Source organism: Nicotiana sylvestris, chromosome 5, assembly GCF_000393655.2.
Source record: "Nicotiana sylvestris chromosome 5, ASM39365v2, whole genome shotgun sequence".
Taxonomy (NCBI): Eukaryota; Viridiplantae; Streptophyta; class Magnoliopsida; order Solanales; family Solanaceae; genus Nicotiana; species Nicotiana sylvestris.
This window is the reverse complement of record NC_091061.1, coordinates 97,259,972-97,332,060: the sequence shown is the minus strand read 5'-3', so window position 1 is coordinate 97,332,060 and position 72,089 is coordinate 97,259,972. Positions and strand designations below refer to the sequence as shown.

General features: G+C 39.1%; 1 protein-coding gene across 1 annotated transcript; it reads right to left on the bottom strand.

Annotated features, from left to right (window-relative positions):
• Positions 1-32,934: 32,934 nt before the first annotated feature.
• On the bottom strand, positions 32,935-33,576 carry LOC138869016 (secreted RxLR effector protein 161-like). Its single transcript, XM_070146602.1, has one exon. The coding sequence runs from the start codon at positions 33,574-33,576 to the stop codon at positions 32,935-32,937; it is 642 nt and encodes a 213-aa protein (XP_070002703.1).
• Between the last annotated feature and the right edge of the window lie 38,513 nt (positions 33,577-72,089).

Here is a 72,089-nt window from a genome sequence, read left to right as displayed (position 1 = left end):
CATAAATCCCAAAATTAACCAAAACCCGACTCCCTGGCTCATGTCTCCGAATTTGAAAAAATTTACATCAATAGATTCCTTATCTCCCCATGAGTTCATACATATCAAAAGTTCCAAATTCCGACCACAAATGGCCCCTCAAATCCTCAAGTCAAGGTCTCCAATACCAAGCCCTAGTTTCCCAATTTTTAACCCTTAATTTCCATTAATATTAGGCCAAAACAGTGAAATAATGCCATATGATCGATTATTAGACTCAAAAATCTTACCTCCAGACGATATCCCTTGATTCTCTCTTCAAAATATCCCAAAAAGCTCCAAAACCGACTTGAAATGGTGAGAACTACTCCAAAATCGCGAAGGAATGCTTTTATACCTTCTGGCCCAGGATTTTCAAACCTACGATCCAGATACCGCTTCTGCGGTCCAAGAAGCCGCATCTGCGGTCCTCATTTAAATCCTTAATTTCCGCATCTGCGATGCACAATCCGCACTTGCACCATCGCAGGTGCGGTTCCTCAACCTGTTCTGCGGTTCCTGCCTTCCTAGGCTCTTTCCGCTTCTGCAAATGATCTTCCGCATCTGCGGGGGTCTCACCTGTGGCCTCCTAACCGCATATACCGTTATGACAGTAGTCCTAAAACTTCAGCTGCCATTTCCAAATTCCTATCATTCCGTCAACCACTGGAAATCCCTCGAGGCCCCCGGGACCTCAACCAAAAGCACCAACAAGTCCTATACCACTATCCAAACTTAAACCAATCTTCAAAACACCCCAAACAATGTCGAATCACCCAAAACACCTCGAATCCAAGCCTAAGGTTCCAACATCTTCCGAATTACGCTTTTGATCAAAAAGTCTACCAAACCACGTCCGAATGACCTGAAATTTTGCACACACATCCCAAATGACACAACAAAACTACTGCAACTCCCGGAATTTCATTCCGACCCCTATATCAAAATCTCACCAATCAACCGAAAAATGCCAAAATTCCAATTTCACCAATTCAAGCCTAAATCTACTCCGAAACTCCAAATAACATTCCGATCACGCTCCTAAGTCTCAAATCACCTCCCGAATCTATCCAAACCATCGGAATTCACATTCGATCCCTCTAACACATAGTCAACATCTGGTTGACTTTTCCAACTTAAGTTTTCTCAAAAGAGACTAAGTGTCTCAAACCTTACCAAATCCTTTCCAAACCCGAGACAACCAACCCGATCACGCATAGAACCGATAATCAAAGCAATAAGAAGTAGAAATAGGGGTAACAGAGCAGTAACTCATAAGACGACTGGTCAGGTCATCATATCCTCTCCCTCTTAAATAAACGTTCATCCTCGAATGAGTTAAGAAACATATTTGAAGCCTCAAATAGGTGACGATATCTTCTCTGCATCTCCCGCTCGGTCTCCTAGGTAGCCTCCTCCATGGGCCGACCTCTCCACTGCAGTTTCACTGAAGCTATATCCTTTGATCTCAACTTTCGAACCTGACGCTCCAAAATAGCTGCTGGCTCCACATTATAAGTCAAATCACCATCTAACTGCACCGTGCTGAAATATAGAACATGAGACGGATCCCCAATATACTTCCGGAGCATAGAAACATGAAATACCGGATGCACACTCTACAAGCTGGGTGGCAAAGCAAGCTTATAAGCCACCTCCCCAATCCTCGGAAGCACCTCAAAAGGTCCAATAATCCGAGGACTCAATTTACCCTTCTTCCCAAACCTTATAACACCCTTCATGGGCAAAACCTTCAACAGAACCTTCTCACCAACCATGTGGACACATCCCGAACTTTCCTGTCAGCATAACTCTTTTGTCTCGACTGCACTATACGAAGCCTCTCCTGAATTACCTTTACCTTTTCTAAAGCATCATGCACCAAGTCTGTCCCCAATAGCCTAACCTCACCCGGCTCAAATCAACCAACTGGAGATCTACACTGCCTCTCATACAAAGCCTCATATGGAGCCATCTAAATACTCGACTGGTAGCTGTTGTTACAAGAAAACTCTACAAGCGGTAGAAACTGATCCCATGACCCTCCGAAATCAATGACATAAGCACGCTACATGACCTCCAATATCTGAATAGTGTGCTTGGACTACCCGTCGGTCTGAGGGTGAAAAGTTGTGCTCAACTCAACCTGAGTACCCAACTCTCGCTGCACAGACCTCCAAAACTGCGAAGTAAACTGAGTGCCCCTATCTGAAATGATGGAAACTAGGACACCATGCAAACGAACAATCTCACGGATATAGATCTCTACCAACGTCTCTTAAGAATAGGTAGTACACACAGGAATGAAGTGCGCGGACTTGGTCAGTCGATCCACGATCACCTAAATAGCATCGAATTTCTTCAAGGTCCGTGGGAGTCCAACTACAAAGTCCATAGTGATCCTCTCCCACTTCCACTCTGGAATATCCATCTGCTGAAGCAAGCCACCCGGTCTCTTATACTCATATTTCACCTGCTGACAATTGAGATACCGAGCTACAAATCCCACAATGTCTTTCTTCATTCTCCTCCACCAATAATACTATCTCAAATCTTGATACATCTTTGCGGCACCCAGATGAATGGAATACTGCAAGCTATGGGCCTCCTCCAGAATCAATTCCCCGAAGCCCATCTACATTGGGCACACAAATCCGGCCCTACATCCTGAACAACCCATCATCACCAATAGTCACATATCCAGCATTATCGTGCTGAACTATGTCCTTGAGGACATACAAATGAGGATCATCATACTGGCGCTCTCTGATGCAATCATATAAGGAAGACCGAGAAATCACACAACCCAAAACCCGATTAGGCCCCAAAATATCTAACCTCACGAACCAATTGGCCAAGGCCTGAACATCAACTGCAAGAGGTCTCTCCCTAACTAGAATATATGCCAGACTCCCCATACGCACTGCCTTTAGGCTCAAAGCATCGACCACTACATTGGCCTTCCCAGGATGGTACAATATAGTAATATCATAATCCTTTAGCAACTCCAACCATCTCCACTGCCTCAAATTGAGAACCTTCTTCTTGAACAAGTGCTGGAGGCTACGATGATCAGTAAACACCTCACAAGACACACCATACAAATAATGCCTCCAAATCTTCAACGCGTGAACAATGGCAGCCAACTCCAAATCATGACTAGGGTAGTTCTTCTCATAGGGCTTCAACTGACGAGAAACATAAGCAATAACTCTACCCTCCTGTATCAACACACACCCAATACCAACTCTCGAAGCATCATAATACACGGTATATGAACCTGAAGCTGATGGAAAAACTAACACTGGAGCTGTGGTCAAGGCTGTCTTGAGCTTTTAAAAGCTCTCCTCACACTCATCCGACAATACAAATGAAGCACCCTTATGAGTCAACTTGGTCAAGGGTGATGCGATAGATGAAAATCCCTGAACAAACCGGCGATAATAACCTGCTAAACCAAGAAAGCTGTGAATCTCTGTGGCTGAGGACGGTCTGGGCCAACTCTGAACCCCCTCTATCTTCTTCGGATCAACCTGAATACCCTTACTGGACACCACATTCCCCAAGAAAGCCACTGAACTGAGCCAAAACTCACATTTGGAGAACTTTGCATAAAACTTCTCCTCCCTCAATTTCTGCAACACAAATCTCAAATGCTCTGCATGCTCCTCCTGACTACGCGAATACACTAGAATATCATCATTGAAGACAATGACAAACGAGTCGAGATAAGGCCGAAACACGCTGTTCATCAAATGCAGGAACGCTGCTGGGGCAATGGTCAGCACAAAAGACATCACCAAGAACTCATAATGACCACTTCGGGTCCCGAAAGCTATCTTAAGAATATCCGAGTCCCTGATCTTCAACTAGTGATAACCTGAACAGAGATCAATCTTGAAGAACACTCTCGCTCCCTGAAGCTGGTCGAATAAATCATCAATGCGAGGCAAAGGATACTTGTTCTTAACTGTTACTTTGTTCAACTGCCTATAATTAATGCACATCCTCATTGTGTCATCCTTCTTATTCACAAATAGAACCGGCACACCCCAAGGCGACACACTAGGCCGAATGAACCCCTTATCAAGGAGTTCCTGAAGCTTCTCCTTTAATTCTTTCAACTCTGCTGGTGCCATACGATACGGTTGAGTAGAAATGGGCTGAGTGCCCACACCAGGTTAATACCAAAATCAGTATCCCTGTCCAGCGACATGCCCGACAGGTGTGCAGGAAACATATCAGGAAAATCCCTCACAACTAGAACTGAATCAATACTGGGAGTCTCTGCACCGACATCCCTCGCAAAGGTTAGATACGAAAGACAACCCTTCCCAACCATATGCTGGGCCTTCAAGAACGAAATTACCCTACTGGGAACATAATTTGTCGAACCTCACCACTCAATCCGTGGCACACCCGGCACAGCCAATGTCGTTGTCTTAGCATGACAGTCCAAAATAGCACAACACAGAGATAGCTAATCCATGCCCAAAATAGTATCAAAATCCACTATACACAATAATAAAAGATCCACTCGGGTCTCTATACCCCCAATAGTTACCACACACAACCGGTACATACGGTCTACAATAACAGTATCGGCCAGCGGAGTAGATACATGAACAGGTGAAATAAGAGACTCACGGGGTGTATCCAAATAATGAGAAAAATATGATGACACGTAAGAATAAGTGGAACCGGGATCAAATAATACAGAGGCATCTCTGTGCAGACTGAGACAATACCTGTAATAACAGCATCAGAAGCAATATCATCGGGTCTAGCTGGAAGTGCATAGAAACGGGCCTGACCGCCACCTGATCGTCCTCCCCCTCTAGGACGACCTCTAGCTGACTGACCTCTACGCCTAGTTGGCTGGATGGGTGGTGGTGAAGTAACTAACGCTGAAGCCAATGGCTGGCTCCTCTGCTGAGATGAACCTGAAGGACGACGAGGATACTACCTCCACATATGACCCATCTCTCCACACTCATAGCAACTCCCGGGTGCTGGAGATGGGGTCTGAAGGGAACCCCTAGCACTGGAATGACTAGCAGATGCACCTGGAGAAGAGCCCTGAACTAATAGAGCACGGGAGGAACTCTAAGCTGGGAGGGCACTAAGTGATAACTAGCCTTGATGAGGACCGTGAGAACCATGACCCGATGACGCCCCATGATAACCTGGGCGAGCTGGCTGAGCATGCTTGAATGGACGACCTCTATCGTGCTGAAACTGACCTCTCGAAGGAGCACTACCATAACTACCAGATCTCCGAGGCCTCTTGGCATCCCTCTCATCTCGATCCTGGCGACAAACTAATTCAATCTCACGAGCAATGTCTACAACCTCCTTAAAAGTGGCACCAGTCACCTTTTCTCTGGTCATGTGAATATGAAGCTGATAAGTGAGGCCATCAACAAATCTCCTAATCCTCTCTCTATCTGCCAGAACCAACTAAATCGCATGACGAGCTATCTTAGAGAACCTCATCTCATACTATGTCACAGTCATCTCTCCCTGGCATAACCACTCGAACTACCTACGCAGCTCCTCCCTGCGAGACTGCGACACATACTTCTCCAAAAAGAGAACGGAGAATTGCTGCCAGGTAAGGGGTGTTGCACCAACAGGCCTATGCCTCTCAAAAGCCTCCCACCAAGTGAAGGCAGCTCCAGAAAAATTGAAAAGTAGTGAAAGCGACCCCGCTGGTCTCCAGAATACCCGTTGTGCAAAGAATCCGCTGGCACTTGTCCAAGAAACCCTAGGCATCCTCGGCCTCTGCACCACCGAAAGTCGGAGGCTGAAGTCTACCAAACCTCTCAACCTACGCTGCTCGTCCTCTGGCATGGCAGGAGCTACATAGTCCTGAGCAACTACAACTAGCTGGGCTGGATGAGCCCCCGGTGTTTGAAGTCCCTGCACGACCTGCTCAGGTGTGCGAGCGGTGGGAGTCTGATTGCCTCCCCGGCCTGAGACGTAGCTACGGCTGTAGTAACTGAGACCACCTGAGCTAGGCCAGTGCATACTAATAGAATCTTGGCCAAGGACTCCTGAAGACCCGGAATCACAATGGGCACAACTGGTGCCGCTGGAGCGTCCACGACTGGGATCTAATCCTGAACTGGGGCGGCTGGTGGATCGGCAGTTGCTGCCCTAGCTGCTGTGTAGGCCACACCTTTACCCCTATCACGACCACGAGCGCATCCTTGGCCTTTAGTGGCCACAGCTAGTGATACTGGTGGTTGTCCATCCTGACCGGTAGCGCATGTCCTCACCGTCTGTGAGAGAATAGAATAACAGAAGTTTAGTACTCGGATCAATAGATTTGCACGACAAAAATTTCAAGAATATGAAGTTTTTCCTAAAGGTTATACAACCTCTTGAGGATAAATACAGATGTCTCTATACCGATCCGCGACCCGGTCGTGATATCGCCTCTCGTTAAGACAAGGCCAACCGGCACACACCCAATTCATTTTAAGCAATTAAAACAATACAAATTAAGTCTTTAACATAATAATGATCCCAAAGTAAAGGTGAATAATACAATTTGTGGAATAGACATAGCTCGACATCGGGGTGTCACCAGTCATGAGCATCTACTAACCGATTAAGAACAGGAAGAGTCTACATAGTCTATTACAGAACTAAAACAAGAGAAAATAAGATAGAAAGAGAAGAACTGGGCTGTGAACGCCGAGAAACTACCTAGTGAATCTCCGAATCCGCCTGAGCTAGAAGAATCAACACTCGCTAGCGGGACCTGAAGCGCCTGAATCTGCACACAAGGTGCAGGGAGTAAAGTCAATACTCCAACTTAGTGAGTAATAACAATAAATGAAGGCACATTAACAAGCGATAAGAAATCACGTAAAAACACATCAACATGCTATAAAGAAGCAGTATAAAACCAGTAAAAGCAATAAAATAGTGAAAACATATAAAGACACCTTAGTTTAGAATAAGCTTCTTTAAAACACCCTTTTTAATAGTTAAACAATTAAATGAAAGCGGCTAGAACAAATAAACACATAAAAATCTGCCCCTCGGGCAAAATATCAACAAAATCCGCCCCTCGGGCAATATCATGGAACAACACCAGCACCTCGGGCTATATGTCATATCACAATGGGTACCCTCACTGGGGGTGTAAAAACTTCGGGAGGGGCCCCTTACGGCCCAAGCACAATATCAAGCCATCTCGTGGCATAATCAATAGGCTCTCGGTCTCATATCAAGCCACCTCGTGGCGTACAACTCAGGCCCTCATCCTCATAATCATAAATCAGTGTATCCTCACAACACAAGCCCTCGGTCTTACTCAGTCAGAATCTCATAAGCCACTCGGGCAACAATAAAACATGATGCTCAACCCAAATTATCATTTAAAATATCACTTAATGTATTAAAACAGAGTAAACATGGCTGATTTATGAAAACAGTAGAATATAGCATGACTGAGTACAAGTATAAAGTCAAAACGATGAGGAAATATCAGTAAAATCCCCTAGGGTCCAAATAGTTAGCACGAGGCCCACATATGGCATTCCGCCCAAACCTGATGATATCAAATAGTATTCAATTAAATACGCGGTAAAACAGACATTCAGGACGGACTAACTCATAATCCTCAACGGTGCACGACCCCACGCTCGTCATCTAGCGTGTGCGTCACCTCATTATAGCATAACAATGTGTAATCCGTGGTTTCATACCCTCAGGACAACATTTAAAATCATTACTCACCTCAATCTGGTCAAAATTCTAGCCCACGACGCCTTTGCCCCTCGAATCGGCCTCAACTCGCGTCGAATCTATCAAAAACGAGAATCACGACGTCAAAATATGCTAAGGGAACGAAGCCCATGCGAAAATAATCAATTTACAACATAAATTCCAAAATTAACCAAAACCCGACCCCCTCGGTCCATGTCTCGGAATTCGATAAATTTACATCAATAGATTTCTTATCTCCCCACGAATTCATACATATCAAAAGTCCCAAAATCCGACCACAAATGGCCCCTCAAATCCTCAAGTCAAGGTCTCCAATACCAAGCCCTAGTTTCCAATTTTAAACCCTTAATTTCCATTAATCTTAGGGTAAATCAGTGAAATATTGCCATAGGATCGATTATTAGACTCAAAAATCTTACCTCCAGACGATATCCCTTGATTCCCTCTTCAAAATCTCCCAAAAAGTTCCAAAACCGACTTGAAATGGTGAAGAACAACTCAAAAATTGCGAAGCAATGCTTTTATACCTTCTGGCCCAGGCTTTTCGCACCTGTGGTCCAGACACCGCTTCTGCGGTCCGCCTCTATGGTCCAAGACGCCGCATCTGCGATCCTCACTTAAATCCTCAATTTTCGCATCTGTGATGCACAATCCGCATTTGTGCCATCGCAGGTGCGGTGCGGTTCCTGCCTTCCTAGGCTCTTTCTGCTTCTACGACTGATCTTCCGCATCTGGGGAGGGTCGCACCTGCAGCCTCCCAACCACAGATGCGGATATGACAGTAGTCCTAAAACTTCAGCTGCCATTTCCAAATTCCTATCTTTCCGTGAACCACCCGATATCCCCTGAGGCCCCCGGGACCTCAACCAAAAGCACCAACAAGTCCTATACCACTATCCAAACTTATACCAATCTTCAAAACACCCCACACAACATCGAATCACCCAAAACACCTCAAATTCAAGCCTAAGGTTCCAAAATCTTCCGAATTACGCTTTTGATCAAAAAGTCTACCAAACCACGTCTGAATGACCTGAAATTTTGCACACACATCCCAAATGACACAAAGGAACTACTACAACTCCCGGAATTTCATTCCGACCCCTATATCAAAATCTCACCTATCAACCGAAAAACGCCAAAATTCCAATTTCGCCAATTCATGCCTAAATCTACTCCGGACCTCCAAATCACATTCCGATCATGCTCCTAAGTCTCAAATCACCTCCTAAAGCTATCTGAACTATCAGAACTCATATACGATCCCTCTAACACATAGTCAACATCCGGTTGACTTTTCCAACTTAAGCTTCCTCAAAAGAGACTAAGTGTCTCAAACCTTACCAAAACCTTTCTGAACCCGAGCCAACCAACCCGATCATGCATAGAACCGATAAACAAAGCAATAAGAAGCAGAAATGGGGGTAACAGAGTGGTAACTCATGAGATGACTGGCCGGGTCATCAGTTAGGAGCAAAAGAAAAGTGTAACTAGTATAGCTCAAGAGAGTCAGGGGTGTCAATGGTTCGGTTCGACCTGTTATTTTATAAAATTTGTACCATACCAATTTTTCAGTTATTCTATTATGTATAACCAAAATTAGACTTTTCGAAACCGTTCCAATCATATCGGTTTCTCTCCGGTATCGGTACAGTTCAGTTATTTTTCCGTATTTTTTTAAATGTCATGCTAAATTCACTAGTAGACATAGAATGCAGTAACATACGTTCTTTTATATGAGCTAGAAAAACTCTCTAGACATTTTTACTGTTTAAAGGATGATGAATTAAAAAAATATGAAAGATGGCTAGAGTATAGATCCATCAACTATTCTACAACAACGTAAAAATAACAAAGTAAAAGCAAAGAAAATATAAATCACACGAGTGAAAATATATTAACCAAGTTGGACTCAAGAATAATGTCTATAGAAGATTAAATATTCAAAAAGATAAATCAAAATTATATGAAAGGAAACATATTCAATACATTGTAGTTTGCTAATCATAATTGCTAGAATACTTTGTGTCTTACTAATACAAATACTTGAAATAACTTAGTATAAGTAGAAGTAGCATAACGTGTTTTAGGAATTAGTATTTTGAGTTTAATTATTTGTTGGCTTGAAACAATCTTCATAATTCCAAGGCCTAAAGAAAAATTTAATGCTTTATTATTTTTAAACTTACTATATAAATATATTTTCTACATATAAAATTTATTCGGTACGGTTCGGTATTTTTTTCGCTTTATTTTTATAAAATAAAAACCTATCCTAATTATCAGTACGGTTATAAATTTATACAAAAACCTACGATTTTTTAAAAGAAACTTAAAAATCGATTCGGTGCGGTACGGTTCGATCGGTTTAGTTGGTTTTTAAATATCCATTGACAGCCCTAAGAGAGTGCATCTAGTTAATTGTTGTAGTTACTCGAGAGAAAATTATGGTAAACAAGGTGCTTATAATCCGTAGAGAGTAATAGGTGAACTTATTGGAGATATAGCGGGGAGAATTCCGATAACTAGGAAAATCATAACTCTATGATTCCCAAACTTGTCTACAACTTTATTTGTGATAATTTACTGCCTTTTTACTACTTGCTTTTAATTATTAAAAGATCAACATGTGATATTTATACTTTCTGAAAATTGATTACTTGAATTCTTGCAAGATAAATAATCGTAGTTAATCGGTTAAGGACTCGACATCGGACTTATTGAACTGAATTATATTTGCAGCGATCGCTAGTCTTTTAGGAGGCACAATTGAGTGTGATTAATACCTACTAACCGTCTAGCCTAATTCTCGAACTTCATAGCCTCCTATAAGGGTCATGTCCTCGGTAGCTTATGTTGCATCATGTCCTTCCTAATCACCTCGCCCCAATACTTCTTTGGCCTACTTCTACCCCTTCTCATACACACCAAGGCCAACTTCCCACACCTCCTAACTGGGGTATCTGTAATTCTTTTCTTCATATGTCACGATCCAATTTCCACTATAGGCCATGATGGCGCCCAACGTCGCCACTAGCCTATCACGACCCAAGTTCGCCCTTTGTGAACTATCGTGATAGCACCTAGTCTCTACGACTAGGTAAGCCTAACAATTTGCGAAAAAAGGAAACAAAAAATAAACTAGCCAAAAACTGCGGATAAAACATAAATAAAGAGTTTAAGATGTCGCTCGACATATACAAATGTAAACTCTCAACTAATCAACTCCCAAAACCCGAAATCTCATGAAATCACAAAATTGTGGAATAACTACAAAGTGTTCTAACTCTAGAATGTCTAAACAAAAGTAAATACAGGAGAGCTAAAGATAGAAGGGAGAATAGAGAGGGACTCCTCGGTCTGCGGACGCGGAAGATATACCTCGAAGTCTCTGAAGATCGTCTCGCCTCACTGGAAGTATGGCTGAGCCGAAGAACCTGGATCTGCACACAAAAAACATGCACATGAAGGGCATGAGTACACCACAACGGTACTCAGTAAGTGCCAAGCCTAACGTCGATCGAGTAATGACGAGGAAGGTCAGGTCCTTACTGATTATAGACGAAAAACAAGGTAAAACAATGTAGAATATGACAATGTAATTAAAAATGCTAACAGTCTATAACGAATGAAAACACACAAGGAAAGTGCACATAGAAATAGTAACAGGGGATCTCCCGGGATATTGTCCCGTAGTCCCAGATGTAAATGTCCAGAGGATCTCCCGGGATATCTTCCCATAATCCGAGTCACAGATATGCAGAGGAAACTCCCGAAATACCAATCCGTAGTCCCAAAGTAAATATCCAGTACAGGGTATCTACCGGGTGTTGTCTCGTAGTCCCAAATATAAATGTGCAGGGGGATCTACTAGAATATCGATCTGTAGTCCCAAATTAAACATGCAGGGGGATATCCGGGGATATCATCCCGTACTCCCAAAGTAAATCACACGACAACTTCAGAAGAGTTTACAGTTCTATTCTAGAATTTAGGCAGGAAGTTCTACTCTAACATGCTACACAAAGTACAAGTTGGCAATTAAAGCAGGTAAGACAGTTAAACCACGTAATCATGCTTTTCCTAAACTAAGTAAGAGGCTTCAAGTACAAATGTTGCTCAATTACAAGAAAGCATAGGTATTAACTTAATGAAAACGAGATTTCAACAATTAACATGTGTACGCACTCGTCACCTCACATACACGGTACTCACATAACACAATACTAAATCATAAGGGGAGTTCTCCCACACAAGGTTAGGCAAGCCACTTACCTCGAACCAGCTCAATCAACTTGAAATCACGTTCTTGCCACGAGTACCCGACTCTAAATGGCCCAAATCTATTCAAAGTGATTGCATAATGTAAATATAATTAACTTCAAGTACCTAATTTAACTAATTAATTCGAAGCTAACACACGAAATTAAGAAAAATACCCAAAACGTCCCCTGGACCCATGTCTCGGAATTGGATAAAATTTACAAATTAAGAACTCGCAATCACTCACGAACACACTCGAACAAAAATCAACAAAATCCAACGTCAAAATCTCATTCAAAACTCGAATTTTCAATTAGGGAAACCTTCTCCCATTTTCCAAACTTTTACCCTGAATTTCCTTAATTAGAAGAGGAAAACAACAATAGATTATTGTTCTAGGATCAAAATCAAGATAGAAAACGTTACCCAATGTTTCTCCTTCAAAAACCCTCTAGAAATCGCCCTCAACCGAGCTCCAAATCGTTTTTTCTAAGTTTTTAGTTCAAACCCTCGTTCTTCCCTTTTTTTGAGCACCGAATCCACTTCTGCGACCATGGGACCGCACTTGTGATCCCGTTTCTGCGACAAACCAATCGCACCTGTGATATTTCATTAACGGACTAATGTTGCACCTACGACCCTATTCACGCAGACGCGGTCCCGCTTCTGCTGCTCTTGGGCCGCATCTGCGACCAATTCCACTTGGGCTTCAAACTGCACCTGGGGTCCTCATACCGCTTCTGCGGTCCTACACATGCAGGTGCGGTTATGACAGGTTCAGCCAAACTTCAAATTTTCCTAAGTCCAAACTCCAATCCGTTAAGAACCCGAAACTCACTTGAGGCCCTCAGGACCTCAACCAAACATGCCAACAAGTCACATAACACTATTCAAACTTGTACCAATCCTCGGAACACTCGAAACAATTACGGAACACCAAATTGCCCTTGGATTCAAGCCTAAGGATTCCAAAACTTTCAAATTACACTTTCAATCAAAAAGTCTATCAAACCTCGTCCGAATGACCTGGAATTTTTCACACACGTCATATTTAACATTACGGAGCTACTCCAACTCTCGGAATCATATTCCGACCCCGATATCAAATTTTCACTATCGAACCGGAAACTTCCAAATTTCAACTTTCGGTATTTCACACCTAAATAAGCTACGGACCTCCAAAATACAATCCGACACACGCCCCTAAGCCCGAAATAAACCAATGAAGTTAATAGAACCGACAAAAATTCATTCCGATGTCGTCTTCATACTGCTCCGACTATGGTCCAAATTATAAGCTTAAACTCTAATTTAGGGATTAAGTGTCCCAAAACACTCCAAAACTCAAAACGAATCATCCCGGCAAATCAAAATAGTAAAAATATACACGAGGAAAGCAGTTAATAGGGGATCAGTATGTTAATTTTTAAAACGACTGGCCGGATTGTTACATAGTCAAACCAACAGTGAACAACCCATTTAATTGCTTTTTTTATTGTTTTAAAATCATTGATTTTTATTCAATAAGGAAACACATAGTAAGTGAGTGTAGTAATGTAAAGCATAAACAAAACATTAACGTAAGATAGAGAATTAATTAATCAAAACCCATGAGTTTCTACTAGAGTTCCCTAAACCCAGTACCACAAGTGCACGGGCATGTAGTAGAATATGCAAAACTCGCTAAGAACTACTGTCTGAAACAGAATAGACAGAAATGATAAAATATGACAAGAGAAATCCCCAGGTGCTGCAATACAGAGCATGGGAGGCAGCTCACCACTAAGCCTCCGGGTAATATGGATGTGCACCCGGACGAACACCAGATGCACCTGCCTCAAAACCTACACAATATGTGCAGAACTGTAGAGTGAGTACGTAAACAACGTGTACCTAGTAAGTATCTAGTCTAACCTCGAAGAAGTAGTGATGAGGGGTCGACATCGATACTTAATAGTTGGCAGTATACATAATGTACAAGAATATTTAATATGCATGAAATACAACCTCAATAACAAAATAAAAGGCAATAATTAAATGAACCTTTAACAAGATAACAATTAAAAGTCCCAAAATAACGCATGCTAACCTCAACAAGTAAGGGCCCAACATGTATTTATAAATCCTCAAATCATGAAAGACATATCAAGTATAATCAGACTCCGAATAACAACACGCATGAGTTATGCCGAAGTCGCATGGCCCGATCCATAATAATCATAAACATACACTACCGAGGTCATACGACCCGATCTATGGATGCATCCCATAATATATATAAATACTGTTGAGGTGTTCGACCCAATCCACAGGAATAGGAAAAAAATTCGAATTACGAATTATGTAATCACAATTCCAAGATAAGCCCATAAAAAATATAAATTTCCATCAATAAATAAACATTTCACCAAATCTCTAATCGATTTAACATAATCTTTAACCAAGTTTTTTCTTATTAATATAAGCAATTAAACTAGTAAGTTGAGTTCAAATAGTGCAAGTACTAGCATTATAAAGGTTTATGTCTACCCGGACATAACATGAATTTTAGCTACGCTTAGACTCTCGTCACTTCATGCGTACGTAACACCCACAATTGGTAGCAAATAAAAATTTAAACACCTATATGGTTAATTACTCTTACAAGGTTATGCATAAGACTTACCTTGTTCCCAAGTCCACTTTCCGATCCATAAATCACTCTAAAAGCCTCAAGTCGGTGCCGAACTATCTGAAACTAGCCAAAGGTTGTACAAACTAATCAATAATTTCTTAAAAACTCATAATTTAACTATTAGAATGATTACCCAACCCAATTTGAAAGGTTCCTAAAATTCGCCCCCGGGCCCACGTGTCTGGATTCCGAAATTGTTTATGAATAATTGTTACCCATAACCTCACGAACACAAATATATAATTTTTACTCAATTCCATACCCATTTTCATGGTCTTATCCCATTTTTATCAAAACCTAGATTTTTCAACAAAATACTAAAATTTCTACGATTTTCTTGTTATGATCTACCCATAATCTAGGTACCAAATTCACATTGTGTAGAATACAGTTAACTCAAGATGCTAGGTGAAAATCCCTCTCTAAAAAGCTCCAAAATCGTCCACAAGATGAGAGAAATGAACACAATAAGCCAAAGTCCTGTTTTTATTAAAGCCACTTCCAAAGTCAACCTTCTTTGCGATCGCGAACAAGCCCTCCCGATCATGAAGGTAAAAAACACATGAACCCATGAAAAGTCTTCTTCGAGATTGCAAGAAGACACTCACGAAGGTGATGCACTTAGCCTCCCTCTCATCACGAACGTGTGCCTCCACTCGCGAACGCGAAAGGCAACCGAGGTGCCCAGGTCTAGGCCCAGGTCTTCTATGCGAACGCGACGAGTCAACCGCAAACGCAAAGGCCAATGATCCCAAGCCTCCGTAAACATGACCCTTACTTCGCGAACGCAAAAAAAAACATCACCCAGTCCCCAAATCCTTCATCGCGAATGCGAGGGTCCTTCCGCGTTTGCAAAGAAAAAAACCAGAACAACATTTTCTAGCAATTTTTAACTTAGCTCCGGGTGGTCCAAAACACACTCGAGCCACTCGGGATCCCGTACAAATGCACCAACAAGTCCATAAACATGATATGAACCTGCTCAAACTCTCAGAACACGTAAACCATCAACGAAACTAAGAATCACACGCCAAAACCAAATTGAATCAACTTATGAACCTCAAACCTCTCAACTAGCTCCGAACACGATGATTCATACTTAAACTACTCGGAATGACCCCAAATTCTGCTTACAAGTCATAAATCACCATACGGAACTATTCCTAGGCTCGGATTCCAAAACGAACCTCTATAACTCAAAACTATATTCCAAACCAAATTCAAAGAACTCAAAAACCTTCAATGAAGCAACTCTCAACATTAGGAGCTGAAATGCTCCCGGATCACTCGAAACCCAATCCGAACACATGCCCAAGTCCAAAATCATCATACAAACCTATTGAAACTATCAAATCTTGGTTTTGAGGTTGTTCACTAAAAATGTTGACTCAACTAAAACTTGGCCATCTTAGGTCACTATAAAGGAATTAAGTGTTTTGATTTCAACCGGAACTGTTCAAAACTAAATCAACCATCTCCCCAAGTCATAAAATAGTAAATGTACATATGGGGAGTCTTAATTTGGGGATCAGGGATCTAAAAAGCAAAACGATCGGTCGGGTCATTACATTCTCCTCCTCTTAAACAAATGTTCATCCTCGAACAGGTCTTGAATCATACATGGAGTGTTGAATAAGTGTGGATATCTTCTACTCATGTCCTCCTAGGCCTCCCAAGTCACTTCCTCAACTAGTTGACCCCTCAGTTGGACCTTTACTGCACAAATATTCTTGGACCTTAACTGGTGAACATTCATGTCAACAATTGCAACTAGCTCCTCCTCATAACGCAAACTCTCATCTAGTTGAATCGTGCTGTAATCTAACACATGCGATCTATCAGCATGGTAATTGCGAGCATAGACACATGGAAGACATGATAAACTCTCGATAGACTGGGAGGCAAAACAAGCTCATAAACAACCTCCCTAACTCGCCTCAACACCTCAAATGGGCCAATAAACCTCGGACTCAGCTTGCCCTTCTTCCCGAACCTCATGATACCCTTTATCGGCGAGACTTTTAAGAGAACCTTCTCTCCCACCATAAATAATAAATTACGCACCTTCTGATCCGCATAACTCTTCTGTCTGGACTATGTTGTGTGAAGCCGCTCTTGAATCAACTTTACTTTATCCAAGGCATCCTTCACTAAATCAGTGACATATAACCTAGCCTCGCTAGGCTCAAACCATCCGACGAGCAAAAGATAGCGCCGACCATATAAAGCCTCAAATGGAGCTATCTCGATGTTGGACTGATAACTATTATTATAAGCAAACTTGGCCAACCGCAAGAATCAATCCCACTACCCTAGGTCAATCACACACGCTCTGAGCATGTCCTCTAGAATCTGAACTATCTGCACCGCCTGCCCGTCGGTCTGTGGATCAAAGGCCTTTTTGAGCTCTTCTCGGGTGCCCAACTCACTCTATACTGCTCTCTAGACAAGTGAAGTGAACTGAGGGCCTCTATCTGAAATAATGGAAATAAGCACACCATGCAACCAGACAATCTCCTAAATGTAAATTTAGGCCAATCTCTCTAAAGAGTACGTAGTCACAACTGGAATAAAGTGTACTGACTTGGTCAGCCTATCGACAATGACCCAAACGACATCAAACTTCCTTAACGTCCGCGGCAACCCAACTACATAGTCCATAGTGATCCACTCCCATTTCCACTCTGGCATAACTATCTGCTGGAGTAGGCCACCTGACCTCTGGTGCTCATACTTAACCTACTAGCAATTTAGACACCTCTCTACATACTCAACTATGTCCTTCTTCATCCGCTACCATCAATAATGCTGCCTCAGGTCACGATACATCTTTGTAGCACCTGGATGAGTACAATATTGAGAACTGTGTGCCTCTTCTAGAATCTTCTCCCTCAAGCCATCAACATTAGGAACACATAGACGACCTTGGAGCCACAAAACACCATCCTCACGGATAGTAACCTCCTTGAAACCACCCCGTAGTACCCTCTCTCTAAGAACCAGCAAATGTGGATCATTGTATTGACGAACCTTGATCCGCTCAAATAATGAAGACTGAGCCACGCCATAGGCAAGAACTTGTCTGGGCTCCGAAATATCCAACCTCACAAGTATGTTAGCTAAGGACTGAATGTCCAAAGCAAATGGCCTCTCCTCTTCTTAAATAAATGCTAAACTACCCATATTCTCGGCCTTTCTACTCAAGGCATCCGCAACCACATTCGCCTTGACCGGATGGTAAATAATAGTAATGTCATAGTCCTTCAGTAACTCAAGCCACTTGCACTACCTCAAATTATGATCCCTCTACTTAAACAAATGCTTCAAGCTACTATGATTGGTGTAAACCTCTCAGGACACCCCATAAATATAATGCCGACAGATCTTGAGAGCATAAACTATCGTTGCCAACTCCAAATCATCTACGGGGTAATTCTTCTCATGGGTATTCAACTGACATGAAGCATATACAATAACTCGCCCCTTCTGCATCAATACATGACACATGCCAATACGTGATACAAAGTATATATCCCTGAACTGAAAGGCAACACTAACATTGGTGTTGTAGTCAGTGCGGTCTTGAACCCTTGAAAGCTCACCTCTCAATCATTGGACCATCAAATTAGAGGATCCTTCTAGGTCAATCTAGTCAAAGGTGATGCAATAGATTAGAAGCCCTCCACAAACTAACGATAATAACCTACTAACCCCAAGAAACTCCTGATCTCGATCGCTGTGCTAGGACGAGGCCGACTCTGGATTGCAATCTACCTTAATGCCCTCACCTAACACAACATGTCCAAGAATTCCACAAAATCTAACCAGAACTAGCACTTGGAGAGCTTAGCATAAAGCTTCTATTCCCACAAGGTATGAAGCACGACTCTCAAATGCTGCTCGTGCTCCTCTATACTATGCGAGTAGATCAATATGTCATCAATGAAGATAATGACAATGAGTCAAAATATGTCCTGAACACTCATTTCATAAAATCTATAAATTGGTCAGGCCAAAAGACATCACTAGGAACTCATAGCGGATGTAGTCCAGAAAGCCGTCTTTGGAACATCTGAAGCTTGAATCTTCAGTTGATGATACCCAAATCTCAAGTCGATCTTAGAGAACACACTGGCACCCTACAACTTCTCAAAAATACTATCAGTACACGGCCATGGGTACTTGTTCGTAATGGTAGCTTTATTCAACTGGTAATCAATGCACATCCGTATATTCCCATCCTTCTTCTTCACAAATAACACAGGTGCATCCTAAGGAACCATACTCGGCCGGACGAACCCCTTTGCTAGCAACTCCTCAAGCTGTTCCTTCAACTCTTTTAGAGTCATGCGGTACGGTGTAATAGAGATAGGCTGGGTACATGGCACCAAATCAATACTGAAATTGATATCACGATTTGGTGGCATGCCCGGTAGACCAGAAGGAAACACATTGGAGAACTCTTGCACCATGGGCACTAAATCAATCGTAGGAGTCTCTAAAGCAGTATCCCAAACATAAGCCAGATAAGCCAAACAATCCCTCTTCAAAATCCCTCAAAAGCTTCAATCCCAACTTCAAAATTGGTGGAAATGGGCAAACTTTCTTGAATGGGTCAATTTATACTTTCTGCCCCAGGGATTCTGCACCTGCGGATAATTCCTTGCACCTGCGACGCTGCTTCTGAGGTGAAACCAATTGCATCTGCGGTCTTCACTTATTCTCCCTTAACCACATTTACGATCACATACCCGCATCTGCGATCACGCAAGTGCGATCATATGCACACACCTGTAGCTCCTGTACTTCTCACCTATGGTCGCATCTGCGGCTGCTTAAGCACTTCTGTGGGCCTCGCACCTGCAGTTCCCACTCCGCAGGTGCGGTTATGACAACTAAAAGAAATTCTTCAACACTTTTTCAATCCTATCATTGATCTGTCAACTTCCCGAAATCTTCCCGAGGCCCTCGAGACATGCTAACAAGTCACATATCACCATTCAAACTTATTTCAACCTTCGGAATACTCAAAACAATATCAAAACATCAAATCACCCTCGGATTCAAGCCTAAGGATTTCCAAACTTCCGAATTCCGTAAAGGATGCCAAAACCTATCAAACCTCATCCGAATGACCTGAAATTTTACACACACGTCACAAATGATGCAACGGACCTACTCCAATCTTTAAAATTCCATTCCGACCCGGATATCAAGATTTCCACTGCCGACCGGAAAATGCCAAATTTCCAATTTCGCCAATTCAAGCCTAAATCTACCACGGACCTCGAAATTACATTCCGAACACGCTCCTAAGTCCAAAATCACCTAGTGAAGCTATCCGAACCATCAAAATTCACATATGAGATCTTTCACACACGAGTCAACATCCGATTGACTTTTCCAACTTAAGCTTCCAAATAAGAGACTAAGTATCTCATTCCACCCCAAGACCATTCCGAACACAACACAACCAACACGATATGATGAAATACAGCTGAACAACACATAAGGAAGCAAAAATAGGAGAAACAGGATTGTAACTCATGAAATGACCGGTCGGGTCGTTACAGGAACATAATAGTCACACAATTTGGATATTACAGGATTTTGAAAATGGAATGTGCTCTAGGTGAGGAAAAAAGGGACAATGCTTCTATTGTAAGAGGTATGTTCTACACTTTTTTTATTCATGTTATATGTTTAGTTGTAACGATACAATACCTATAGGAAAATATACAAAGCAATTGAGTTAAAACTAAAACAGGTAAATTGATGTCAAGCATCTAAGCTCTACAAATGATAAGCTTTGTTGTGACTTTACAAGATATGCTTTAAAAATATGAACAAGAGAATAGAAGTTATGATTAGCTTTAGATGGTGCAAATGCAACTAACTTGAATAAAGAGCTACACATTCATTTTCTCAAACAAGAAATTGAAGGGCTAAGAAAGTTTTACTGGCTTCACATGAGAACTCCTCAGAAGCTGAAAAGAGAGCCAAACCATCGAAAGAGCTGACACACAAGGCATGTGTGGAAGTTTGTTGGATAACAAAAGTTAATTTGAGCTTTTCTTTCTTCGTGAAAAATTCTGACATTGATGGATGAGTTGGGAGTTTTCTCTCAACTTAATTAGAGAAAGTAGGATAACATTTACGATGAAGAACTGAAGAACCAACATACACGTCAAGTTAAATTTTGTGTTTGCTTGCTCGTGCATCTGTTCAGGTTTAGTGCATAATTACTGTCGCTGACCTCTAATTTATGGGGAAAATTCTGAAGTAGTAAAAATTAGAACTGTATCATAAATATGTGATTTTAAGAAACAATTAAAATTGGAAATAATTAGAGGAAATCTTGAAGCGTGTCTTACATTCAACACCTATGAGATGCTGGAGCTTCTGATTATGCATTATAAAAGGTTTACCAATGCATATAACATGAAATTATACATTAGACTATTATCCTTTTCAAAAAGGTAGTACTTCTACTAAGCTTTGCTACCACAACCCTATGAGTAGTGCTTCTGCAAGCTGTGCTTCTGCAGCCATGCCTAGAATTATCTTCTGTAATGTGACTGAGACATGAATATCATTACCTGCAACATTAGAAAAGGTTTCTTAGCCTAAATCAAGTTCATTATAAATTGATAGATACCCGTCATACGCAAAATCTCACTTTATGTCTTAAAATGCAGATGCATCCTACTCAATGAATCCCAATCAACTGAAATTTACATGAATTTTGCAGCTAACAGGCCAAAAATACTACTGGTTCAAGTTCTTCTTTGCACAACTACCATCTCCTGCTGTAGCTCAATGAAAGTGTGACCTGCTCTAGGTTTTGCATTTACTTTTCTAAACCTATCAGTCGAGGTACTGAAGAGTATTATTTGCATCTTTTAGATTTTAGGATGTTTGTTTTACAATATGCTTATGTAGCCTAATGAATTGACATTGAGCTAATTTTAGGTATATGATGCATTTATCTGATATATTTCTTTTCTCTGTCTTGTGAGGAGGCTGATATTTTATGACCATTTAAGAGCCAAATTTCACTTCTGGAAATAGTATCATTACTTATAAATTCTTCTGAAAAGAAAAAGTTACGTAATACTTATCCAACATTTACCTTCAAATCAGAAGTCTTCTCTACTAGAGGTCTCCTTTTGGCCCGATTCCCAAGCTTACTAGAGAGTGAGACGAAGTTGATATAGGCTTTTGTCTATTTTTCAGTATCTTTATTTCGTTCTTTTTATTACATATGTGAGTATTTTCTTTTTTAAAGAATGTATACATCTTTTAGAGTTATAGATTAAATATAAATTTGTGCAAGTTATTTTCATGTTTGTTCAAGTGCATATTATTGTGCACACTTACCTGTCATCAGATATGGAGAATTGGTTGACGTTAGATCTATTTTTAAATAATTACTTGGTTATCTTTATTTGACAGTGTAGCCATGAATGAATTTACCTGTTTGTTAGGGACAATCTCACCATATCTAGAGAACATCTTTACCTTTAAAGGTTCTCCACCACAGTTAGATGATGATCTTCCTTTTCAATTTTATCATTTTTCTGAACAACATTATGTAGAATAGACTGCATCCTTTTGATACTTTTGATGACTCATGATTTTATAAAATACTCCCTTTTACACAAAACTTCCGAAATTGCTTATTCCCTTAACATAATTAGCAGAATCCACTTGTAACGGTCTGACTGGTCGTTTTGAGCAATTGCGTCCAGTTTGGTAGTTTGAGGTCATGAGCAGCTTCATATTATGTGTATCGACTTACGTGCACAGTCCGAACGTGAAACCGAAAAGCTTTTATGTGAAATATAAAAAATATAGTAATTTCTAGAGTTAAAAAATTGGTTTTTAGTTGACTTTGGTCAATATTTTTGGTAAACAGACTCGGATCTGTGTTCCGACGATCTCGAGATATCCGTGTTAAAAAATGGGACTTGGGCATATGCCCGAATTTGAATTCCGAACTCCCTAGCCTTAGAAAACAATTTATGAAGATATAATTGTTGTGCTAGTTTTTAAAGGAAATAAAGAAATGAATTAATGTTTGAATTCATTGGTATCGAGCCCGTATTTTGGTTTCGGAGCCCGGTACAAGTTTATTATGATATTTAAGTCCTATCTGTGAAATTTGGTGAGAATCGGAATTGATTTAACGTGATTTGGACGTCCGATTGAAAAGTTAGAAAATCATGAGTTTTGAGTTTAAATTCATAGTTTTTTATGTTATTTTGATGATTTAATCGCACGATCAAGTCCGTATGATATTTTTAGACTTACGTGCATATTTGGTTTTGAGCCTCGAGGGCCTGGGTGAGTTTCGGATAGGTTTAGGCTATGTTGCGCTTGTTTTTGGATGTTTCATCGTCGTTTCTTCAAGAAAAAATGATATCACATTGAGAAAATGAGATTCAAATTTAGTTTTTTATTAAACCATAAGACCCGTATCGAAATTACGAAGCCATATGAAAAAGAATCATCGAATTTGGACATCGTATGAGGAAGTTATGCTCATTTTCGTGTCGGGAACAAATTGCTGGTTTCTGGTGTGGTCGCAAATGCGAACTTTTTCATCGCAATTACGATGCCCAGTTCACAAATGCTAACTTTTTATCGCAAATACAACTTCTTCCAGCCCTGCCTTGTTCGCAATTTGCGAGGGTTCAGAATCAAATGCTACATCCAAGGCAAGTTAAGTGAGATTTTTGACGGGATTTTCACCCATTTTTCAATTTTCTCAAACCCTAAACCTCCATAGGCGATTTCCCAAAAACCCAAACTTCTCCAAATCATTGGGTAAGTGTCTCTAATTAATTTTCAACTATATTTTATGATTATATCTTAGATTTAACATCAAATTCATGAGAATCTAAAGGAAAATTTGGGGAAAATTGTGAAATCTTCCAAAAATGTAAAATGATGATTTGAAGGACCAAATGGTATCAGAATTAGATAATTTTTGTACGAGTGAACTCGTAGTGGAATGGGTGTTCGATTTTTGTAAATTTTGTCAGGTTCCGAGGCGCGGGCCCATGGAGTTGACTTTTTGCAAATTGTATAAGAATCATAATTTTGTTCATTGAAATTGTTTTCTCTTGCATTGTTTGATGTATTCAAGACGTCTTTGGCTAGATTGAACCGAGCATTGATGAAATGGTAAAGGAAAAGCTAAATTGAGTATTGAATTGGCCGGATTGAGGTAAGTATCTTGCCTAACTTTGTGGGGGTGACTTCCCCCTTAGGAGTTGAGTTTTCTATGCTATTTGTAGTCCGTGCACGCGAGGTGGCGAATGCGTGCTCGAACTTATTTGTGGAAAAATTTGTCTTTAGGGTTCTTAGGTCCTTATGTTCATTATGTGGGAAGGATTCCGTTATGATTCCGTTTCCTAATTGCTTAACTTACCTCTATATGCTTTATACGATATTGTTAGCTTTCATTTAACTCTTACTTATACTTGCCCCTTATTTGCCTTAATTGAAGTGATTTTTCTCCTTATTGTTTCGTAATCTCTTAATTGTGAATTCCTTTATGACTCCGTGTATATATGCTATGTGTCCAAATTGATGGTTGCCGGTGTAGTTATCACGTGATTATTATGTCTTGTTGTTTTGTTAAGGTTATTGCGCTTCATGGTTTTTATGTGGGTCTTGCATTGTGACTGTTGTGATTCTTATTATGTACTATTTATGCTTAAATTGATAATTATTCATGTTAGACAAGACTTATGGTATTTTCTTGGTATTTGACCATTGTTGAGTATTGACTCAAGTTGGGATTTATTTTGTGAAGGTAACTGTTGGAACGAGATTGGTTATAGCTGATTCTCTTGTCGGGGTGTTATTTGTTTCTATTGTTGATTCCCTTGCCGGGATGTATTTTTTTCTATCATTGATTCCTTTGCTGGGATGTTATTATTTCTACTGTTTGGGTGAAAAAAGAGTGATAAAGACGAAAGGTGATACCGTGCACATTTAAATTATATTGATGCATATGGTGAGGAAGAGTGATAAAGCACGAAGGGTGATGTCGTGCATATTTATATTTATATTGATGCATATGGTGAGAAAGAGAGATAAAGCACAAAGGGTGATGCCGTGTACATTTATATTATTCATATGGTGATGAAGAGTGATCAAGCACAAAGGGTGATACCATGCACATTTACATTTATATTGATGCATATGGTGAGGAAGAGAGATAAAGCACGAAGGATGATGCCGTGTACATTATTTATATTATTCATATGGTGAGGAAGAGTGAAAAAGCACGAAGGGTAATGCCGTGCACATTTACATTTATATTGATGCATATTGTGAGGAAGAGAGATAAAGCACGAAGGGTGATGTCGTGCATATTTATATTATTCATATGATGAAGAAGAGTGATAAAACACGAAGGGTGATGCCTTGCACTTTCTGTTTGCTGTGTTTATTTATTGTTATCAATTCAAGTGTTTTAACTATTTAGATTCCTTTACTGCTGTGATCCCTTGCGTTGGAACCTATAGTGTGTTCAATACCTCGTTGTATTTATATATATATATATATATATATATATATATATATATATATATATATATATATATATATATATATATATATATATATATATTTCAATACTTCAAATTTTAATAATTGTTACATTTTTAATTCAATTAGTTTCTCAATTAAATTCCCTTAAACCGTCTGAGGTTGTATTTTACTTAAAAAGGAATTTCTACTAAGTTGTAATTTATTAAATCTCATGTTAAAGGTAATAATTCATTCGATATTGTATTTTAATTGAAAATAGTGCTTTCTTTTTCAAATGATTTCTAAAACTAACTTTATCTTTTCTTGCTGAGTTCCTAATTGGTTTGGAAAGTTGTACTCTACTTTATGTTATGTAAATGAGACTCCTTGAACATCTTAATTGTATTGGATATGGACCCTATGTACTGAGTAATATGAGGACATTGTTGTGCAAAGTGAGATAGAAATACGTGGGCACAAGGTGCCGGGTGTGCTAAAAGTTTGGTAATTGAGGTTATGATATGAGACATCGAGTTTGAGATGGCTGGAATTGTGCATTAGAAATGATATGATTTATTGAGCAGACATCGACTTCCTTATTTGAGTACACTTTTGCTTGTCTGTGTTCCAGCTAGGTTGGTGTTAATTTACTTGGTTATCTTTCGTTTCCATCCGTATTTCCCTTTATTGTTTCTACTAATTGTAGTTTGTTCTTTCCGTGTTATTGATATTACTTTGTTATCTTTATGTTGATAGTTTATTATCATATCTCGTTCAATTTATTTGACCAGTAGGTGTCTGGATTGTTCCTCGTCACTACTCTACCGAGGTTAGTCTTGACAGTTACTGGACATTGTTGTGGTGTGTTCATACTACACTTCTATACATTTTTGTGTACAGATCTAGGTATTCAATCGATTTTAGCTGTGCTGGTCGTTGCGGTGGAGACTCAAGGTAAACCTGCTGTAGCGTTCGCAGGTTTCAGAGTCACCTTCAATTGTACTTATTTCCATATATTCCTTTTGTTTCGGAACAGTGATGTATTTATTTTGTATAACTACTCATAGAAAGGCTTATAACTTGTACCATCGATTTTGAGAATTGTAATTTGTTCAGAGTAATTTAATTTAAAGTTAGTAAATATTAATGTTATTTCAGTTAATGTTAGGCTTACCTAGTTTAGAGACTAGGTGTCATCACGACTCCTTCATAGGGATTTTTGGATCGTGACACCATTGGCCGTGAAAATGGAGTTGTCCTGGTATAACTATTTGATACATTATAAGTCTACTCCATTTTTGATGTGGAAGTCTTGATTTTCTAGTTTCATGCAATTTATGAATACTTAAATTTGTTTATAATAGTAGATAGAGAAGTTTTAGTGGTGGATGAATAGAGCTTTAAGTAAAATAGACTTACAAAATTTTGACATAATTAAGCTTTCATCATCTGATATATTTCACTAGGCCAAATCTACAGTATTATTAAAGAACTAGTTAATTTGACCGTGCTTCGCGGGTTGCAAAATATTATTATTTCATTCACGAAATACTTTTTAGTACTCGAATATTACAAATAATTTAAATTGAGCTTTGCGAAAACGAAAAATATTTTTAATTTTGCTTTGAAAGATAGTCGAAGCATATAAGTTTTAAAGCTCCAATACTAAGGTACTTTTCGATATTTAATTTTTCAAAAGCTAAACCATAAGTCATATCAAAACAAAACCTCTAAAGTGAACACAAAAAGATAATAGCCACGACAACATAACAATAGAAAGACTAAAGTAACAGTGTCGTCGAACCTGTTCATGTTTTCGGGAAAATAGAATTGACTAATAATTTGATTACAATAAAAATTAAATATATTTAGGCCATAAATCTAAGATATAATAATTTTATCACCTTTCTGTGTGACTGAAGTTGACGCACACCTCGTCTAATTTTACTAATCAATTTCGATGGGTAAATAGCACCATGAGCCTTCCTTTCAACCAAATACTACTGTAAATTCTTGTGTTTTTATCATATATCAAACTTTTGACAAATATTATCAATCTTTTTATTTAATGTTAACTTGCATTACATCCTTGTAAGAATAGTAAATATATAAAAATTATTATGAGCGATAAAATTTTTGTATACAGATGTTTTTGTAATTCCCTTAGAGAGAAGGGACATGTACGCCGAATAACTCTGTTAATTTTCATAGAAGGACCAGTATAACTCAATATACTATATATACTTTTTTCCTTTTATATTTGATTCTCAAAAGCAACAGAAATCTCCAAAAGAGCGTTGAACGACTATATATCCAATATCAATTTCTGAGGCTACAATGAAAGTCTAACATAGTTTAAACTTCATATCACTAAATATTATATAAGCAATATTTATAGATATTGTTGTTGAATGCTCGTTTTGGAGGAAGAGAAGTACCAGGAAGTTGAACTTCTATGCAATACTAAAATCCAAGTTTATAATAAGAATCTAATATGTTCTAAACTCCATAACACTAAACTATATGTAAACAACATTTATAGATATTGTTGTTGAAGGCGTGACCTCATCTGCTAAAAGTGAAATGGTATTTTTCGTAGAGCTGCAACTAAATTAAACTCTAATAGTGTTGATGAACTGAAACTTTAAAATTTGGTTTGAAACGTTATTGTTTTCGAGAAACGTAAAACGGTTCTTTTAGTCCTTCATAGCTTAACTGTCAGAATTTAGTATAATTGAGTATCCTATTAAAATGAGAGGAGAAAACTCAAAACTGAGAAATTAAATAAATCATACAAAGACAATCACAATGTTCATCACACTTCACTTAATATGTCTACATTCCAAGTAGTGATTGGGTATAAAATTATCTTTGTTATCTATTTTTTCTGATTTCACCCAAACAACTTTTTTAGACACGTATATTTTCTACCATCTCGCTTTTTAATAATTATTTATAGTTTTTTTAAAGTGTTATACTCAAAGACTTTTATTATTCTAGTTTAGATATATTTAATTTTTGCTCAATTAGAAATTATAAATTAAATAACTTCTAAATAAATAAAATAATTTCTGAAAATGAAAAGAGGAGAAAATACTATTAAAAAAGTTCATTTTCTTATTTTAAAAATAGGTGAGTTACTTGAACTTGTTTTATATTTAAATACAATATTAGCTTCAATAGATAAATTTCAAATGGAAGCTAACATATAGAAAGGAGAGAGCCTCATGACGCCAATTTCAGCCACTAATTTCAATTAACGAATGACTAATTTCAATTATGAAATAATCTCAACCGAGGAAATCAATATTACCGCTCATGAATAGTTCAAATTACCACTATCATGAGCCTACTCAAACACCATTTATGAATATCTCTCTATTTAAATCTCAAGTTCTGAACACTACACTATTCCAAATAAATATGCACATTCTTTTGTATACATCCAGTGCATCTCCATCACTAAAGATCTTAACGAAAACTTACCTCTTTCCAAGATGATGTTACCTTCCTCATAATAACATATGTTGCATGATTCAAATGATTATTTGAAACTGAACATAGAAAAAAAATCTTAACAAATAAAAATATCATCATTTTTAAGAAAAGTGAAGATGCCAATATAAACCTGGCCAATTGGGAAATGTAAAATTTACACTTGACTAACGTCCGCGCATAAGAGAAAGCCTTTCTAGATCAAAGCTACAACATCAAGGATCTCTCTATCCTTGCGCCCAAATTTTAGGCTTCAAATCTTGTCTTCTGAACCTGAAAACAACCAAGTTTATGCAGGATATTTGTGAAATCGGTACAACTACAATTGCTATATTAACAAAAAATCCCAAAAATACTTATATTTTCTAGATATCAGATAGAGAGAAACAAAATATGTAGAAATCAAGATGTGGACGGGAAATATGCAAAACAATAATCTACATAAGGTTGAAATTCAAACACTGACATCCATTCAAATGGGATAAGTAAGTAAAGGAGTAAAAAAATGCATGTTTGAACGAAGGTAGGATAACAAACTTTTTAAAAAGGGGAGAGGATGCATCCACTCAATAGAGATGGACAAAATGTTTGAAAGATGACCAATGAATTTTAAAGCCAAATATGAAAAACCTTTTCTGTTACATACCATTTGCTATATAATTGCTACGGGTCTTTTAAAATGTGGCCGTTGGGTTCTGGAGGAACGGTTGGTTATCAGTTGTAATGGCTTCTGGAATTCATTTTCAAGAGACATGACTTTTGGAATCCTACATTATTAAATTTTTTTTTTTTAGAAAAAAGAATGCGTGGGAGAAATAAGAAAAAGTGGAGAAAAAAGATAATTTGAAATCCAGGCTTAGAAGAGTGCCACGTCACCGGGCTAATGCCCCTCAATTATATATATATATATATAGATACAATTTTTCCATATATATAGATAGGTGGCATAGCGTAAAGGAATAGATTGTTCGCCTACAGAAGATCTCTTCAACTAATTCTATAAAATTCAAAACTCTAGCTTGAGGTGTCTATTTATCCATGTCAAACTGTAGAGGTTCTTAACTAACCTATCATTTCCAGGCTCCTGTCATATAAAATGATACAATCTTTTTAGAAATTTCAGCACCATTTCTCTATAGCTTTCTCTGATGTTGTTAAAAGGGATAGATCCTGAAGCAGAACCTTTGTAAAGGTTACTGGCACATGTAGATGAATTAGTATATATATCCTCGGAGTTAATGTTGTTTCATTTCCAAATGTTTTACAGGATCGTCACCTGAAAAATCAGTTTTTATTTCATTTTAAACAATGCTTATGAATTGTTTATCATAAGACATATCTTCCTGTTGGTAACATGGATTTTGACTATTTTTGGTAGTCCTTTTATTGAAGAAACATTGGCATGTGATGTTTTACCTGAAGAAGAGCAAAAAGAAAATACTAAGTTTGATTATTAGGATCCCAAAAATTTTTTGCTGAGGTTCTTTTCCGACTACTAATGGTAGAAGTATTACACAATTCTTTGTATTAACTTATAGTTTTGAGAGTTTTATCTAGATATCCTGCCGCCTACGAAACCTGGACAATATAGGCAAGGTGGAGATTCTGGTGTAACTTGCATTATTGGAACGCTCATTAACCCAAAGGTTCCAGCCTCATTGTAGCAATAAATAGAACTCCTAGAAATTTGCATAACAATTATTACTTTTTGTATTCTCATTTCCTCTATGATGTCCTTGAATGGCTGGGATAAAGAATCATATCAACAGACTACATATATTATCTTGGAATATTTCTTGGATAGAACAAACTTTAGTACCTAGACTTTGGATTCTCAGCACTTTGAATATGTTTGTTCAATGAATGAAACTTTTGATATTTCACATGTTATTATGCAGGTTTTGATAAGCCCATCGCTGGAGTTATATCCAGATGAAAAAGAAGTATTCGTGCACATTAGTTGCTGATGCTAAGAGAATTCTTGAAGCATAAAACTCCCTGTTCTCATTGGTCACTCAATAAATTCAAGAAAAATATTGTAAATAGTTGACGTGACTTATATATGTTTAATTATATGAAAGTAGCTACTCAGTAGGTAAAATTTTCATTTATATGAATCTCCATTTTAATAATAAAATCATATTATAACAGGTTGGTTATTTGTATTTGACTAGCTTTTGGATGAGTGCTATGTTTTTCAATTTGTTTAGCTTTAAAAGTGTTCTGCTCTACTGAATTGAACTTTTGAGATTTTCTAACAATATGGGGCATACGCGGGCACGGCCATCTGATATGAGAGAAATAAAACACATGTTTGTTTATTGATTTCATGATACTGCAACTTCTTATCGACCTACATTACATGATATGCGCAGTTGGAATAGGAGGCCGGAGGACATCTCCCTAAGAACAACGCAAATAAGAAAGGAAGTAACAAGGGGCATGTTACTTAATAATCGCGGGGCGAGAACAACGAATTGTGTACCTTATTGATGCAGCGAAAACCGTTGAACTTACCACCAAAAGAATTGCCCCAAATCGTATTCTGAATCTTCAGGAAACAGAGGTTTTGTTCATAAACTAAATGCCTAAAGTTCACTGTGTTCTTCCTTTCTTGAATTTTTGCACACTAGAATCTCTGTACTGAAGAGAAGTATATAGAGAAGAGGAGATGGGGAGAACTACCGATGATAACTCCTACTCCACGTTCTCACGTCTCTTAAAAGAAACGTGCGGTAGTTTTTGAGAGTAAAAACCTACGTGTAACCTCCTTAGGTTTTATCTCTTTTTTTATCTCTTTTTAAAACGGGTCGGGTCAGTCCACATGGGCGACCCACGACCCAAACCGTATATCCAACATCTCCCACTTCGCACAGGTGGACTAGATCCAAACTAGTAACTACCGTGAAAGCAACACACATGATTCATACTGGGAAATAGTTCGTGCGACCTGCGAGCATTAAGAGCCATAATATTCTTAATCCCTTTAAGATTGTTTAACAGCTCTATGTAGAAATCCGATCACATGCGGAAGGGATTTACTACTACCATGAGGATCTTATTATTACTCGCAATACCCCAGACATTGTTGGCTATTCTAGTAGCTATTTATCCGATCCCTCATCCTCAGAAAAGAGGCGAACTCGAGTTCATGTTTAACTTTCTATCGACAATTACACCCAATACCCTCATGGTAAGTGTAATGGTCGACCTATGAATACAGGTTAAATTACTAAATTTTAGTCGTCTTCCCTTTCTACTTGAATCTTTCCATTCCAAATCAACTGCTTTCCTAGACATGCACTGCATTACCGAATCACTCATGGCTATTAGTGACATGCTAAAGTAGCAACACTGATTGGCACTTCAAGATTAAAAGGTCAAAGGGTATTCTAATAAAAGTTGATATAACTTCTTTGGGATTTCACACAATGAAGAAACAGGTATTCATTCTTCCATTATCCCATGGTCGATAGCACATGTGGTATGAAACACATGTTACGGTGTTCTCATTATATTGGTGCGCGTGCCTAATTCTTTTAATCGTTCAACACCGTACAGATCTTGGTCTAGACACCTCTAAATGTCTAACCCGAGTTTCTCACTTCAATAATCCTCAAACCATCTTCTTAGAGAAACATCCATCTGGCTTACAAAACAAGTCATAATCGAATAGTGATATTTGTAAGTCTGATTAATTGTCAAGACCGACCTCTACAAGTAAATATAACCTCACATTATCCAAGGTTCCATAATGTCTCATCTCTTCACGATTCTTAACGTAAGAGGCGATTTCTCGTGTGAGAGAGCCAATCTCGCGACTTGTTCGACACACTTTATCAACAAAACATCATCACACACATACGAGATATAAGCATAATTCAAGAGTCAAATATTGATGAGCATATTTTAATACTTTAGTCATTTTACAATACATAAATATTTTCATATCCTTTGCAAACCTAAAGCCATAACATGTTTCTCAAACAGTTCTCTAGATATCGCCTTTGTAAAAGGATCAACTATCATGCTTCGCGTAGGAATGTATTGTAAATTTATCTCTCCACTTGCTACCATGTCTCTTACAAAGTTATACTTGATGTCAATGTGTTTGGTCTCGCTATGATACTTAGGATCTTTTGTATATGCAATAGCCGCTTGACTATCACAATAAATTTCATGGGACCCTGAGAGTTCTATGTAATATTCAAATGCTCAAAGAATCTCTTCAACCAAACAGCTTCTTGTACTGTAGACGCACAATCCACGAACTCAGCTTCCATTGTTGAAAGGGCTATGCAGGTTTGTTTCTTACTTTTCCATGACATAGCACCACCATTAAGTAAGAAGGCATAACTGGATGTTGATTTTCTATCATTCCGATCACCAGCCCAATCAGCATCTGTATATCCTCTCAAGTATAAATCATTTCCACTATAACATAGTGAATAATCTGCAGTTCCCTTCAGGTATCTGAAAATTCTCTTCACAGCTTTCCAATGATCTCTTCCAGGATTGGATTGATACCTGCTAACCAGACCTACGACATAACAAATATCTGGGCGAGTACACATCATAGCGTACATCAAGCTCCCGACAACACTTGAATATGGAACTCGAGACATGTCTTCCTTTTCATTTTCAGTCTTGGGACACATTTCAAGGCTTAAAATTTCACCTCTCTCTATAGGAGTATCCATGGATTTGCAACTATTCATACGAAAACGCTCCAAAATTTTCTTTATATAAGTTTCTTGAGATAAACTCAATAACTTATTGGAACGGTCTCTTTCGATCTTAACTCCAAGGATATAGTCTGTCTCGCTCATATCTTTCATGTCAAATGACTTTGAAAGCCATGACTTGATAGTTTTCACTTACTCCAAATTTTTTCTAGCTAATAAAATATCGTCCACATAAAGAGAAAGAATTACAAACATCCCATTGGACTTTTTCACATAAATGCAATGGTCTTCATCGATCATGGTGAAATCATATGATATCACCTCCTTGTGAAATCTCAAATACCATTGCCTTGAAGATTGCTCCAGGCCATAAACAGATCTTTTCAATTTACATACCTTCTTTTCTTGGCCTTTAACGATGAAGCCTACAGGTTGTTCCATGTAGATTTCTTCATTTAGTTCTCCATTGAGAAAAGCTGTCTTCACGTCCATTTGATGTAATTCCAAATCCAAATGTGCAACAATAGCCAAAAGTAAGCGAATTGAGGTAAACTTCACAACTGGTGAAAATGTTTCCTCATAATCTATTCCAGCTTCTTGAGTAAAGCCTTTTGCCACCAATCGTGCCTTGTATTTTTCTATTGACCCATCCATTTTGCGTTTAACTTTGAGGACCCATTTGTTCCCAATGGCTCTATGCCCAGGCATAAAATCAACTAGATCCCAGACTTTGTTGGTTTTCATGGACTCTAGTCCTTCTTTCATTGCTTTCATCCACTCATCTTTTCCAGGGCTCGATAAAGCCTCAGTCACAGACTTTGGCTCATCCATTTCTGTGGGAGATACCAAGAAAATATAATCTTCCATTTCATAAGTACGTTTGGGTATATTTTTCATGGAACTCTTTCGTAGTTGAAATTCAGGTTCGTTAGAAGGATTTCGGGATTGAGAGTTCCCACTCCCACTCCCACTCGGATCAAGAATAAGATCTTGATCAATTTGATTATCAATTGTGTCAAAAGACACTTGCTGACTATCTGGGTTCAACATTTCATAAAGAGCCTCTCCATTCTTTACCTCGCCCTTCTTTGGAAAATCATTTTCCATAAAAGTGACATCTCGCGATTCAATCTCAGTAACACTTTCATCCTCTAATCCACTAATGAACATATACCCTTTGGAGTGTTCTGAATATCTTATAAAGATACATTTCTTGATGTTTGGACTTAATTTATCAAACTTGCTAAAAGAATCTTTTACATATACAGCACAACCCCAAGGTTGTAAATCCTTTAAGTTTGGTTTATGACCAGTCCATAGCTCATAAAGAGTGGAAGAAACTGATTTAGAAGGCACTTTTTTTAATATATAAGTTGCAGTCAATAACGCATCTCCCCAAAAGGAGATAGGTAAATTTGTTTGCGCCATCATGGACCTTATCATGTCCAGTAGTGTTCTATTCCTCCTTTCTGGTACACCATTTTGTTGAGGTGTGTATGGAATAGTTAACTCTCTGGTGATTCCCTTTTAATTGCACAATCCTTCAAATTCTTTTGAAAGATATTCACGCCCTCTATCGGTTTTATGGTCTTAATCCTTTTGTCTAATTTATTCTCAACTTCATTCACATATTTCTTAAAGCATTCAAGTGCTTCAGATTTATGAGAGATCAGATAGACATAACCAAAGCGTGTGAAATCATCAATGAACGTAATGAAATATAAAGCACTAGACCTAGCCCTCACATTCATTGGACCACAGATATCAGAATGGATTAATTGCAATGGAAAATGAGCTCTCTTAGCCTTTCCAAATGGTTTACGTATAATCTTTCCAGCAAGACAATTTTCACAATTTGGCATTTCAATTTTAGAGAAAGGACCTAGATGTCCTTCCTTAGCCAATCTATTCATTCGATCCTGCCCTATGTGACCTAATTTTGCATGCCATGTAATAACATCAACATCATTGTTAATAGAATAACATGTCATAACACAACGGTCAACATAATAGTTATACGTAGAAGGATTACAATCTAACACAATAAAACCATCATAACGATGTCTAAACCCATAAAAAACATTGTCTTGAGTAATTCTAAGACCACTACGACTAAATATCAAATTGAAATCTAAATCTTGAAGAATAGACACAGATACTAAGTTTTGTCGAATCTCTGGAACATATAGGACGTCATGCAACATCAAAGATTAACCACCACGCATGTCCATTCTGCAAGTGCCTATCCTTTTGACTTCAAGCTTTGCATTGTTTCCCATATATACATGCTTTGATCTAGGTGGAACTCGACGAAACTCTATAAATGCTTCTCTATTGCGACTCACATGGTTAGTGGCCCCTAAGTCTACAATCCACACAGGATAAGATTCAGTTAGTAAAACAGTGCTAGAAATATATATAGCACTAAGAGATGCGCTTTGAAATGCTAGCTTTTCGGCTCAGTGCACTCACGAGCAAAATGCCCTGGGACTTGGCAATTGTAATACTTCATCTTGCTCTTGTCTTTCTTCTTGTAGAACCGTTTTCCTTTCTTGGAATTTGGCTTGTTTCTTTTTTTGGAGGGTCCTTCTCCGGTCTCCTTACCCTTTCCGTCATTTTTCCAGTTTCTCTTGCGCTTGAAGCTTGATCTCTTTGTACCACTTGATTCTGACACAAAGGCATTAGGTACAGCTTTAGCAGCACCAAGTCGCTCGTCTTCAAGCTCCACATGACGGCAACATCAACAAAAGTTTTGATGCTATCATTGTGGGTTAAGTTAACCTTCAAATGTTCCCAACTATTGGGTAGAGACCAGATCACTGCATGAACCTGCTGCTCATCAGAGAGAACATGGCCAACACTCCACAATATAAAGAACAAAGTAAGAGACTCCAAGAAAGCAAACTAAATTATAGATACGAAAGTTTCCCTACAAAGGGGTTGGCTTCAACAACCCATAAAGGACGGCTTGCCAAGCTACACAAACAGTTAATTTGTTTATACTCGCAAAAGTTTTCCTACAAAGGGGCTGGCTTCAACAACCCATAACGGACGGTTTGCCAAGCTATACAACTCATAAAACTTTTGTACTATAACCAACGTTAGCTGTTTATAACTCAGAAAACTTTCGTACTACAATAAGCTAACTTTCAAAGAGTTTTCTTACTCTATTTTCATACATGGACCGACCTTTCTATCCATTCGAAAGAAAGAACAAGAGGGAAATTTAGAAAGCACTCATATATAATATATCACAAAAGATTTACAAAGGTTACAAGATGATCTTCCAACTACTACAAGGCCTCCTGTATATAGGACTAGCAGGCTATTACAAGACAAACTTACATAATAAAATAAACCTATCTTACATGGCAAACCTATCTACATGTGGGTCCTTTTTGGCATGTGAAGGACTTTAGGCAAAACAACTAAAAAGCTCCTAAAAACATGTGAAAGGGGCGAAATATACATGGTATAACATGTGAAAGTATGAGGGAGCATGTGACTACATATGAAAATAGGGTGTTGCATGTGACGAAGCATGTGGAAGCATGTGAAAACAAGTGGAAGTGGGGCCCGGATAGTATGGAAAGATGTGAAAATTTGCCTTGCCATGGGTAGATGATTTTGAAGGGTTTTTTGGTGGGTAATGTAGGATTATGGTGCGATTAGTAGGGATTTAAATAATTATCCTTCATTGATTCTTGGGTTGTCTTCTAGGCATCTTTTTGTGTAGTAATGCCTGGAACTTGACGGTCTTTCTCCGTTGTGTTCTTTCTCCTTTGGATTGAGAGATGTAATCCACAACTTTAATTTGGAAATATCGTGAGTGATCTTTTCTCGGATGACTTCGTATGGGGTTTGATATTCTTTTGCTGCTTCCCTGACTCTTTCCCAGTGAGGATGAGTATTGGTATAATTCCAGCTTGCCCAATCTTTTGTCCATATCTCTCTCGGGATACACCTATTTTGTTGGAAAAAGATTCTTTGTGCCTCGCTATATTCTTCCTCCATTGATAAAATGGACACGAGAAATTTCCACCAGAATGATGCCTCTGCTTGTGCCTGGACTTTTCCATTAATGATCTTCACTGGCCTATGGAACATAAATATCTTTGTTGCGTAGGAATCGCTGAAACATTTCATCCAATATCTTCTAGGCTTGAACCATAATACTTTAAGAGCTGGTGCAATGTTATCAAAATCCTTGAAGACGTTGCATTTGAATTCCATGAAAATATAATACTGATGGCATAAGTACCAGAAAAACCATAATAGTTCTTGTGGAAAATCCTTGGTTATCTTTGAACTTTCCACTAGCGTATCCACATATTTTCCTCTAGCCATCTTATTCTTCAAATAGAACAGCACTCCAATATTCATTGTTGGCATCAGTTTGCAATATCTTCTTACCGTCTGAAGGGATATAGAGAGACTTGACATTTTTAGAAATCTCCTTTATTTCCTTGACTGCTTCATCTTGTTTCTTTCCCCATGGTGGAGCATTTTTCTTGAGCATCTTTGTGAGTGGAGAAATGTATATAGAGATATTTGGGATGAAATCTCTCACATAATTTACTATGCCCAAGAATTGTTGGATCTACTTTGTTGTGAGGTTGATATCCGAAAATTTGAGTAATTATTGACATATATGTGGTCCTGGACTGTATTCACCTTGGATAAAATGCACTCCAAGAAAATTAATCTTGTTTTGAGCAAGAACCATCTTTTTTGCTGAAAGCATGATTCCGTACTGTGTTACCAATGCCTCAAATTGACGAAGCAAGTTGATATGTTCCTCAAATGTATCACTAAATAACAGGATGTCATCTATATAAACTAAAGAGGTATGGAGGATGGTTGGAATATTTTTATCATGGCTTTTTGGAACAAGGAGGGTGCAGTTTTCAACCCGAAGGGCATGACTTTCCATTGGAAGTGATAATCGGGGATGCAAAATTCCGTTTTGGGTCTTTCTTCAGGGTGGATTCTCAATTGCCAAAATTCGGATTTTAAATCAAACTTGGAAAAATATTTGGCCTTGGCTAAGTGGGAGAAAAGGGCGAGTTTATTTGGGATAGAAAACTTATCATCTTGGAGGAAATAGTTAAGTGGCTGGTAGTTGATGACTAACCTGAGTTTTCCTCTTGTTTGTTCAGCTTTTTTGTTGACATAAAATGCTTCGCATGCCCATTGTGAATCTGATGGCTCTATCAGATCAAATTCCAAAAGTTCTTCACATTCTTTCTTTGCAAGTTGAAGATGGTCTGGATTCATCCTTGAATGGCTGGCATTTGTTGGGTTGATATTTTCATTCTTCTTGAAAGGGAGCTTGATAAAAAACTCTTCGTTTTTCCATGACCGGTGTTTCCCTTTCTTCATGAAATCCTTATGGGATTCAACACTTGAATGTTCAATGAGATTTTGCTCAATCTCTTTGATTTGTTTATCGTCGGTGATTTGGAATAGCCTTGGAATCTCAGAATAAGGTCTGAACTACTTTTTAAAAGTTATCTCGTTAGCCTTGATCGGGAGTTGATCTCTAAGTTGTTTGTAAATGTCAAATCCAATAATAAGATCCTTTCCTGGTACATCAGATCCTAGCAGCTTGGTTCTGTACTTCAATCGCGGAAAAAACTCAATTGTGACTGGATGCTTTGTGATGACGGTGGTAGTCAGGATTCCATTTGATGCAGTGTTAAAATCCTTAAAGTGCGGCACTCATTGATCTTCAGGGAGAACAGCATGATTTAAGAGTGAGGAAGCAGATCCAGTGTCGATGAAAGCAATAACTCGAGTTGGTTTATCCCATTTGGATGAATAGACCTTGAGTTATACTTGAGGAACAACTACGAGAGTGTTGATCTCCTCTCGGGCTTCAATCACTGGTTCTGAAATTTGGTAGTGATCATTGCCTTGATCTTCATAGACATCAAGAGAGAATAAAGTTTCTTTATTAGGTTCATCATCCACAGAGAATATGGATTCAAGGTCCTCATCTTTTTCGAGATGTATGCCAATGTAATCTTCGATCTCTTCAAGGAGTTTGACAGATCTTCTCGATTAGGGATAGTTTTTAGCGAAATGTCCAATCTTGTGGCAAATAAAACATCTATTTTTCTTGTGAAAATTTCCTGGACTTCTACGTCTGAAATATTTTGTGCGTCTCTTGGACCTTGATTTCCTGTCTAGAATTCTTGGCCATTTGAACCTCGTAAATTCTCTCTGTCGCCTAGATATGTGGCAGGAACATCCTGACCTGGTGATTAGGTCAGATTTGCGGCATGCTTTATCAAGCGCTGGATTGTGTTAGATAATTTGTTTTAGGGCAGAGCGCTTCGTACAAATGTCATCTAATGCGACGAAAATAGCTTGCCTAATATAACCAATTTGAGGGATTGTTATAGACTGAAACTTTTCTTCAATGATGGTCGTGGTTCGACTTGCCAACAACTTTGGAAGGGAAGAGACAAAGGCTTGCTTTAGGTTGATGTCTCCACCGATCTCGAAATATATCTTCGCCATTTTTTGAAAATGTCTGTCAATGTCATTTCTGTCGAATGATAAACACTTCATCTCGAAGAGTTGTTTTCGTATTTTCTCCTGTCTTTGGCCAGTATCTCCGCAGAAAACTTCATGTAGGATTCTGACGTTGAAGGAAAAATCTTGGGATGTAAGAAAAGTATTTGTGTCTTGAATTCCAAGTGAGTTCCACCAATCTCTGATAATTCCTGAGAACCGTGAAGTGAGTTCTGACAGATTGATATATTTTTCTCGTTCCACCAAATTTTTGGTCACCATCCAAGTTTAGAAGTCTTGGATCCTTTGAGGCCATCTTGAAACCTTGACATCATCTAAGGTGAAAGTGTGGAAGCCAGTTCCAACTGGTTTTGATGCCATGGGCTCATATCTTCTTTCTGGGATTAGTTCATTTGTCATGCCTTCTTGTTCCTCATCTACTTCAGATACTTCTGGGTCTCTCGGCTGATTTACAAATATTGGGGGATTGTCATCTTCGGAAGATTTTGTTGTGTATTCATTGCTTGATTGAGAGCCATCTTTCATTGTTTCATCGTCTGATGAATTCAGAGATTCCGACCATGGAGTATCTTTTTCTGATATGTATCTTGGTTGGGAGACATAGAGTTCTGGAGCCTTCCGGTCAGAAATCATCAGATTTTCAGGGTTCGATCCTTTTGAACTTTCTCCTTGGTCTCGCCTTTTCTTTGTTTGTTTTTGCGCCGCAAGAGCGTCCTTCTTTTCCCAAACCATTTTTGCAATATCAAAATCATGTTCTTCTTTTAAGGGTTGGGTGAAAGTGATTGGATTTCGTGAGGTAGATGGAAAAGTAGAAAAGGTGTAGTCTAATTTAGGTGGGGAATATGCTTGTGGAGACATAGGGAAGAATGTAGGGTTTGAGGGGAAAACTGGGGTCTTTTGTGGCTCAAAGTGGTCATTTCTCAAAAGTTGAATTTGTTCTCTGATGGAAATCATTTCCTTTTGTTGTTGTTGGAAAAATTGGAAAAGTGAAGTTCCTGGAGGACAAATCTCGTATTGTAAATTTGCCAACCTCAGTTCCAAGGCTTTGATTAGTCCGGCATGGTGAGACGATGTTTGCTCCATATTTTTCTCAATTGTTTCCACTTTGCTCATCATTTTATTTTGTGTATGGGCCACGTTCCTTATGGTGTTGCCAATGTTGTTCAATACCTTGTTTTGGCAGATGGAGTTTTCTGATTGCCAGTTCATTGTTGCTTCGATGTCACTTGTTGGGGGTTTTTCTCCAGTAGGTAGCACTATGTTTTTCTTGGGAATTTTTGGAACATGGCTTATACCCTCCTTTTCAAAAGGTTGGAGTGAAGGAAAATCTAGGGTATGACTGGATCTTGAAGGACTTAGCATGAATATTTGTGGTTGTGTGGGATTTGTGGTTTTTTTAAGTTGGTGAAGTTTCAGGTTCAGGTGGCTTTTTGGATTCTGAGGTATGAGCTGATGGTGATTTGGGTTTGGGTGTAGTTTCACTATCCTCCCAGCTTGGAGTAAATTTTTCTGGTAATTTTGGCCATTCCTGGGGTTTGTAACTGACAAGAAATTCATATTTACCTGGACGGCTTAATGAGCCAATTGAAGGATCTTTATTTTCATATTTGGCTCGAAATTGTTTTTCAATGGTCTTCCCCTTTTTCTTGGATTTTTGTTTGGTTTTGTTGAGGCCGAACCTTTCCCAATAACGCTGGTGGTGTTCATCATATTCTCCAACTAGATCTTCCAAATAGTCTTGGGAGTCGCAATCAAAATCCCAAGGGCAGGGTCCTGTAAAGGGGCATTTGAACCACCAAGCTCTTTTTCCTTCTCTGTTAAAATTTTGACACCAATCATGTTCTTCCATGATGCTTTGTATATTCCAAAAGAATTCTCCATCAGGTCCAGGGTATGTATTTGTTGTACCTTTGGGTTGAATCATTTGGCAAGAAAAGATGGTTTTATTGGGTTTTTTGAGATGGGAATGGTCAAAGCTTATGCAGACGGTTTTGTCATTTCTTTTGGTAAAAGTTGGTTCACCTGATTGCAGAGATTCCTCTGGTTCTCTTAACTTTTCATAATTTGTGATCCAGGAATCAGGAAGAATTTTGACAAGTTCATCTCTAGAAATTTGTCTGGGTATTTGGGTGCACATGGTGTTTCCTTTGGTAGCATCAATATTTAAGTGTAAAGCATTTTCTCCTCCGGGAAGGCAAAGATCCATGGCATAATTTTGGACTCACCACGCCATTTGGTGATGAATAGTGGCTTGGATGGAATCTTTGGCTTGAGGGGCTCCTTGGATTTGGACTTGGATTTTTAGTGCTTCGGTTAAGTATGGATCATAAAGGGACATGTTAAAATTTGGAAAGATAGTTATGAAGACAGTCCCAGCATTCAGGGTAACTTCTGCAGTGCCCAGATTTGCATGTTGGTACTCCAAGTATCTTGTATCTAGAAGAGAAAGTCGAGCTACAACAGGTTGACCTTTTTCTTCCGTGATATGTTAAAGCGATTCGGATAGCACCAAAATGGATATGGGTAAAACCATGATCTCTCCATTGCCTGGGAAAATCATCTGGGATTTGAAGGGTGATAAATTGGTCCTCTCGAGTGGCAATTATAGGATGCTGGTCAAGTTTTGAGGCAACAACATATTCTTTAACTCCTTTTGATCTGTGTTGGACTAAGAAACGAATTTGGGTCCAAGGTGCAAATGATTTTTTGACAAAAGCTGAGTAGGGGTTTATGAGGGGTATTTCAGTGGAGGATACTTTTTGTTCATCGGGCAGGATATTTACTTCATAGAGGTAATCATTTTTTTTGGACAAGGCTTTATATAGAGTAGGAGACATATTCATTTTTTCTAGGGAAGAGGATGATGGAAATGACTCAAACATATTTAGTAAACTGCTCTTCCCTCCGAAAGGATTCACTTTTCCAATTTTTCCAACAACAACAAAAGGGGACGATTTCCATTAGAGAACAAATTCAACTTTTGATAAATGACCACTTTGAGCCACAAAAAACCCCAGTTTTCCACTCAAAACCTACCTTCTTCCCCATGTCTCCACAAGCATATTGCCCACCTAAATTAGACTACACCTTTTCTACTTTTCCATCTACCTCACAAAATCCAATCACTTTCACCCAACCCTTAAAGAAGAACATGATTTTGATATTACAAAAATGGTTTGGGAAAGGAAGGACGCTCTTGCGGCGCAAAAACAAACAAAGAAAAGGCGAGACCAAGGAGAAAGTTCAAAAGGATCGAACCCCGAAAATCTGATGATTTCTGACCAGAAGGCTCTAGACCTCTATGTTTCCCAACCAAGATACATATCAGAAGAAGATACTCCATGGTCAGAATTCTGAATTCATCAGACGATGAAACAATGGAAGATATCTCTCAATCAAGCAATAAATCCACAACAAACTCTTCCGAAGATGACAATCCCCCAATATTTGTAAATTAGCCAAGAGACCCAGAAGTATCTGAAGTAGATGAGGAACAAGAAGGCATGACAGATAAACCAATCCCAGAAAGAAGATATGAGCCCATGGCGTCAAAACCAGTTGGAACTAGCTTCCACACTTTCACCTTAGATGATGTCAAGGTTTCAAGATGGACTCAAAGGATCCAAGACTTCTATACTTGGATGGTGACCAAAAATTTAGTGGAACGAGAAAAGTATATCATCTTGTCAGAACTCACTTCACGGTTCTCAGGAATTCTCAAAGATTGGTGGAACTCACTTGAAATTCAAAACAAAAATACTTTTCTTACATCCCAAGATTTTGCGTTCAACATCAAAGTCGTACATGAAGTTTTCTGTAGAGATACTGGCCAAAGACAGGAGAAAATGCGAAGACAGCTCTTCGAGATGAAGTGTGTATCATTCGACAGATATGACATTGACAGACATTTTCAAAAAATGGTGAAGATATACTTCGAGATCGGTGGAGACATCAATCTAAATCAAGCCATTATCTCTTCCCTTCCAAAGTTGTTGGTAAGCCGAACTATGACCATCATTGAAGAAAAGTTTTAGTCTGTAACAATCCCTCAAATTAGTTATATCAGACAATCTATTTTCGTCGCATAGATGACATTTTTACGAAGCGCTCTGCCCTAAAACAAATTATCCAACACAATCTAGCGCTTGACAAAGCATGCCGCAAATCTGACCTAATCACCGGGTCAGGATGTTGTCGTGCCCCCTTTTTCTTCGTAGAGTCCGGGTTTATGTCATTTGGAAGGACAACTCATTCCTTTTGGGAATTGGGTTTGAATTTGAAGAGTCACCACCTAATGATTAGGGTGCATTAGGACACCAAAGGGTTTGATTTGAACAACCAGAGATAGGGTAAGGGTTTGAAATTATTCTAAGAGGAAGGTGTTAGGCACCCCTTAGAATCCACTAGTGCGGTTCCCGGCCAGATAATTATTGTGAATTTGGAGTGCAATTACCATATAAGCAACTAAGGCTCAAATAAGAGGGGATTTCAACACATGATGGTTTGAAAGTAAATAAAGTTTGAAAGAATAATTAGAAAAGCTGATTTTTTAGAATTAGGAGTTAAATTGCTAAAAGAATAAAGAAAAGGGGGTCTTAGGTTTATAAAAAAAGTATGGGTAACCCCACACAATATCCGGTAATCACTCCTCAATGAGGGGCAACACGTGACATTATCGCGTGGTCATCATATCCATATCTACCCTTCCCATCCCGTTAAGGTATTAAAGCGCAGATTGGTCTCGATTACTTATTGCATGCTATTACCCGTCCCATTCCTATCAGCCCCGAAGGCACCTAGGACTACTAATCCTAAAAGGGAGGGATGTTGGGCTTATTTGGAGTTTCAAAGGTAAAAAATTCTAAGGCGACATACAAAACACATATTGCATATCAAGGGGAAAGCATATACACAAACAAGGCTCATATATCCCTCCTTAAATAAAGAAAGCACATAATTAGCATGACTTACACATACTGTTTAGGTCTGATTTTAAGGTATTAAAGACGAGGAAAAGGGGATTGTTGAAGCAGTTTTAGTTTATTACATAACTCAGATAAGAAGCCCGAATCAGGCCTGCCTGCTGGTTGTAATGATTAACAGGAGCAGATTCAGTTTATAGTCATTACTCTAAGGCTTGCCTAAGTGTTAGACGGGTCCTATAAGCATGATATCTACTGAATTCAGAAGGGGATAAGACAATAAAACTTGAAATGAATTGTTTGACCCCTATAGGCATGCTTGCTATACTTTATTAAGCGAGGGACTTAGATTTACAAAGAGATGCAGAATTTAAACAAATTGATCACAGGTTCTACTATTACCGATTTTATATCTAACGTCGGTTGTGAATGAGAATTGATCAGAATTACTTAAGAAACCCTATAGGCATGATTTCTATGCGTGACTTATTTTAGACATAATGCAGAACTCGTTTAAGCCTTATAGATATGGTATCTAAATGCAGAAGCTTGTTTTAAACCTTATAGGCATGGTATCTAAATGTGGTTGATTATACAGGATTAAATAGTCTTATAGGCATGGTTTCTATATGGAGTTGAATGTGTAGAATTAGAACAACCCTATAGGCATGATTTCTATATGTGACTGAATACGCAAAAATTAAAGCATTCATATAAGCATGACTTCTACCCTTGCATGCATAGCTACCCAACCCTTTTCACTAGCCAGCCCCAAATGTTTATTACAATGAATTACAAACCAGAATAACGAATTACATCAGAACAGAAAAAATACAAAGAAATTACAACCAGTTGGGGCCTGATTCTTGACTTCCTCTCTAAGTTACGAGATAAACCAACTCAAAGATCATTGATCCAAAGCCTTTTTCCAATTGAGTGTGTCAGAGTTCTCTAATAGCCTCAATGGGACTCCGGGCAGTGCTCACACCCAAATTGTATTACCAGAATAGGGACCAGTGCAGTGTGGAAGTGCCAGCCCTCAAGTGTCAAAGTTCAGAGGGAGCTCAAGAGGGGGGCAGAACCTAAGTCTAAGAGAGAGTGTAAGTGAAGAAACAGATTAAAGAAGAGGGAAAGAGGTGCTGGGAAACAGTTACAGAATTAAGGACTTCACACAAAGGGGTTTAGGGATTGGGGATTGCAAAACGCCTATGCACTTAGGCATTAGTTAATTCTGGGCATGCACAGCAATAGGGAGTGCTGTTATGCTTACAAAATCAACCAAAATATGCAACCATATAATGGTAACATAGAGGTTATGATCCCAAGGGAATCATGTTTGAGTCATAGATAGCAATACTTAATACTATCATGCCTCAAACAAACCATCAGTATCAAACACATTGGGGTAGGGGTTTAGGACACATAATAGATTCAAAACAGGTAGAAGGAATTTACAGCATACTAAAATAAGTACTATACTAAACACAAGCAGTAGGCAAACGAGAAGGTAAAAGTATTAAGCAAACACATTGTTGTGATGCTGGTATTTTAATCGGAACATACCAGTTCAAAGAAGCAAATAGGGTGGTGGTTGAAGGTGGCGGCTAGGGTTTGAGAGGGAGTTTGAGAGAGAATTGGGAGAGAAGGGTGAATTCAAAGGCGGCTGCAGGTGGATTGTGATTAGGGTTAGGGGGTAGTTGGGAATTAAAAAAAAGGAAAGGTTTAATGTGAGCCGTTGATTTGAGCGATCAACGGTTGGGATTAAATGGGAATCCGGGCGGGTCATTTAAAAAGGGTCATGGGTCAGTTCAGATAGGGATTGGGTTCTGGTAATTGGGCTCCAAATTAGAATTCAATTCAGGCTATAATTGAAACAAAATGAGGCTAACATTTAAATAGCCACTATTCCCTATTTGATTTATAAAAAATAATAAATTAATTTTTGGAAATAATTAAAGGTATTAAAATGTTTAATAGTACATAATTATCAAATTGAAAATATTGGACCTGATTTTTATAGGCATAAACGTAATTAAATCTAAAAGAGGCTAATATTGCAATTATATGCAATTTAGCTTTAAAAATAATAAATAAATTTGTAAAAATGTGCAAAAATCACATTAACTATATTTTAGTGTAAATATTATAGTCCAATAAATGAATCACCAAAAATGATAATTTTGGGAATAATTATTGGGTTTTTTATGGATAAAATAGGGCAATAAATTGATTTTTAAAATTTTAAAAAATTAATGAAAAATAATAAAGCATTTGGACATACTTATATATGCATACATATGCTATTTTGAAAGTATTTTGCATATTAGAAATATATAGGGAAAAATTAGGTATCAACAGATGTTCCTGCCACACATCTAGGCGACGGAGAGAATTTAGGAGGTTCAAATGGCCATGAATTCCATACGGGAAATCAAGGTCCAAGAGACGCACAAAATATTTTAGACGTAGAAGGCCAGGAAATTTTCACAAGAAAAATAGATGTTTTATTTGCCACAAGATTGGACATTTCGCTAAAAACTGTCCCCAATTAAGAAGATCTGTCAAACTCCTTGAAGAGATTGAAGATTACACTGGCATACATCTCGGAAAAGAGGAGGACCTTGAATCCATTTTCTCTGTGGATGGTGAACCTAATGAAGAAACTTTATTCTCTCTTGATGTCTATGAAGATCAAGGCAATGATCACTACCAAATTTCAGAACCAGTGATCGAAGCCCGAGAGGAGATCAACGCTCTCATAGTCGTTCCTCAAGTAGAACTCAAGGTCTATTCATCCAAATGGGATAAACCAACTCGAGCTATTTCTTTCATCGACCGAAGCTTCTTCCTCACTCATAAATCCTTCCGTTCTCCCTGAAGATCAATGGGTGCCGCACTTTAAGGATTTTAACATTGCATCAAATGGAATCCTGACTACCACCGTCATCACAAAGCATCCAGTCAATATTGAGTTCTTTCCAGGATTGAAGTACAGAACTAAACTACTAGGATCTGATGTACCAGGAAAGGATCTCATTATTGGATTCGACATTTACAGACAACTTAGAGATCAACTCCAGATCAAGGATAACGGGATAGCTTTTAAAAGCAGTTCAGACCTTATTATGAGATTCCAAGGCTATTCCAAATCACTGATGACGAACAAATCAAAGAATATGAGCAAATTCTCATTGAACAATCATGTGCTGAATCCAACAAGGATTTCATGAAGAAAGGGAAACACTCGTTATAGAAAAACGAAGAGTTTTTTATCAAGCTCCCTTTCAAGAAGAATGAAAATATCAATCCAACAAAAGCCAGCCATTCAGGGATGAATCCAGACCATCTTCATCTTGCAAAGAAAGAATGTGAAGAACTTTTGGAATTTGATATGATAGACCCATCAGATTCACAATGGGCATGCGAAGTGTTTTATGTCAACAAAAGAGCTGAACGGACAAGAGGAAAACTCAGGATAGTCATCAACTTCCAGCCACTTAACCATTTCCTCCAAGATGATAAGTTTCCTATCCCAAATAAACTCACCATTTTCTCCCACTTAGCCAAGGCCAAATATTTTTTCAAGTTTGATTTAAAATTCGGATTTTGGCAATTGGGAATCCACCCTAAAGAAAGACCCAAAACAGAATTTTGCATCCCCGATCATCACTTCCAATGGAAAGTCATGCCCTTCGGGTTGAAAACTGCACCCTCCTTGTTCCAAAAAGCCATGATAAAAATATTCCAACCCATTCTCCATACCTCTTTAGTTTATATAGATGACATCCTTTTATTTAGTGATACATTGGAGGAACATATCAACTTGCTTCGGCAATTTGAGGCATTGGTAACACAGTACGGAATCATGCTTTCAGCAAAAAAGATGGTTCTTACTCAAAATGAGATTGAATTTCTTAGAATGCATTTTGTCCAAGGTGAATACAGTCCAGGACCACATATATGTCAAGAATTACTCAAATTTCCGGATACCAACCTCACAACAAAGTAGATTCAACAATTCTTGGGCATAGTAAATTATGTTAGAGATTTCATCCCAAATATCTCTACATACATTTCTCCACTCATGGAGATGCTCAAGAAAAATGCTCCACCATAGGGAAAGAAACAAGATGAAGCAGTCAAGGAAATAAAGGAGATTTCTAAAAATGTCAAGTTCCTCTATATCCCTTCAAACGGTAAGATGATATTGCAAACTAATGCCAGCAATGAATATTGGAGTGTTGTTCTATTTGAAGAAAAAGATGGTCAGAGGAAAATATGCGGATACGCCAGTGGAAAGTTCAAAGATGCCGAACAACATTATCACTCCACTTTCAAGGAAATTCTTGTAGTAAAGAATGGAATCAAGAAATTTAATTTCTTCCTTATTCATACAGAATCTCTAATAGATATATATATATATATATATGAAGGCCTTCCCAAAGATGATTCAGCTAAATGCAAAAAATTATTCTCAATCCTCAGATTCTCATGTGGGCTCAATGGTTCTCTCCATACAAATTTCAAGTCAGGCACCTGAAAGGAAAGGATAATATTCTCGCAGATTTTCTATCTCGACCGGAAGAATTCTCAGAGAGATTTTCCCCTGCAAAACTGAAGTCAAAGCAAAAGCTGATCAGCCACATCTTCATGCTTTCAAGTATACTAGGAACAAGTTTATCAAAGCCAACAGACCATCCATCGGAGTTGTTCAACCTCATGGATCCCTTTGATCCGTCAATTATTATGGAAAGAAGAACTCATTATGAGTTCCAAGTTTTCCGGCAACATGGAGGATCCATTCTCAAGCCATATGGGGTCAATCCAGAATACCCGTTCTTCCATATATTCATAGCTCAAGCCAAGGATTTTCCACAAGAACTATTATGGTTTTTCTGGTACCTGTGCCATCAGTATTATATTTTCATGGAATTCAAATGCAACGTCTTCAAGGATTTTGATAACATTGCACCAGCTCTTAAAGTTTTTTTTCTATTGTTCAAGCCTAGAAGATATTGGATGAAATATTTCAGCGATTCCTACGTAGCAAAGATATTCATGTTCCACATGCCAGTGAAGATCATTAATGGAAAAGTCCAGGCGCAAGCAGAGGTATCATTCTGGTGGATATTTCCCGTGTCCATTTTATCAATGGAGCAAGAATATAGCGAGGTACAAAGAATCCTTTTCCAGCACTGTTGCGGATTATATCTCTCAATCCAAAGGAGAAAGAACACAGCAGAGAAGGACTGTCAAGTTCCAGACATTACTACACAAGGTCTTTGAAAAGATGCCTAGAAGACAACCCTAGAATCAATGAAGGATAATTATCTAAATCCCTACTAATCCCACCATAATCCTACATTACCCACCAAAAAACCCTTCAAAATCATCTACTCATGCCAAGACAAATTTTCACATCTTTTCATACTATCCGGGCCCCACTTTCACTTGTTTTCACATGCTTCCACATGCTTTGTCACATGCAACACCCTACTTTCACATGTATTCACATGCTCCCTCATACTTTCACATGCTATACCATGTATATTTCGCCCCTTTCACATGTTTTCAGGAGCTTTTTAGTTGTTTTGCCTAATGTTCTTCACATGCCAAGAAGGTCACACATGTAGATAAGTTTGCCATGTAAGATAGGTTTATTTTATCATGTAAGTTTGTTTTGTAATAACCTCCTAGTCATATATAAAGGTGGCCTTGTAGTAGTTGGAAGATCATCTTGTAACCTTTGTAAATATTTTGTGATATATTACATATGAGTGCTTTCTAAATTTCCCTCTTGTTATTTCTTTCGAATGGATGGAAAGGCCGGTCCATGTATAAGAATAGAGTAAGAATACTCTTTGAAAATTAGCTTATTGTAGTACGAAAGTTTTCTGAGTTATAAACAGCTAACGTTGGTTATAGTACAAAAGTTTTCTGAGTTGTGTAGTTTGGCAAACCGTCCCTTATGGGTTGTTGAAGCTAGCCCCTTTGTAGGAAAACTTTCGCGACTATAAAAAAATTAACTGTTTGTGTAGCTTGGCAAGCCGTCCCTTATGGGTTGTTGAAGCCGGCACCTTTGTAGGGAAACTTTTGTATCTATAATTTAGTTTGCTTTCTTGGAGTCTCTTACTTTGTTCTTTATACTGTAATGTTGCTTGACACCATGATCATGACTCTTTTTGTACGTGTCAAATTTGATTGTCAGCTATCGAAGGTGAGTCACAGTCGTACCCCCATATGCCTCCCTTAAATGTGCCCACATGGCTTGAGCAGTAGGATATTGCTCACATTCGTGGATGAGATCATCAGCAACTGAACTTACAATGATTCCACGTGCAATGGAGTCTTTCTCTTTTCAAATATTGTATGTTTCCAGATCCCTCCTATGTTGGGCAGTGTTACCCTCATTTGGGTGACTCATTACATGGTTAATAGTTTCAAGAGCATCTTGCTCTTCGTGTACATACCACATCTTACGACTCCAGATATCGTAATTTTCACCATTCAGTTTGTCACCATTGTTCAAGTCAGCAATGATACTTTTTGATGCCATGTCTGTTATTAAAGACAATATTACGAGTTTAACTCATCAATATATACTTCAGTTAATTTATGCATGTGATTACACACTCAAGAAAATTAATTATAATATTAATTCTACGTTTAGTATAGAATTGAACGGTCACTATGTTTCCATTCATCATCTATATCTAAATATTTTTAATTAATATAAAGATCACTTCTTAGTGTGTACATATTTTAAGTCTCAATCCATTACAAAAGATATAATAAACAATGTATATAACTAGTGAGAAAAAAAACATAATATAAATTTCATTAAAATAAAACTCATAATAACAATTTACATGTTTGCTAGGACATTCATATACCAATCGAATACTAACTCTTGCTCATATACGTTAAAAGGTGCACTAGGCCAAACATCATGATAAATCTCAGTTAAAATTTCACCCCCAAAGCTCTCGAAGAGAGTCCGCTAAAATAGCTAATGCTTCCCAATCAGTATTTTCTACGTAATTCGCCAATTCAGCTCTTTTTATCTTAAAGTGGTGTACATGTTCAGGAACGGAAACATTAGGGCCCATTTTAAATTCCTTAAACTCCCTAAATTTCTTCTCTCTTTCCCTTCGTTCAGCCCTTCGATCCCTTAATACATTTTGCCTCGCCCTTGGGACATTCCTGATGACTTCAGGCTCCAAGTCTGAATCATTATAGAAATATGTCCTGCGACGACGTACCCTTCTACGTTGTCCCCTTCCTTGTCTTCGAGAACTCTCACTTGGAGTAATTCAAACTTGTCCCTGTTCAGCCATATCTGAAATAGGACCAAGGAAACAATAAGAATGGCTACGACCATTCAATGTGACAACATATGTCATAATAATTCATAGAAGTATATCAATGTAAGGGATAATGACTAAACTAATTTTCTACTTTAAGTAGACAGTGAGTTCAATTAAGGCCAAATCTCTAGCAATCAAATAATCAAAGTCATGAACAAATAAGACTTGACTTAGTGGATAAATATGTTGATTAAATCTCTTGATTTATAAATCCATGATATTAGCCATTCTGTAGGAGTGTTCTGTTAACAGTATGCAATTCTTCATCTTAAAATAATAAGAAAAGCAAAGAGGGACATGACAAAAAAAAATATTGACTAGTCAAATCCCAAAGTGCTAAGTTCAGTGCAATTTGAAATACCCTTTCACGTGGGAAAAAGAATTAACATAAACATGCCTTACTTCAAAAAAATATCAGTCAAATACTCCCACAAACAAAATTGTATAAAACTCGGATAAACAAAATAAGAAAAGCATCTGTCTCTTATTTGAATAAAGGTATCAAGTCAATTTATTTAAATTGATAATTAAATAGTAATATGGTATATGTAACCAACAGTGGTAATTTTAAAAGTTCACTAATGCCACTTATTAAATCCAAGAGCAAAAGTTTCATAAACTGCTCTTATTTTAGCAGTAGGAAGACGTAAATCTTCCAACCAATTCGTAAGTGCTTGTTTTAACTCAAGCCATGAATTAATACTTGGAAAATAACTATTTCTATTTTATTTTGAATTGAGAGTTAGAAATCAATACCAATTGTACAATTAAGAGAAGTTCTTCCAATTTTATTTCCAGAATAAAAGTCTTATTAAAGTAGAACACACCACTGATCCTCTTCACAAATTGTGTAAAGCAATATCGGTTTACGCCCAAATTGCAACCACATATACAAAAATTTACTCCTTCAAAATCTTGAACTCTCTTTCAACAAGAAAAGTGATACCGACTACTATTTCAAAGTTTTTTTTATTTTGTTCACAATCTATCAATGTGCAAAACAAAGAGAAATTGGAACGAACAGTCAGTATTTTACATTGAGACAATCAACAACTATGAGTATACAACGCAGGCTCAAATACAATTGTTACATAATAATCGTGGGGCGAGAACAGCGAATTGTGTACCTTATTGATGCAGCGGAAACCGTTGAACTCATCACCAAAAGAATTGCCCTAAATCGTATTCTGAATTTCCAGGAAACAGAGTTTTTGTTCACAAACTAAATGCCTAAAGTTCACTTTGTTCTTCCTTTCTTGAATTTTTGCACACCAGAATCTCTGTACTGAAGAGAAGTATATAGAGAAAAGGAGATGGGGGGAACTACCGATGGTAACTCCTACACCACGTTCTTACGTCTCTCAAAAGAAAATGTGTGGTAGTTTTTGGGAGTAAAAACCTACGTGTAACCTCCGTAGGTTTTATCTCTTTTTTTATCTCTTTTTAAAACGGGCCGGGTCAGTCCACATGGGTGACCCATGATCCAAACCTTATATCCAACAGGGCAAAATCATATTATTGCTTGTACAACTCCAACATTATTCTTCCATTGAACGACTCTAAGCTTTGACCTCCAAATTTGTTAGCTGCAAAAACAGAAGTATATATATGTACTATATACTCATAGGCGGATCCAAGATTTAGATTTCATGGGTTCAATTTGTAGTATTTTAGCATTAAATTCATTGTATTTTTAAAGTTATGGGTTTAGACTATGACTGTATAAAGGAAACCGACAAACCGCACCAAATCGACAATTCGAGTCAAACCGGAAAAAAAAACCCGACTATGGTTTGGTGTTGGAAAAAAAAAACCCGACCATAATTGGTTTGGTTTGGTTTTAACTAAAAAAAAATCAAACTGAAACCAAACTAACCCGACATTACATGTATACAAGTTTTAAAAATATTTTATACATAAAATAATTATTGTAGTGTAATTTATAAATATAATTTAAACTCTTTAATAGTTCTCTCTTTTAATGTATTATTTCAAGCTTGGATTTAGAACTTTTGAATGGTCAAATATGTTTATAGCCCATAAAAGTTAGTAACTCAAATAAATCCTAAAGCAAAATCAAATCAATACTAATGCTAACAACAAAAATTCAATTCAATACTAGAAATAACAATAGTATTGGATATTTATTTTTTTAATTTTGCATTGATATAGATAGTGAAAATGCATCACTCACTTTAAATATTATTTAGTCATGTAATTAATACTTAGTACTTATTAGTCGTACTTATTTTAACATGACTTAGTGCTTTTGAATTATGTTTATTTTTGTTATGGCTTAATAATTAGCAATATTTATTTTATGTAATTTGTTGAGTATTTTAGTATAATTATGACTCATCTCACATTATTTTATATTTTTTTATTAGGTAACATCTTATATAGTTTTATCCTACTAGGACCTAAGAAATATTAGAGCACAAATTATAAATTTTCTGCTATGAAGATTATGTCGGAAAAACCCCGAAAACCCGAAAAACTCGAGAAAACCAAAAAACCCGAGAAAACCCGTGAATAAAAAACCCGACTTTTGTTGGTTTGGTTTGATTAATAAATTTAAAAATCCGAGATAATTGATTTGGTTTGGTAATTGAAAAATCCGAACCACCCGGCCTATGTACACCCCTAGTTCAGACCTATCATTTGCTGCAATTTTAATGAATTTTTACATATAAATTTATGCTCCGCGTCGAAAATACTGAGTTTAGATGAACCAAACTATAACGACCCGGCCGGTTGTTTCATGTGTTACCGCTCCATTTTCCCTATTTCTGCTTCTTATTGTCTTGTTCAGTCGTATTATGTGTTATCGGGTTGGTTGGCTCAGGTTTGGAGAGATTTTGGTAAGGTTTGAGACACTTAGTCTCTTTTGAGTAAGTTTAAGTTAGAAAAGTCAACCAGATGTTGACTTATGTGAAATAGGGCTCGGATGTGAATTCCGATGGTTCGGATAGCTTTGGGAGATGATTTTTGACTTAGGAGTGTGATCGGAACATGTTTTGGAGGTCCGTAGTAGATTTAGGCTTGAATTGGCGAAGTTGGAATTTTGGCGTTTGTCGGTTGATAGGTGAGATTTTGATATAGGGGTCAGAATGGAATTTCGGGAGTTGCAATAGGTTCGTCGTGTCATTTGGGATGTGTGTGCAAAATTTTAGGTCATTCGGACATGGTTTGATAGACTTTTTGATCAAAAGCGAAATTCGGAAGATTTTTGGAACCTTAGGCTTGAATCTGATGTGTTTTGGTTGATTCGATGTTATTTGAGGTATTTTGAAGATTGGCATAAGTGGTGACTTGTTTTTGCTTTTGGTTGAGGTCCCGGGGGCCTCGGGGTGATTTCGGATGGTTGATGGAAGATTTTGAGTTGGGTTTTGGCAGCTGAAGATTTCCTATTGCTGTCATAACCGCACCTGCGGCTAGGGGACCGCAGGTGAAGGCTCGCAGAAGCACCCAGAGGGTCGCAGATGCGGATTCGCCCTATGGAGCTGGAACCGCAGAAGTAGTTGGGTGAGCGCACCTGCGATAGTGTAGGTGCGGGTGTTCTATCGCATATGCGGAACTTGGTTTTTAAGTGAAAACCGCAGATGCGGTGCTTTGGCCGCATAAGCAGGACTGCAGAAGCAGGAAAAGGACCGCATGTGCGGAATCCCTGGGTCAGAAGGTATATATTCCTTCGCGATTTTCAGCTTTTTTTCACCATTTTAAATCGATTTTGGAGCTTGTTGGGGGATTTTGAAGAGGGAATCAGAGGTAACTTCATTAAGGTAAGGTTTTTGATCATAAAACTCATTCCTATGGTGTTATTTCATTGATTAGGCTTGAAATTTATGGAAATTGGTGGGTAAATATTGAAGAAACTAGGGCTTGAGATTGGAGACCCTTGAGTATGGTTTGAGGGGTCATTTGTGGTCGTATTTTGGTACTTTTGATATGGATGAACTCGTGGGAGGATAAGGAGTTTATTGATGTAATTTTTATCGGATTCCAAGATGTGAGCCCGGGGGTCGGGTTTGGTTAATTTCGAGATTGGTGTTGTAATTTGATTTCCTTCGAGTGGGCTTTGTTTCCTTAGCATATTTTGATGGTTATGTTCTGATTTTGGTTAGATTTGGAGCATCCGGAGGCCGATTCGAGAAGCGAGGGCATCGTGGGCCAGAGTTTGGACTGGGTAGAGGTGAGTAATGATTGTAATGTTGTCCTGAGGGTTTGAAACCCCAGATTTCACATCGTTATGCTACTTTGAGGTGACACGTACGCTAGATGATGAAGGTGGGGTCGTGCACCATTGGGGATTGTGACTTAGTTCGTCCCGTATGACTGTTTAACTACGTATTTGATTGAAAACTGTTTGCTATCATCATGTTTGGGCCTTGTACCGACTGTTTTGGACTCTTATGGGATTTTTACTTCTATTACTCATTGTGTTGACTTTATATTTGTACTCAGTCATGCTATATTCTACCATTCTCATAACTCAGCCATATTTACTCTGTTTTTGACATTATAAATGATATTTTGAGCTGAGCATCATATTTTACTATGCCCGAGTGGATTTTAGAGATTTCTAACTGAGTAGGGTCGAGGGCCTGTGTTGTGAGGTTATTATGGGATCGGGCTACGCGCCGCAATGTTATTGTGCTGATTCATGATTTGGAGGCCGAGAGCCTGAGTTGTACACCACAAGGTGGCTTGATATGAAGCGGAAAGCCTGTTTGATTATGCTACGAGATGACTTGATATTGCGCTTGGGCCGTAAGGGGCCCCTCCCAGAGTCTATACACCCCTAGTGAGCAAGGGTACCCAGTGTGAGATGTGTTATATATTGCCCGAGGGGCTGATACGAGTGATTGTGAGATAGCCCGAGGGGCTGATTTTGTTGGTACTTTGCTCGAGGGGCTGATTTTATGTGTTTATCTTTTCTCACTATTTTTCATTCACTCGTTTAACTGTTAAAAGATGTTTTAAGAAGCTTTTACTGAACTAAGGTGTTTCTACGAGCTTTTACTGCCTTATTGCATTACTCTGATTTTATACCGACTCGTTGTAGCATTTTTTCTATATTTTACATGTTTTCTTATTGCTCAACTGCCTTTACTTTTATTACTCACTGAGTTTGTGTACTCACACTACTCCCTACACCCTGTGTGCAGATTCAAGAGCCTCGGGTCCCGCAAGCGAGGGCTGATTGCTTCCAGCAGGCTGTTCGGAGTTCACTAGGTCGCTGCTCGGCGTTCGCAGCCCAGTGCTTCTCCCTTTTGTCTTACTTTCCTTTGTATTAGTTCTGTAATAGACTGCGTAGTCTCTTTCATACTCTTAGTCAAATGTTTAGATGCTCATGACTAGTGACACCCCGATGTCAGGCGGTGTTTGTTTTCGCGTTTGTTTTATTTCACTTTATTTTGAAATTTATCACTTATTAATGGCTTAATTATGAATTAAATAACTGTTAATCGGTATTGGGTGTTTGTGTCGGCTGGCCTTGTTTCATGATAGGTGCCATCACGACCGAGTCCGGATTTAGGGTCGTGACAAGTTGGTATCAGAGCCTAAGTTACATATGTCTCACGAGTCATGAGCAGGTTTAGTAGAGTCTCGCGGATCGATACGGAGATGTCTATATCTATCCTCGGGAGGCTGTAGAACCTTTAGGAAAAACTTCATATTCTTGAAATTCTTGTCGTGCTAATCTGTTGATCCGAGTACTAAACTTTTATTATTCTATTCTCTCACAGATGGTGAGGACACGAGGGATCGATCAGGATGGATGACCACTAGTACCACCAGTTAGGGCCTGTAGAGGACGAGGACGCGGTCGAGGCCGTGGTAGGGGTAGGGGTGTAGCTCGCACAGCAGCTAGGGCAGCACCCGTAGATCCACCAGCCGCCCCAATTCAGGATCAGGTCCCAGTTGTGGACCCTCCAGCAGCACCAGCTCAGGCACCAGCTGTGCCTATTGTGATTCCGGGTCTTCAGGAGACCCTGGCTTAGATTCTATTAGTATGCACTGGCCTAGCTCAGGCGGTCTTAGTTACTATAGCCGCAGCTACTTCTCAGGCCGGGGGAGGCACTTAGACTCCCGCCACTCGCACACTTGAGCAGGTCGTGCAGGGACTTCAGACACCGGGGGTAATTCCAGCCCAGCCGGTTACAGCTGTTCAGGACTATGTAGCTCCTACTATGTTAGAGGACGAGCAGCACAGGTTGGAGAGGTTTGGTAGACTTCTGCCTCCGACTTTCAATGGTGCAGATGGCGAGGATGCCCAGGGTTTCTTGGACAAGTGTTAGAGGATTCTTCATACAGCAGGTATTCTGGAAACCAACGGGGTTTCTTTCACTATTTTTCAATTTTTTGGAGTTGCCTTCACTTGGTGGGAGGCTTATGTGAGGCGTAGGCCTATTGGTGCAGCACCACTTACCTGGCAGCAGTTCTCTGTTCTCTTTTTGGAGAAGTATGTGCCATAGTCTTGTAGAGAGGAGTTGCGCAGGCAGTTTGAGTGGTTGCGTCAGGGAGAGATGAATGTGACACAGTATGAGATGAGATTCTCGAAGTTAGCTTGTCATGCTGTTTGGTTGGTTCCTACATAGAGAGAGAGGATTAGGAGGTTCGTTGATGGCCTCACATATCAACTTCGTATTCTCATGACCGGGGAGAGGGTGTTTGGTGCTACTTTTGAGGAGGTTGTTGACATTGCTTGCGAGATTGAGTCAGTTCGTCGCCAAGAGCGAGATGAGAGGGAGACCAAGAGGCCTCGGGGATCTGGTAGTTATGGTGGAGTTCCTTTGAGGGGTTAGTTTCAGCACGGCAGAGGCCGACTATTCAAGCATACTTAGTCAGCTTGCCCAGGTTATCGTGGGGCATCATTGGGCCATGGTTCTCACAGTTCTTATTAGGGCCAGTCATCACTCAGTGCCTTTCTAGCCCAGAGTTTGTCCTGTGCTCCGTCAGTTCAGGGCTCTTCTATGCCAGGTGGATCTGCTAGTCATTCCGGTGCTAGGGGTTCCATTCAGTCCCCGTCTCCAGCACCAGGGAGTTGTTATGAGTGTGGAGAGTTGGGTCATATGTGGAGGCAGTATCCTTGTCGTCTTAGAGGTTCATCTTAGCAGAGAGGTCCGCTATCGGCTTCAGCACCAGTTACTTCACCACCACCCACCCAGCCAGCTAGGGGTGAAGGTCAGTCAGCTAGGGTCGCCCTAGAGGGGCAGGTCGATCAGGTGGCGGTCAGGTCTGTTTCTATGCACTCTCAGCTAGACCCAATGCTATTGCTTTAGATGCTGTGATCACAGGTATTGTCTCAGTCTGCCACAGAGATGCCTCTATATTATTTGATCCCGGTTCCACTTATTCTTATGTGTCATCATACTTTGCTCGTTATTTGGATATGTCTCGTGAGTCGCATGTTTCATCTATTTGTGTATCTACTCTGGTGGATGATACTGTTGTTGTAAACCGTGTGTATTGGCCTTGTGTGGTGACTATTGGGGGTCTGGAGACCCGAGTGGATCTTTTGTTATTATTTATAGTAGACTTCGATATTATATTGGGCATGAATTGGCTATCTCCTTGTCATGCTATTTTGGCTATGCCGGGTATGCCACGGATTGAGTGGCGAGTTCAACTGATTATGTTCCTAGTAGGGTAATTTCATTATTGAAGGCCTAGCGTATAGTTAGAAAGGGTTGTCTTTCATATTTAGCCTTTGTGAGGGATGTCGGTGCAGAGACTCCTAGTATTGATTATATTCCTGTTGTAAGGGGTTTTTCCGATGTGTTTCCTGTAGACCTGCCAGGCGTGCCATCGGATAGGGATATTAATTTTGGTATTGGCCTGGTGCCAGGCACTTAGCCCATTTCTATTCCACCGTATCGTATGGCACCAGCGGAGTTGAAGGAGTTGAAGGAGCAGCTTCAAGAACTCCTTGATAAGTGGTTTATTTGGCCTAGTGTGTCGCCTTAGGGTGCGCCTGTCCTGTTTGTGAAGAAGAAGGATGGCACGATGAGAATGTGCATTAATTACAAGCAGTTGAAAAAGTAACAATCAAGAACAAGTATCCTTTGCCTCATATCGATGATTTGTTTGAGCAACTTTAGGGAGCGAGAGTGTTCTCCAAGATTGATCTCCGTTCAGATTATCACCAGTTGAAGATCAGGGACTCGATTATTCTTAAGACAGCTTTCAGGACCCGATATGGTCATTATGAATTCTTGGTGATGACTTTTGGGCTAACCAATGCCCCAGCAACCTTCATGCATTTGATGAACAACGTGTTTCGGCCTTATCTCGACTCGTTTGTCATAGTTTTTATTGATGATATTCTGGTGTATTCGCGTAGTCAGGAGGAGCACGCGGAGCATTTGAGAGTTGTGTTGCAGAGATTGAGGAAGGAGAAGCTTTATGCAAAGTTCTCCAAGTGTGAGTTTTGGCTCAGTTCAGTGGAATTCTTGGGGCACATGGTGTCTAGTGAGGGTATTCAGGTTGATTCAAAGAAGATAGAGGCGGTTCAGAGTTGGCCTAGACCGTCCTCATCCATAGAGATTCACAGCTTTCTTGGTTTGGTGGGGTATTACCGTCGGTTTGTTCAGGGATTTTTTTCTATCGAATCGCCCTTGACCAAGTTGACTCAAAAGGGTGCTCCATTCAGGTGGTCGGATGAGTGTGAGGAGAGCTTTCAGAAGCTCAAGGCTGCCTTGACCATAACTTCAGTATTAGTTTTGCCATCAGCTTCAGGTTCATATACCGTGTATTGTGATGCTTCAAGAATTAGCATTGGGTGTGTATTGATGCAATAGAGTTATTGCTTATGCTTCTCATCAGTTGAAGCCCTATGAGAATAACTACCCTGTTCATGATTTGGAATTGGCTGCCATTGTTCATGCGTTAAAGATTTGGAGGCATTATTTGTATGGTGTGTCTTGTGAGGTGTTTACTGATCATCGTAGACTCCAGCACTTCTTCAAGTAGAAGGATCTCACTTTGAGGCAGGGGAGATGGTTGGAGTTGCTAAAGGATTATGATATTACTATTTTGTACCATTCGGGGAAGGCCAATGTGGCGGCCGATGCCTTGAGTAGAAAGGCGGTGAGTATGGGGAGTTTGTAATATATTCCAGTTGGGGATAGACCTCTTGTAGTTGACGTTCAGGCCTTGGACAATCGGTTCATGAGGTTGGATATTTTGGAGCCCGGTCGGGTATTGGCTTGTGTGATTTCTCGGTCTTCCATATTTGATCGCATCAGAGAGCGGCAGTATGATGATCCTCATTTGCTTGTCCTTAAGGACAGAGTTCAGCGCGATGATGCCAGAGATGTGACTATTGGTGATGATGGGGTATTGAGGATGCAGGACCGAGTATGTGTGCCCAATGTAGATGGGCTTCGGGAGTTGATTCTAGAGGAGGCCCACAGCTCGCGGTATTCCATTCATTCGGGTGCTGCGAAGATGTATCAGGATCTGATACAGCATTATTGGTGGAGGAGAATGAAGAAGGACATTGTGGGATTTATAGCTCGGTGTCTCAATTGTCATCAGGTGAAATATGAGCATCAGAGACCGGGTGGCTTGCTTCAGCAGATGGATATTCCAGAGTGGAAGTGGGAGCGAATCACCATTAACTTTGTAGTTGGGCTCCCACGGACTTTGAAGAAGTTCGATGCTATTTGGGTGATTGTGGATCGGCTAACCAAGTCTGCGCACTTCATTCTGGTATGTACTACCTATTTTTCAGAGCGGTTGGCAGAGATCTATATTCGGGAGTATCGCGCTCCCTTTTTCTCGCGAAATCGGGTTTATCACATTTGGGAGGACAACTCGTTCCCTTTTAGAAATTAGGTTTTTTTTTATTTGAAGAGTTGCCACCTAATGATTAAGTGCATTAGGACACTAGGAAGAATTTGTTTGGAAAAATCAGAGTTCGGGTAAGGGCTAGAAATTATCTCGAGGGGAAGGTGTTAAGCACCCCTCAAGATCCACTAGTGTGGTTCCTAGCCATGCTACAATTGTGACTTAAGTAAAAACAATAAATAAGCAATTAAGGGTTTCAAATATGAGGGGTTGTCACATTGTGATTGCAAATAAGTTAAAGTTTGAAGAGACAAGGAAGTTGAAATTTGAGAAAAAGGAGTTTGAAATTTTGAAAGTAATAAAATAAACAAGTAAAGGGAAGGGGGTCCTAGGTTTATAAATAATATGGATCACATCAATGCAATACCTGGTAATCACTCCTCAGAAAAGGGGTTACACGTGGTATTAGCGCACCGGACATCATATCCATATCTACCCTTTCCCACCCCATCGAGGTATTTAAACGCGGAATGGTTTCGTTACTTATTCATGCTAGTACCCGCCCCAATCCTATCAGTCCCGGAGGCATTTTGGACTACTAGTCCTAAAGGGAAGGGAAATGTGGGCTTTGTATGGTTTAAAAGGATAAAATTTTAAAGCGACAAAGAAAAACACATAAGGCAGATATGGGAAACACATAACAATTTAAGAGGCTCAGATGGGCCTCCTCACTTATAGACAGATTGTTTAGCATGTCCTGCAGATACTGGTTATGGTCTGAATTAAACTTAAACGTTAAGGAGGCAGACTGGTCTATTACACATTTCAGATAAGAAATCGGAAGACCTGCCTGCTTGTTGGAATTAACAGAGTTTGATTCAATTAGCTAATTTTACCTTATAGCTTGCCTAAGTGAAACCTATAGGCATGACATCTAATAATGCAGAAGTGTACTAATTTTTACAAGAAGAAGGTCTGTTGATTATAGAATACATAAGTTCTACAGATATTGAATAACGTTACTACTGATTTTAGACTTGTAAACGATTCAGATCAGTTGGTTACTCCTATAGACATGTTTTCTAAGCATTATTGAGTTTAACCTTTACGAAAATGTAGAAATCCTATAGGCATGGTGTTTAAAATGCTGATTTTTATTATTTAAGCCTATAAATGTATTTGCCTAGTGATAGATGCATATGCAGTATTCAGGAAACTCTATAGACATGTTCTCTATGTGATAGGCAGAAATGCAGAAACCTATAGACATGGTCTCTATGTATGAAATGCAGAAGCTATAGACATGGCATTTATGTATGAAATGCAGATGCTATAGACATGGTATCTACGTATGAAATGCAGAACCTATAGACAAGATTTCTATATGAAATGCAGAACCTGTAGGCATGGTTTCTGTATGAAAAATGCAGAAGTGTAGGACTTGTATACATACTTTCTATATGAAAAATGCAGAAGTGAAAACAAGACATGATTGCAGCAGTAAATACCTATGAACATGATATCTACCCTTATGCATACATGAGTGACCCTCCCTTTTTCACTAAAACCCCATAAGTTATTACAAATTATTACAGCCCAGAATGAATAAAGAAAAGTAAAATAAAATTACATCAGAAAGCTAAAAATCCCAACCAAGGAGGGCCTGATTTAGACTTCTGTCTGAAGCATGAAGTAAACTAACTCCAAAGATCAAATTCCAAAACCTTTCTCCTATTCGGGATGTGTCAGAGTTCCCTAAGAGTCTCAAGTGGACTCCGGGCAGTGCTTACACCCAAATATATTGCAAAATTGGATTATAGTGCAGTGTGGACGGGCCAGCCCTCAAAAGTCCAAGTTTAGAGGGAGCTCAAGGTCCCAAAGCAAGGCTTATAGGAGGGGGACAAAATTTAGAATCTAAGAGAGACTGCAAGTGCATAGAGGGGATTTTTGGGAAAGCCAAGACAGCTGGTGGTCATACCCAGCAATTGGAAGTGCTGGTACACCCCAACCAGCCTGTTAGCCACATTGTTTGGGAGTTAGGATCTACTAAAGGATCAAGTCCAGACATGAGCAACAATTTGGATGTTTCCATGCTCTGAACTTTAACTCAAACACATAGAAGGGAATAAGGGTATGGGGAATTCACACAGCAACAGATGCAAAGAGACAACATATTCAATACAGAACATAAACAGCAAAGTAGACAAGATTGTTGAAACTGTAAAGCAAACACATAGGGATGAAGTTGAAAGTTAAATTAGAACATACCAGTTTCAGGAAAATAAGAAGAGAAGAGCAGTAGCAAAGACAAATTGCAAACACACACCCGGAAGATTTCAAAAGAGAGTAGAGTGTTGAATTGAGAATGTAGGAGTATTGAAATTGAAAGTGTTCAATAAGTGTTGTCAGAGTATTGAACTCAAGGTCATAAAGAGTATTGAATTGGAAGTGTGTAAAAGTGCAGAAGGGTCGTGCTCTTTATAGTGCAGAAAGCAAGAAAGAAAAGGTAAGAAAATAGTTTCGAAATCAATCACATAAGGTCTCCCTTCAATTAAGGGATTCTGATTTCAAACGGGCAAGATAATTAAGGAAAGAGTTTGATCAAAATCTTTTTCAAAGTAGCACAAGAAGGGTAAATACACAGAAGTTATTTAAGGCAAAAGTCCAGTGGTACATGGTTTGTGCAAATAAGGAAAGGCGATCACTCAATAGCCAGTGAAATCAAAATTGCAGGCTTTGTTCGAATAAACCAAGTCAGAAAAAATGAGGAAAGGTGTTTTACTTAAGGAAAATCAGTAACAATCAATCAAACCTTATTAAGAGGAATTTTGAATCAATCACAAGTTGACAAAACCTATTGAAGGCAAAATTCCTCATATATAAAGCATACAGACATATCGAACAAGAAAGAACTATCATGCGAAAAATAGAAGCGTTACGGGTCATAAAAAAGAGTCTCAAATCAAGTACATAGACTGAGAATGAGTTTGAGAGTGTCCAGGGTCCCAAAGAGAACTCTAGTCCAAAACACAAGATCAAACCCGCCAAAAAAAACCCAAATCCCAAGGTTTTCAACTCGAGTCAGATACAGAGAAGAGAAGACAAATAACTGAAACAGGCTCAGAGGTCTCTTTCAGGGATTCATGTGAAAACAAACAAATAAAATAGCAGGTTCAAGGAAAATAGAATGAAGCATAAAGAACACGTTTTAAGAAAGCTTGGACTTAAACAAATTTCAGAAGAGACACGAGATAGTATAGCACTTAAGAGAACAGTAGGGGAAACATGTTTAACAAAGAACTCAAACAAAATCCAGAAGAAGGCAACTAAACACCTAAAAGCTTAGTAGAAAATACAGTAGAGGAACATAGGGGTAAATGAACACATAAGATAAACATGTGAAAACATGATATAGAAACCAGTAGAAGAAAGAATGGAGCACAATAGAAGGACATGCTAAATAAGGAAAACATAAGAACATAGGAGAAGGACATGCGAGGTAGAAAAGAGAACATAAAAACATAACATAGACAGATTCACACAAAGAGAAGAAGAAGAGGAGTCAGAAAACATTTTAAAACCTTTTCAGAGACCCTAAATCGAAGAGAAGTAATTTTTGAAAGAAAATTAGGGAAAACGTTTAAGAACTCAAGTAGAGCACAAACATAGCATAGATATAAGAAAAAAACCAGAGAATAACCTCGAATAGCTTAGGGTTTCAGAGAAACCCTAGAAATGAGAAAGGCTTGGAAGAAGGTCTGGTCTTAAGTCAGAGAGGTCAGAAATAGGCTTCTGTTGTTTGAATACGCCGGAGCCAGGCCGGAGAGGCCATAGAACCTTGGATCTGTAGAGTTCTGAAAGGACACCATCAAGGTCGGACCTCGAAACTTCGAACACCCAGGGTTTAATGGTGGATGAGGATGAGTACAGGCCATCCATGGCCTAAGAAGCCATGGGTTCCGGTGAGATTGCGGTTGAAGGGGGTAAGAGAGGCTAGGGTTTCAGGAACCTTCGAGAGAGTTTGAGAGAGGGCGAGTATTTGAAGGCATCTGAGATATGGAAATGAGGGTATTAGGATAGGGTTAGTGAATTAAAAAAGGTAAGGGGTGATCGTGGCCGTTGATCTAAATGATCAACGGCCTGGATTGAAAGAAATGGCCAGGCAGGTTAATTGGTTGGGTCGGGGGTCGAGTTAGATTAGAATTGGGTCGGTCCAATTAGGTTTCAAAATTGGGACAATTAGGGGGGTCAATTTGGCTATGACTGAAATAAAATCGGCCAGATTTTAAATAGCCAGTTTTCCCTTTTTATTTTATAAAAAATAGTAAAATGATTTTGAAAGTAAATTAAGAGTAATGCATCAGTTAATAATATATAAATATTGATTTAAAAATGTTGCAACCAATTTTATAATTATAAAAATGCTATTAAATCTTAAAGTTGGCCAGAATTGCAATTATATGCAATTTAGCTTTAAAAATATCAAATAAATTTGTAAAAAAATATAAAAATTAACTTAACTATTTTTTGGTATAAATATGGGAAATAAAAAAAATTATCCACAAAAATAATAATTTTGGTAATAATTGTTGGTTTTTATACTACTGAAATGAGCAATAAATTGATTTTAAAAATCTTTAAAAATTGGGAAAAAAATACTATAATACTTGGACATGCTTATATATGCATACATATGTCATCTTGAAAGTATTTTGTATATGAAAAATACATAGGAAAAAATTGGGTATCAAGAGTTTCCCCTCTTTACCCGGGAAGGATGAAAGAGTTGTCGGTAAAGATATGATGGCCAATTTTGACCGAACGAGATGGTTTGAAGAATTTGACTGTGCTCTGGTTCTTGAGCTGCCTACATATTCCTGGTCTTACAGGAATCAGTCCATATGTAGTTCAGGATCCATCGGCGGAATATGCCGACGGAGGTTTTAGAAGAACGGACGCGGTATTCAGGTCAGGAAGGATAGTTAAGGCCTAATCCGGGCTGCGGGAATTGGAGCGGGATCGCTCCTGCTGAGACAGCCGTTGCTAGACGATTTACCTACAAATGAGCCATACAAACATATATTGTGCATAATTTTAAACGTGATGCAGGTTTCCATTGGACCATGAATGTTGTCTTTGGACGGTTAAGATGATGTCCTCAGACCATGACGTCCTGGGCCATGAAGCGTATAATAAAGGATTCGCAGGCCATGAAATGATGTTCTCGGGCTATGAAGATGATGCCTCCGAGCTATGATGCCTTTGAATAATGATATGCAAAAGATAAAATGGGGTCATCAGGCCATGGCATGGCGTTCTCGGGCTATGAAAATGTTGCCTCCGAACAATGATGCCTTCGGACAATTTGACGATCTTTCAGCCCATGAGATGCATAAGGAGGCGATCTTTCAGCCAATGAAAAAAATGTAAAGGCGATGGCAGTAGTTCAGCCGATGCAAGATGTAAATAGAAAGTGGCAATATTTCAGCCATGCAAAAAAATATAAACAAGGTGGCGGTATTTCAGCCGATGCAAAATAGAAAGTGGCGATATTTTAGCCATGCAAGAAAAATAAAAGTGGCAATATTTGAGTCGTGCAACATGTAGATGAAGGTGGCGATCTTTCAGCCATGCGAGACATAAATAAAGTGGCGATATTTCAGCCATGCAGGTGAAGACAGGGCTTATTCTCGAAAGGCAGAATGGTAGCCTTATGTGATGCAGCGAAATGCAGATGGAGGTAGAGCTTAACCTCAGAAGGCAGAATGGTAGCCTTATGCAATGCGTAGAATGCAGATGGAGACAGAGCTTAGTCTTGGAAGGCAAAATGGTAGCCTTATGCAATGCGGCGAAATATAGATGGAGGTAGAGCTTAACCTCGGAAGGCAGAATGATAGCCTCATGCAATGTAGGAAATGCAGATCGAGGTAGAGCTCAACCTCGGAAGGCAGAATGGTAGCCTTATGCAATGAAAAGAATGCAAATGGAGACAGAGCTTAGTCTCGAAAGGCAGAATGGTAGCCTTATGCAATGCAAAGAATGCAGATGGAGATAGTGTTTAGTCTCGGAAGGCAGAATGGTAGCCTTATGCAATACAAAGAATCCAGATGGAGACATTGTTTAGTTTCGGAAGGCAGAATGGTAGCTTTATGCAAGAAATAAAAGGTAGGTGGCAGTAGAGTTTTCTTAGCTGATATCTAATTTTGATATTGTGGTTGCTGGGGATATTGTGTGCGTATAGCAACTGTGAGTAGGTAACGGTTCTGAGAGTTGTATTCCTGATCAGTATGAGTGTATAGTATATTCGATGATTTTCCAACTCAGGTGCCTGCATCCAAAGAAAAATCGTGAGTTTTGTAAAAGGGAAAGGTTAGTTTGTATCCCCGCTGACTTTGCTTGACCTGCTCGGCTCTGTTTCGGTGATACTGTGCGTATCATTGGGGTAGCGTTTCTAAACAAAGCAATTTTGGTAACAGACATGCATGATTTAGTAAAAGCATAATATAAGTGCATAATTAAGAATAATTTTCTTTAAATGAACCGACGACTGCGACGTGGTTCAAATCATTGCAACTTTGCTTGCTCTGGAATTATGAGTGTCCTCCTCAAAATTCTGCCCCAGTTTACTGGGATGCTGCTCCTGATGGTTGTTAATGATAAATGGCTGGAATCGACTTCGGAATTTTGAGGGTCCTCCTCAAAATTCTGCCCCAGTTTCCAATAGCGGGGAAAATGGAAATTTTATTGAATTGTGACCGAACCCATAGGGCTGCCTACGCATCCCCTCTTAAACTGGAATTAGGTTAGGCGTAGTTCAAATTACATCATAAAAGAAAGCATAAAGGTTACACATAGTATCGCTTGACTGTGTCTGAATTAATCAGCTTTGGACAAACTTCTCCGTCCATTTCTGCAAGTATGAAGGCTCCTCCTATCAGAAGCCGGTGAACCATGTTCGGACCCTGCCAGTTAGGAGAGAATTTCCGTTTGGCTTCCTCTTGATGCGGAAAAATTTCTTTAACACGAGCTGCCCCGGTGTGAATTGTCTCGGCTTGACTCTTTTGTTGAAGGCTCTGGACATTCTGTTCTGATAGAGCTGACCGTGGCAAACTGCGTTCTTACTCTTTCTGTCTATAAGAGCTAGTTGCTCGTAACGACTCTTCACCCATTCTGCGTTGTCGAGCTCTGCTTCCTGTATGATCCTTAAGGAAAGAAATTTCTACCTCAGTGGGTATGACTGCTTCTGTACCATATACCAACATGTAGGGAGTTTTCCCAGTTGATGTGTGGACTGTGGTGCGGTATCCCAATAAAGCAAATGAGAGTTTCTCGTGCCACTTCTTATGCTTCTCTATCATTTTCCTTAGTATCTTCTTGATATTCTTGTTGGCAGCTTCTACGGCTCCGTTCATCTGAGGTCTGTAAGTTGTAGAATTCTTGTGTTTGATCTTGAAGGTTTCACACATGGCCTTCATCAAGTCACTGTCGAGATTGGAACCATTATCAGTAATGATTGATTCTGGGATCCCAAATCGACAAATGATGCGGTCACGGACAAAGTCTGCCACAACTTTCTTAGTCACTACTTTGTATGATGCTGCTTCAACCCATTTGGTGAAATAATCAATTGCCACTAGAATGAACATGTTCCCGTTTGATGCGGCGGGCTCGATAGGTCCGATGACATCCATTCCCCAAGCGGCGAACGGCCACGACGAGCTTGTTGCATTAAACTCATTTGGGGGCACATTTATCATGTTTGTATGTATCTGATAGCGATGGCACTTTCATACATACTAAACGCAGTCCGTTTCCATAGTCATCCAAAAATGGCCAGCCCGGTGTATCTTCTTGGCTAATACAAAACTGTTCATATGTGGACCGCAAGTCCCAGCATGGATTTCCTCTAGTAGCCTGGATGCTTCCCTTGCATCGACACACCTTAATAATCCCAAATTAGGAGTCCTCCTATATAGGATTCCTCCCTGTGAAAGAAATTGTTAGATAACCTCCGAAGTGTGCGCTTCTGAGTGGTATTGGCAAGATCTGGGTATTCTCCTCTTGCCAGGTATTCCTTGATATCATGAAACCAAGGTTTTCCGTTTGCTTCTTCCTCGACATGAGCACAGTAGGTTGGATGATCTTATCTAGATGTTGTATCATAGAGGACAGGGTAGCCGATGCATCGGCAAACTCATTCCAGACTCTGGGAACATACTAGAATTCTGTCTTTGTGAATCTCTTTCTCAACTCCTGTACATGATACAGATAAGGGAGTATCTTGGAATTCTTGGTTGCCCATTCGTCTCGGACCTGATGTATAAGCAAGTCTGAATCCCTAATTACTAGCAACTCTTGGATGTTCATGTCAATGGCTATCTTGAATCCCAAGATGCAGGCTTCGTACTCGGCCATGTTGTTGGTGCACGAGAACTTGAGTTTGGCGGACGCTGAATAATGCTGACCGGTTTCTGATACTAGAACTGCTCCTATGCCAACTCCTTTAAAATTTGTTGTTCCAACGAAAAACATTCTCCAACCATCATAGGATAATGAAATGTCTTCTCCTATGAAGGATACCTCCTCGTCAAGAAAATACGTCTTTAAGGATTCGTATTCTCCATCCACGGGATTCTTGGCAAGATGATCTGCCAAAGCCTGTCCCTTGATCACTTTCTGAGTCACATAGATAATGTCGAATTTACACAGCAGGATTTGGCACTTGGCTAGCTTGCCAGTGGGCATGGACATCTGAAAGATGTACTTCAATGGATCCATCCTTGATATGAGATGCGTAGTATAGGCACAGAAATAATGCCTTAACTTCTGAGCTACCCAAGTCAGAGCACAACAGGTGCGTTCCAACAGAGAATACCGGGCCTCGTATGGGGTGAACTTCTTGCTGAGATAATAGATGGCCTACTTCTTCCTTCCCGTTTCATCATGTTGTCCCAGGACACAACCGAATTCTCCATCCAATACTGCAAGGTAGATCAATAGAGGTCTGCCCAGCTCGGGCGGGACCAAGACTGGCGGTGTGGACAGGTTCTTCTTGATTCTGTCGAAGGCTTTTTGACAGTCATCAGTCCATTTGGCAGCGGCATCCTTCTTCAACATCTTAAAGATTGGCTCACAGATGACAGTAGATTGAGCTATGAACTGGCTGATGTAGTTGAGTCTTCCCAAGAAACTCATTACGTCCTTCTTGTTCTTAGGCGGTGGCAACTCTTAAATGGCTTTAACCTTTGACGGATCTAGTTCTATTCCTCGGCGACTCACAATGAACCCAAGTAGTTTTCCGGAAGGAAGCCCGAATGCACATTTTGCGGGATACAGCTTCAAATTGTACCTTCTTAGTCTATTGAAGAACTTCCTCAAATCTTCCATGTAATTAGTGGCTTTCTTGGACTTGATGATGACGTCATCTACATATACCTCGATCTCCTTGTGTATCATATCATGGAAAATGGTAGGCATGGCCCTCATGTAGGTGGCCCCAACATTCTTTAATCCAAACAGCATCATCTTGTAACAATACATTCCCCACGACGTAATAAAGGCCATTTTCTCAGCATCCTCTTCATCCATCCAAATATGATGATACCTAGCAAAACAATCAACAAACGACTGTAGCTCGTGCTTAGCATAGTTGTCAATTAGAATGTGTATGTTTGGCAAGGGGAAGTCGTCTTTGGGACTGGCCCGGTTGAGGTCCTGGTAGTCGACACAGACTCTAACCTTCTCGTCCTTCTTTGGTACTGGCACGATGTTGGTTAGCCATGTTGGATACTCTACTACTCTAAGAACCTTAGCTTTGACTTGCTTGGTGACTTCTTCCTTGATTTTCAAACTCATGTCAGGCTTGAACTTCCTGAGCTTCTGTTTTACCGGTGGGCATGTCGGATCAGTTGGCAGCTTGTGCGCCACAATAGATGTACTCAAACCAGTCATGTCGTCATACGACCATGCGAATATGTCCTTATATTCCTTCAGAAATTCTGTGTATTCTTCCTTTTCTACCGGTGATAAATGAACGTTGATT

Coding starts and splice junctions, on each gene's coding strand:
- LOC138869016 (XM_070146602.1), bottom strand. CDS start 33,576: ATGAAAGATATGAGCGAGACAGACTATATCCTTGGAGTTAAGATCGAA.